The following is a 72,089-nucleotide window of genomic DNA, read 5'->3' as shown; positions in this document are numbered from 1 at the left end:
TGGAGCCTCCTACAAGCTTTATCATGCTTATTTGGAAGAGACTTGTGAACAAGAGTTGTAGGCCATCTCAATACCTTTCCAACGAGCTATAGAACACATCATTTGAGTGAGCATTGAAGGAGATATGACAGTTTGAAGTTGTTGTTCTGGTTTTGGCCGAGAGCAAGCTTTCAAGGGGAGAAATTGAAATGCTTCTTGTTTTGCCCTTTGACTAATTGTGTGGTGAATTACTTGGTTGCTTCTCTTTTATTTTAATTAACCATATTTAGAATTTACCATGGTTAAAAACACTTGGCTAATATTCCACCAATTCAAAGTATCTACAAGGTCATGCTTAGGTCATCTTGATTATGTCATCCTTTTACACTTGTTTTCTTCTTATTGGTATGATGACATCATCACCCACTAACCTCTTTGATTAACCCCTAATTACTTGGCTAATGACCGCTGATCTGTTATACGGTTCGCTTAACTTTCGTTCTCATTTATCGTTTGAGGGATCATACCCGGGATCTTATTACCTGGGTTCCTTAACCTTTCTCAATATATTATATTCCTTTTATGATCCTCTCTTATAATCCTTGAATTTAAATCATTTTAATCATGTTACCTTATACTCAATTCTTTCGGTATCTGGTGGATTTTCGGGAAAAATCAAAGTGTTCGGATTTGGATTCTGACGATCTTTACATACACTTATTTACTTTATGGAATACTAATACGATCTTAGAATTTCCATAACAGTACTCCTATATAGCGTGGTCTGATAATTTTCCTTAATCAGCATCATCAGCAAATGTTACTATTTATCCGTGTTTCAAAAATTCCAAAAATTGGGGTTATTACAGCCAATCTGAATGGAAAGCTGGATGAAGAGGTATATGTAGAGCAACCTCCTGGTTTTGAAGATCCAGATCATTTGGATTTTTTCTACTTTCTTTTCAAGGCTATCTATGGACTCAAACAGTCTCCGAGAAAATGGTATGACACTCTCTCTGAATTTCTTATTGAAAATAGCTTTATTAGAGGTGTCATAGACAAAACTCTCTTTTCTAAAAAGCATAAGAATGATACAATATTAGTCCAAGTCTATGTGGATGATATAATATTTGGGTCTACTAATGATAATCTCTGTAAGAGATTTGCTAAGTTAATGCACAGCAAATTTGAAATGAGCATGATGGGAGAGTTGAAGTTCTTTCTTGGATTACAAGTAAATCAAAGGTTAGATGGAACTTTTATTTGTCAATCCAAGTATCTCAAGGAACTCCTCAAAAAGTACAATCTAGAGGATTCTGCATCAGCAAGGACTCCGTCAACTACAGCTGTCAAGCTTGGACCATGTGAAAACTCCATTAAGGTAGATGTCACAAGCTACAGAGGTATGATTGGCTCGTTACTCTATCTTACTGCAAGTAGACCAGATATTATGTATGCTACATGCTTATGTGCAAGGTTCCAAGCAGATCCTAGAGATATTCATCTCGTTGCTGTTAAACGAATCTTAAGATATCTTAAGGGAACACCAAATCTAGGTATTTGGTACCCTAAAGAATCTGGTTTTAACCTTGTTGGATATACAGATTCAGATTACGCAGGAAGTGTTGTTGATAGGAAAAGCACCTCAGGGAGTTGTCAATTCCTAGGTAGCAGACTAGTCTCATGGTACAGCAAGAAACAGCAAACAGTTTCAAATTCAACGGCCGAGGCTGAATATATTGCTGCTGGAAGCTGTTATGCTCAGATCTTGTGGATTAGGAATCAGCTACGGGACTATGGCTCTGTATTGAACAAAATACCTATTCTATGTGACAATACAAGTGCAATAGCCATCACCAACAACCCTGTGCAGCATACAAGGACCAAGCACATTGACATCAGGTATCATTTTATTAGAGAGCACGTCATGAATGGTACTGTTGAACTATTTTTTGTTCCAACAGAAGAACAAATAGCAGATATTTTCACTAAACCTCTTGATGAATCCACATTTACCAAATTAGTTGGTAAATTGGGTATGTTGAATAGCTTTAGTGATTAAACTTGTGAATATCTGAAATCTGTTCTTGAGTGAATTTACAAATAAATTTTTCATAAATGAAAAATTCATTTGCAAATTTATTTTATCATTTTCCAAAATTTCTTGCTTATTTCTATGAAATTTTTATTATCTTATCTTATTTATTTACTCAACTTGTTACTTTTAATGTCTCAGAATATTTTATTTTCTCTAAAAATATATTTCTATGAATTTTATTTGCTAAAATTCAAAAGAAATCTATTTTTGGACTGAAAATATAATTATCTCTGAAATATTTTAATTGTGTAAATATTTTCTGCCATATCTATATTAGTATTTATTGTAGTTTTCTGTAATTTTGTTTATATATATATATATATATGTTCTGTTTTTGTTAAAAACTGTTTGTATTTGTTTTTGTTAAAAACAGTTTTTTTATTTTAATTATTAAATATATATATATATATATATTTGTTTGTTTGTGTTAAGTTTATACTTGAATGACAATCGGTAAGACAATTGAAATTGTCTTGCTGAAAGTCATTTGAATATATTTATATAAATATGTAATTTAGTTTATACTAGAATGACAATCGGCAAGACAATTGAAATTGTCTTGCTGAAAGTCATTCCAGTACAAATACGTGTTTATTTTTAAATACAGTTTAATTTTATAACTGGCAAGACAATCGGTATGACTATTGATTGTCATGCCAGTAATAAAATTAATATCAGATATTTTATGATTTATTTTGTACTGGTATGACAATCGGTATGACTATCAGATTGTCATACCAGTTATATATTATTACTATTTTTTGTTTTGTCTTCTCAAAATGCCTGGTATGACAATCGGGAAGACAATCGGTATGACTTTCCTCGATTGGCATACCAGTTGTCTTCTTAAACGTTTTTTTTGTTTAGTAAATCATTCAATTCAGTTTTTCTTCAAAATTTCAACAGTCTTCAATTTTTCTCTCTTCTCTCTCTCTCTCTCTCTCTCTCTCTCTCTCTCTCTCTCTCTATTCGATCAAACTCACAGCCTCCATTGTCTTCACTGCTCGAGTTTTTACTCAGCATACAAAAATCATCACTCCTATGATATATACATACAGAATTGCTGTCGATTTTTTGTTAAAAAAAATCAGTTTGTGTTTGTTTGATTTTGGGTATTTTTATTTTAATTTTGTTTGGTGTCTTGTGTGTTTTTCAAATCTGCTTTTGTGAGTTAAGAACTTTAACGAGATACATTTCTTTCTAAATTTTTCGAATATAATTGATTTAATTCGAATTATTAAATTAATTTAATTAATTCAAATTTTCTTAATATTACTCTTAAAATTCTGAAAGTGTGTGTCTTATTATTATTTTTAAAATGGCTCTCAATTTCCAAATTATTTCGCATAATCTTGTTGGTTATTTTAATCCAGATAAATGTGATGTAGAAACATTTAAGCCGTGGATTAGATTTTTAAATGACCATTCGATTGTTAGCTCTGCTATTAAATCAAATGTGATTTTAAATGTTGATCTGCTCAGACTGATTTGCACAACCTCTACTGTGGCCGATGATTTTAAATCTTTTTCATTCACCGTGGCAAACACACAGTATGTGGTTGATGAAACAGTCGTCAATCGAGCGTTAAATTTTCCTATGGACAATTTCTGTAATTTGCCCTCTGAAAATGATATTTCAAACTTTTTCCATGCTATTCACTATCAGGGGTAATTAATTTAACCAAGTTATCAAAATCCAATTTGGTTTCTGAATGGGACATTTTCTTCGATACACTTTCTAAAGTGTTTTCCAACTGCACTAAATCCAACTTTCACAACATCACTTCCACTCTGCAGTATATTGGTCTTGCGGTTGTTTTCAATCAAAGGATCAATTTTGGCAAACTACTTTTACCCATTCTTTTGAGACGTCTCACTACTGCTTTACGTGATCATTCTACAAATTGTAGGGTCTCGTGTTACCATGCTCATTTTCTCATGCTCATAGCAGAACATATTCTCTCACCTGAGCATAAAGCCCTTTTTGCTAACTCCTCAGTAACCGAACCCCCTCCTGTAAGCAAAAAGATTTACACCCGCCAAGACACAACTTTCAAATTCATGCAAGTTCCAGTACTTATATCTGCTTTCATGGCCACTTATATTCCCTTACCTATCTTCAATCTTCCCGGTCATGAACAGCAAGCTCAACCTCCAGTGGTTCAAACCACCCAGGCTCAAGCATCAGATGTTCTTCCTCTACAGGTAATAGTTCCTCAAACTCAACCTATTCCTACTTCTGTTGAAAGACCCCCAGTGGTTGATAGGACTGACCATGAAGTTATAGAACCACAGCTTCAATCCCAGGTCATGGAGCCAAACACAGAGTCTCAACCTATCTCAACCTCTCCCCCACTGTCTAAAATGTTGCCTAGAAGGTTAGTAGGAAGTAGTTTGTTAGTGGATGTGAATGAACCCTCAGCTCTGCCTCCACCCAAGAAAAGGAGAACATTTACTGAGGTATCTGAAAGCCCATCCTTGTCCTCCCAACAGGACATGGACTTTGAAATGGCCACTGAACAGTTACTAGAAACATTCTCTCAACAGGATGAATCTATTGAAATTCGCCATAGGGCTATGGCATCCTGTACTGAGTCAAGCACAATTCCATTACTCACAATGGAAGCATACAGACCAGTAGATGATACTCAGGACACGGAGCGAGGAGTGCACATAGAGTCGGTTACAGTGTCTGCCATAGTTACGGCAGAAGAGCAGTCACATGCTTCTGAGGGAAAATCTGACTCTCAGCCACCTTTAATAGAGTCATTTTCTCCCCTCCCAGATCCAACACCTCTGGCTCCCTCACGGGATTCTCCACTCGCAGATTTATCTGGAGAAAGTGGAGGGCAACTCGGTCAATCTATCCCTGAAGCAATTCAGACATCTATTTCACATGAAATGATAGGTTTGACTGAGGATCGGGACTCGCGAATTCCCATTGTACCACCACTGACCTCTCTTCAAGAGGCTAGGGTGATTTTAAATGCAGGTACAGAAGATCAGCCTCAGGAAGACTCCTCACGAGCAATTATATTGAGAGATACACATGCACGTGAGTTGAGTGAATTAAACAGGAGAGATATTCAGGTGAGCGCACACACAGACATAAACACTGAAAATCTGTTAGCTCAAATTGCTGATCTCAAGGAACAACTTGCAAAAAGTCAGGCTGAATCTCAATCATTCAAAACAAAAGTGGTTGAACGGTCTTCTTCTTCCACCTCTGTCAATAATCAGCTGGCTCTCATCAGGACTAAAATATAAGATTTGAAGACATCTGTTGTACCAAAGCTTAACTCAATCCAGGCATCTCCAACGTTATCAGCTGTCGACATTTCAAACTTCTGCTCTCTACATACAAGAATGACTTCTCTTGAAGACTTGGTTGAAATGAATCATTCACTAGATTCTTCCAGATTTCTGAAGATAGAGACGGCATGGAACATCTGAATGAAGGGATGAAGCACCTGTACTACATGATCAAAAATTCTCACTGCCCTAATGAAGAACAAAGGACTTTCTTTGAAGGGCCGTCTGGTGGAGGCTCAGGCTCTGGAGGTGATGGAGGTCATGGAGGATCTAAGGGAAAGTCTGTAGAGGATTCCTCAACTAAGGGGGAGAAGAAAGGGAGAAGTGAAAAGGAAAAAGAAAAAGAGTCGTCTGCTGGAGGCACAGGGAAGCCTGATGATATCTACTATAGTGGAGAACAGGATGACTTTGATATTTGTGACGTTCCCACTGAACCAGTCTTGGAAGATAAAGATGGATTCTTTGAAGCTGAGGAGGAAAGTGATTTTGGAGAATGGGAAGAGGAAGCTCCAGTGAATCCTCTGTTTGAGAAAGAGTTACAGCAGCAGCAGTCAGAGATGAAAAGAAAAGAAGCTGAATTCAAAAAGGTATCCCAGATCATTGACATGAGGAAAGACATTCAAAGAACAGAAACTCTTCAAAAGCAACGTCTTCATGACATTAAAGCTCAAGAAAGGAGAAGAGATGTCAGACTGAAGATTGGTGAAAAATGGGATGAAGCTAGGAGAGTACTTGATATGCCTCAGCTGAGCACAAACAATGATAGGCAGTTTCTACATCTTCTGGACAAGCTGGAGATCTCTAATCCAAATAATGACATGTACATGAATGCTATAAAGACTGAAGTCTCAAGGATCACAGATGCCTTTGATAGATCCCTAAATGAGATGAGCATATTTGTATATTATCGGAGCGAAGGATCTTTCAAGGTGTCACTTCATCTGTTTGAGAATCGTTCTTTGTCAGAGACTTGGGTTCTTCTCAACAAAGTCAAAAGAAGCTCAGAATTGAATGAAGTTCTTCGAGAAAGGCTCAAAGAGTTTGCCAGCAGGGCTAGTCCTCAAGTGGTCAACAATCCTCATCAGGTAAGATTCTTTAAGTCTGACTGTCTTCAAATCTGCCAGCTCGATTCACAATCTCTTAAAGACTACTCAGCTAAGCATCTGGTCTGGATGGAACATCACTTAAGAACTGTTGGATATTCATCCATGTTGAAAACTCAAGCAACTGATCTGATTCAAGCTTATTGTGAAAAGAATATTAAAAGGTACAATCAACTCAAGAATAAGCTAAAGACAGTTGGAGTTCAACCAGTTAGACCAGACAGCTTCACTTCAGAAAAGGATTGTGTCTTTGACAAGGAATTGCTTCAAGATTTGGAAGAAGGTGAAGTCGGAAGAGAAGACAACTGAATTAAATTAGCTCAAAACTCAATGTAATATGATTAGAGCTTTATGAATCAAGATAGGCTAATGTAGTTATATGTTCAGGCTAGAGGAACATCTATCTTGTATTCACTTGTAAATTTCTTTTGAAATCTGGAAAATGTTAAATATAATCCAGAACTTTTCTACTATTTACTTTGCATTACTGTTTATATCTTTTTCTTATTTATTAGTTGAGTTATCCTCTAGGTATTTGTTGTTATTGTCTAACAAACAAATAGGGGGAGATTGAAAGGCATATGTCATAGCCTACTTGTTTATCCGAGGATTTAACTCAACTCAAATAAGGATGTAACAAGTAAATAGTGGTTCTATCGTCAGAGAGATCTCTCAGAGTAACATATGTCAAAGGATTAAGTAACATTGTTCTTCTACAGACTTGATGACTTAATTCACTGGAAGAAGCTCAAGAAATTGATCAAGCCTCGGTGATATAAATCAAGATTGTGGATTTAATCAAGTGACAGAGATCTCGTCAGGGTATCAATTAATTACAAGGATCTAGTCTGAAGATAATCAAGAGTATCAAGGTCAAGGCATGAAGAAACGTCACGGAAGTTAGTCACTCATGAACCAGACAGTACATCGAGTGTCAACATTGAAGTGGTGGAATTGATTCGTAATTGACAGTGATTTTCAGAAGGTTTTCAGAAGAATGGTTGCTGCTCAAGATTGGTATTAATTCTCTATTAATTAATTAATCCATATAATTTAATTAAGAAAATAAATTAAATCTGCAAAGATTAATTTATTGATTAATTAAATTAATTGATTAATTCAGAATTATTATTTGATTAAAATCTGTTTTAATTCAGCAAGACAATCTTTTATACTAATATGACAATCGGTATGACAATCAATAGTCATACCGAAAGTCTTGCTAGTTCTAAGGATAGTTCTACCGAAAGTCTTGCTGAGGTAATTGGATTGTCATGCCAGCTCTTTTCTCTCAGGTTGATTGATAAAAAGAAACAGAAGCAGATCATTTCAAAAGCAGAGTATTGAATATATTTCAGCAGAACCCAGAACAAAAGAAAACCTGTAGAGAACTTATTGCAAATTCACAGATCATTTATTTCTAGTATTTATTGTTCAATCCAATCCACTAGAAATACCTTTCTTGTTCTTGTGTAACTATCTAGCGGATCGAAATCCCTATAACTTAATCTCAAATCCCTTTTAGCATTTCATCTTTTTATTGCAAAAATAGAAAAAGTTCATGTCGAATTTATTCTAGATTTGTGATAATTGATTTGAGATTAATCCCTTGTAAACGATACCGTTGTTGTAACACCTTTCAAGTTTAATAATAATTTTATTTAACTTTAATTTTGTTTCACTTTTTTATTCCGTATTTTATTCGATTAAACGGTATTGTTTGTATTCAACCCCCCTTCTACAAACATATTGAGACCTAACAAATAGGTATAGAGATTTAGAGAAAAAAATTACTGGTGGCCAGATATGAAGAAAGAAATGGTGGGATAGATTAGCAAATGTTACACGTATCAAGGAGTTAAGGCGGGACATCAAAGACTATATGGATATATTTCTCCAAGAAACGTCATGGTAGTGCCACCCGAGAACCAAAGGTGAGGAAAGAGTTACTTATATTATTATTATTGATAGGTTATTCAAACCTGATCATTCTCATTTAGGAATAAACGGTTTATCCCATAAGTGGGTTAGTTGCTGCTTAAAGAAATGGTGGTACGTCATCAGATCCTGAAACTAATTGTAGATAATCAATATTGTGTGATTTGAAATTTGACAGAAGTATTCAGGATACGATAAATTATGTCGAACCAAAATAGTATATACCACTCCTAGATGAACGGGCATTAAGTAAGGCGGAACTAAAAAGATAAGAATTTGGTTGAACAACAATAACTCAAGAGATTCAAGTTACTCCAAAGGGATGTTAAAGAAGACTCTCTGATAGTATGGTATAAAGAAAGAATAAACGTTATATGTGATTAGAAGTCAAGGAAAGCAATGCGATCAGTCTCGTATGAGAACTCCTTAGAACCAAAATAAATGATAATATAGGTTGAAAGTATACCGATGATGCCTCCAGGTTAGCGAACTTTCTTTAAAATGGTAAGAGATCTTCACTCGATAAACCTCCTCGATTGTGCTTCAAGGAAAATAAAATATGGTGATAAGTCTATGCGTTAGTCATATTCAGTCGAGATTTTCTCGTTAATTCTTAACTCTGGAGTAATCTCGAGAATGTTAGAAATCGAATACGCCATAGTTTCAGTATATCATTCGCAGATGGGCGAGAAGATTAAAAGAACGATTAAAGTGCCTCGAATGCGACTCGAAGTGATTATGAACTAAGTTAATTGAATAGAGAAACATGTGGGGATGGGGTTCAATAACCAGTAGCTATTGTCAATGTTCGTGAGCACGAATTACTAGAATTGCAAAGATAGATAATTAGTAAGAATTATGCTGGTCCTTTTGAGACAGTAAAATAGTCAGGATAAGTACAAGTAAGTTGGCTTCACTGCCACACGTTTAGCAGATTCATAGGGTATTTATATGTGTATACTCAGGAAGAGTAATTTAGCTCCATTATATATATAATGGAGACTTGAGTGGAGTTATATGAGGAACGGATAGAATATGATGTCAGTGAGAGGTTGTTAAGTAATGGTTGATGCTGCAAGTAAAAGTTTATGAAAAGTTGTAAGGTTGAGGAATCAACCCGAGAAAATGAGAGTAAGATACTTGAAGGTATCACTATCTGATCCTTAGAGTGATTCTGAGGACAGAATCCATTTAAGGGAGGAAGGATGTAACATCCGAGATATCGCGTGTAATTATTTTTATCAATAAATAATTTGTATATGATTATTATGCGATTTTTGGTGAATTATGTAGATGATTGGTGTGGCTATATGAATGCTTATATGTGATACAGTATAAGTATGTTAATTTTATTATGACCAGTATAAAATATAGATAACTACGGTATTTTTCTGGTAAATTTTGGGCTGTTATATGATTTTATATTGATTTATGAATTTAATAATTATTTTCTGAATAATTACAAAATTATTTTATAAAGCTAGGAACCATCCGAATTCAACCGATTTTACATTTTTACAACCCAAAACTCTTCTGAAAACTCCTTCCTAACCTAATTTGGTAATTCCAGACATTTTCCGTGTTTTGACTTTTTCAATCCGGATTACGGTTTGACCCGTACGCGGCCCGACGCAAGATTTTCAATACGATAATCATTTCGGTGAATCAACAAAACCCCTATTCTCAAAAGACGGAATATTATTATGTTATTCTCATATATAGTGTTTTATAAGAAGCCCATTTTGGATAATTATTCAATACAGGTATCAAATCGGATCGTTTTTGCAGTTACTTAGCGGCTAAGTAACTAATTTAAAGATCCAAAACGAACCAATATTCCAAAAATATATATAGCCCTTTTATTATTTCATTTTATTCTTATAATCACAATCAGTCAGTAAAACCCCGTTAAATACAGAGAAAATGTCAAATTAATATTGCGTTCTTGAGAATCAAACGCACGAACGAAGGCGTTATCGAACTCCGATTCAGGCGTGTAATATATCAAAACGAAGCTCTCGAAATCTTCTTTCTGAATCAACCATTTGTTTTTGCTGAGAAATCAAGGTATTTTTCTGATTTAATTATTTTATTTCGAATTAATTAAAAATTAAATTATGAAATTTTGTTCTTGATGTTGTTTGTGTGGTTTGATGGTATAATCATGTAAATAATTTTCTCCTCATCAATTTGGTATATTATATGTCAAAAATAGAGGTCAATAACATGGTGAAAATGGGGTTTGATTATGTTAAAATTCGAATTAGGTTTTTTTTAGTTATTTGAATGTTCTTAATTCGATTTGGGGATTTTGTTTTGGTTGATTCTGGGTTCAAATAAGCAGTACCAGTGAGTATATCGTTTTAAAATGATTCATTTCATGTATGTAACTTCGGTGTTGGCTTCCTGCATTGACTCATCGGAAAACCTAGAGTTCACCAGCTTTAATGGCGATTCTCGCCGGATTTCGTGTTGGAATCATTTTATGTTGTGTTTGATGATGCTAATGGCTTCCTGGAAGAGTTTAGAATTCAAACCACATAAGAATCAGGCCAAACGATTAGGTTTTGATCGTTGTCGGAGCCTTGCCGGAAAATTCTCCGGCCGCCGGAAAATTCTCCGGCCGCCGGAAAATTCTCCGGCCGCCTGAATCTGCATTTCATCCGGCCGGGTTCTGGGTTTTCTTTCCGACCCGTTTACCAAATTAGCCGACCCGGTTTTGATCTATAAAAACCAAGTGTGGTTTCCTAAAACCTGTTCCTGATTTTTGTTTTAAAAATAAATCAAAAAAAAATCTAATTCTTTTATTCTAAAAATTTCTTTTAATTATTAATTTAATTCTAAAATGTTTATTTAATTATTTATAATTCAGAAAATTCTTTTAATTATTTATTTACTTAAAAATAAATCGAAATTATTTTATTAATTAATTTTAATTAGTTTTTAAATATTTTAATTAATTGATTAATTAATAATTAATTGATTAATTAATTTAATTAATTTTAATTAATTTAATAATTAGATTTAATTATTTAAAATTGATTTAAAAATTTCAAAAAAAAATTTTGAGCTTTAAATATTATTTAAAATTATTTTCAAGTCTCGATAATTATTATAAAATTATTTTAAAGTCAGATTCGGGTGTTCGAACCCTATTATTTAATTATAAATTGATTCAGAGTCCCATTTTAATTTTGAAAAATGTTCAAAAATTCATATTAAATACCTGAAAAATCATTTTGACCTCGAATCTTCTTTGAAAAATTATTTTGATCAAATATCTTGCGTGCTATATGCTACGTGCTAACTGATTGATGTGTTATATGACTATGTGGTTATGGTTTGACTATTTTAGTCATAACTTTTAATCCGTAAATCGGATTTGGGTGAAACGAAGGGTAGATAAAAGCTTGTGACGTCTATGTGACGATTAGAATAATATGAGTATGAATAATTGATAGATACTTGTGATTCCTAGAAGAGTCAGCGAGGTATAGAAAAGGAAACCAGTGATCCATAAATAGAATCAAAGCGTAGAAAGAGAAGGAAAGTGATTGATAAATAGAAGCAAGGCATAGAAAGAGAAGAAAAGTGGTTGATGAGTGAAACTGTGAGATGAGTACCAGTAAAGTGGAAATCATCGGTGACAAGGCAAGTACCTCTAAACCTTTTTCAAGATATATTGCAAATATTTTCGAACTGTTTCATAATATGTCACTATTATTCAAAATAACTCATGTTTTATACTACAAGCACTTTAAACTATTTAAACTTGAACCCTGATTCTTATTGATCTTGAGCCATAAGCCTTATTCTTCATAAACCATTGATTGTTGAATTTCTAGATACGAGCCAGACACATACGATACTACTCCACAAATGCATATCTACCACATACTGATTTCTGATATTGAATTGCTTGACATACCAACCCTTATTCCTTGTTTAACAGAAGACTAATTCTTGGAACCCTTGAACCCTTGGTCTTCTACTTTCTGATTCTTTCCTTGATTGAAAGCCAATCTTTTTGAATTCCCTGTTATGCCTTCATGGTGTTATGAATCATCCTATACTTCAAGATAAAGGTTGTTTTTGATTCAGCTTATTGATTTACATTGGTTTTCATATTGAATTGTTCTAGAATTGGATGGTTTTATACGTGTGGACCAGATTCGTGGTCAGACCAGATTCGTGGCCATAATAGGCCAATGTGTGTCTTGGATCCAGTATATAGAGCAAAGTTGCGAGCCTTGCTCGAGGTTAGTGCATGACTGATCAGCAGCCTAACCTTGGTTCTTAAAATGAAAAGTGAATATCAAATTCTAAATATTGCTTATTCAAAAACTTGATTCTTCTGAATCACTTCAATTGATTATTGATTAACCTCAATTGTTGCTATTATGACTTGCTGAGTTAGTTAGCTCACTCTTGAAAAACTTTTTATGTTTTCAACAGTTAAAAAGGAAAATTTGTTGATAACAAGGATTCTCAGTCCAACGTGCGAGCTAGGGTTCCAGGTTAAGTTGGATCGAGCTAGCAGGAGCTTATATTGTAGATGAGTTATGTGAGATTGTAAGAATGATATCATTATCAATTGTAAGTTGAACTAGTTGGGGTTTGCTACGATATAATAAAAGCTAAGGTTGTGGCTTGTTTTCATACTCTAATCTGTTGTGATCCGTGGTTGGGTAAAGAAGGGTTAATGCACATAATACTTTATATACAGGTTTATATATTGTGGTGTGTGTTGTGAGCCCCAAACTTCTGACCCAGGTTTAGAGGGCGTCACAGATCTCCTGTCCCTTCAAAAGGAAATAGAGGTATTACTCTCCCTCTCTAATAGCTCTAGCAAAAAGCAGAGTAGTTCCTAGCACTACTTGTATTTGAAGCTGTAAGTTTAACTTTATTGATGTCGCGTAATCTTTCTTCTTGTTGAGAAGACAAAAATAAAGGCTGTCAACAATCTGGCTTACAGTTATCTTTTCAAGCATGGACAGATTTAATGTAGGAGACATTGAATTCAAAGAAGTAAGGAGATTCTGCTTTCCGCGCAAAGGATTTCACAAATGCAATAGACTGTTACACGCAGGTGCCTCCATTTTTTACCGTTTACATAATCTAATTTATAGGATTATGCTTCTATTATGTTGTACTGTCAACATAAGGAATTTGATAGACATGACAATCATGGAAAATAACATATTTTGCTTCTGAGTATTAATGTCGAAGCAAAGACTCTACCAGTTGTCTTTGCTAAAATCCTGGGGTATCCATCACTCCAACACTTTAAAAGTGAAATCTTTTTTGTAAGCTACTGCATGGTTTAATCAGTAAGCTAAGTTAAATTTTGTCAATGTAGTTCATTGATGGAGGGACAATGGTATCGCCTATAGTTTTTGCTAGGTGTTGTTTATCTTATTTAATGACTGACAAGCTACAACAAGCTCTTGGAGATGCTATGCAAGCCCAAGTAGTGTCTCCAGAGTGGTCAACTACATTTTATCTGTAGGCAGCTACTATCTTCAAGCTCGGCATAGACACTGATGCTCAAGAAGCACTTAAAAATACCACAAATTTGGAATCCAAAAGAAACAAGAAGTGAAAGTGTATAGATTTTCTTAATATCTATATCAGGTTTTTAATAATCGAATATGGAGATGCATATGGATGGGTGGATTGGATTTTGTTTGTAGATATATACATGTTGGTTGTTTATTGGACGTCGGAATGGTTGGATGTTGGTTGTCGGAGAATGTGGTTGGATTTTGGTTGTAGACACGGAAGTTGATTTAGTATAATTATGGTTGTTTGTTGGATGTTGATTTAGTATTTTTTTTGCTTTTGTCTGGGTTTATGCACAAATTTACATGCTTATTATTTTAAAAAAAGAACTCAAACATCGGTTCTTGTTATAAAATTGATGTGAAGCAACTGAAAACACATCACCTGCTTAAACTAAAAATGATATCTAAACTAACAAAATAAATTAAATTATAGGAATGAAAACGATGTCTAAAATGTTAAAACACATCGCTTTGTACAAGTATATAAAAGTAATTAAAAGAAAACTGACGTCTTCCAGAATAATGTACATCGGTTTAACTTACGCAACCGATGTTAAAGTAGAAGTTTCACATCGCTTCCTCAAGTAAAACTGATTTTATAAGTTATGTTTAACGTCGGTTGGGTAAATAAACCGATGTAAAATACAAAATAAGACATCAGTTTTTTTAAGAATCTGATGTCTATCAGTTAAAAGTTCTACCCTGTTATATGAATATAGTGCTTTTTAACCTCCTAAATACCATTTTCACAATCTAGTTTTAACATGTTATAAAAAAGGGACTAATTATACATCAGTTTGCTAAAAAAACCGATGTCTATGTATATCTTTAACATCGGCTAAAAATCGATATTAAAGACCCCTACCTTTCTCTACACATGCGAAGAGATCGGTTTGAAAAAAAAAATCGGTTTAAACTGATGTCTAAGGGCATATTTCTAGTAGTGTCAACAGCCATTAGTGCATAGTTTCCAACTTCTTCATCCTCATCATCATTATTATCAGTATCATCCCAACTCTTTCCTTCTGCAATATAGGCTTTTCTAGACTATTTCATCAAGAGAGCTTCATGTTTTGCTTCCAGTTCCAAGTAAGCTTTATCCTTCTTCACCTTTTTGGGCTTCCTGCATTCAGTAGAAAAGTGACCCAACTCATCACAGTTGAAGCACCTTATCTTTGATTTGTCCACAGATCATGTTTTGTAGCCACCTTTGCTAGCTGAATTATATTGAGCTTTTGTTTTCCAATTGTTGATGTTGGAAGATTGTCCCTTGCTTTTGAAAAATGTTGGATTTTTAACTCTTATGTTGGAAAATTTTCTAGCCAAGTAAGCCATGGATTGGTCCATTTTATCTAGCTCATCCAAGGTGTAGTATTCATCTTCCTCCAGCTCCAACACAACTTGTTTCTGAGGTCCTTTGTTCTTTTATTCCATAGCTTGAATAACTGAAATTTGATTATCTTTCTCATCTTCACTTTCATCTCTGTCATGTACAATCAAAGCACTGGAATCATCAACAACATGTCCATGGTGTGCTTTCAATGACTTTCTCTGCAGCATCTCAAGTCTATAAGTTTTCAAGATTCCATATAGAACTTCCAAAGTCATTCTGCTTAGATCTCTTCCTTCTCTAATAGCTGATATTTTCTGTTCTAGATGGTCAGGAAGAGCTAATAGGAACTTTAGGTTAACCTCCTCAGCCTTATAATATTTATCATGTAGCTGCAAGTCATTTATCAACTTATTGAACCTCTGAAAAACTTCAGTAATTCCTTCTTTTGGTTTAGCCATAAAACCATGTTAGTCCCTTAACAATATAACAAGAATTACAGAAGGGGGTTGAATGGATTTATTAAAACTTTTTCTTGAATAAAAATTGTTCTAACTCAGTTATATATATCAGTGTGAATTGATTAGCAGAATGCGGAATAATCACTTGAAATGAATCAAAACACAAGTAATTAAAAACAAGAGTCTTTAAAAACTTTCTGGTGGATTTGAATGATTCCACCAGAGATATATAATATATATCGAGAGAACTCTGTGTGCAAAAAGCTCACAGCTGCTTATAAATGAACAATTAAGAATACTGAGAAATACTGAGAATTCAGCTTACAAATGTTTCTCTCTTGGTTGCTTAGTTTTTTAGTTAGTTGTTCTATTTATTGCTTCTTGGTTTATATATCACCAAGATTACAAAGCAATAAGACAAGATAATAAAACAAAAACTATCGAGTCTACTACGACGCTACTTTATTACTCTATTCTAGCATCTTTGAATATCTTCATAATAGCATGGAAATGGCAATGCTTCTTTGTTCTCGAAAACCAGTTGAATAGGCTACAACATTCCATTTGCATACACTCGACGCATGTGACTGTGTTGTCACTGTCAACAGATATTTGAATTCTTTATACGTCGGGTTCATGATCATCCGTCGAGTTAATGATCATCCGTCGGGTTGTTGATCATCCGTCAAATTCATTGTTGTTTATCCATTGGGTAGTAATAAGGCACTAGACTTCATTTTATTTATGCAGAATTACAAGACATCGTCTATATACAATTAATCAACCTATTCTGCATATCTAGTTAAAGTCAACATGACTTAAGTACTACTACAGATTCTAAACAATATGTATGCAGAAATGTGCTACAGACTTATTGTTACATAAGCTACTCACTCGATGGATAATAAATCATCATCTGTCGGGACTATATTGAGTCATCCGTCAGGACTATAATCCTTATCCGTTGAGTGCTACATTTTCACTAAGTAAAATCTACCAAGGCTTTTTGTTAATGAAATCATCAAGTTCACAACATATACACAATAATCTCCCCCAATTTATGTCTACTGGAATTGTAGCCATAAATTAAGAGATACTTGATGATAACAAAACACCTTAAAAATACAACTTTGAAAGTAGATAGATAAAACTGTAAAGTGCTTCAATTAACAAAATGTACAAATTTTTGCTCACAGTCATTTTCAAGATGCTCCTCTAGCCTGAGCAGATTTATCTAGTTCCTTGAAGGTCTACATCTCTTTCCAAGCTTTCTATTATTTTCTTCAATCTGATTTTCGAGCTGCCTGTGGAATTCCAGTTCATCAGATTCTGAGAGATTTAACTTTTCTTGCATTTCCAAGAGAGTCTCATTGCTAGAGATGCTCAGTAGGTCTTCTAATCTGAAAAATCTTCTTACTCCTTTATCATCCATGAACTCCATCATCCAGTAGGGCCTTAGATGCACTATTCTCCCTGTGTAAGGGATAATTAGAGTCTTTGGGAGTGCATCTTTAGCTCTAACACTCCTTAGTTCTTCAATCTTCTTTAGAACCAATCTTCTTGCAGTAACATTGAACCCAAAGTTCTTCTTAAAAGATGAATAAACCTTAATCAGTACAGCTTGGCTTTCTTGAAGGATCCTGTGAAGTGGCCATTGAATCTTCTTTCCTCCCTTGTACTTGAAAACTAGCCTTTCAGGTAGGTTTCTGTATGCATCAATCCCTCTTACTTCTTCTAGTTCATCTACATAGAGATTTAGATCAGAGAATTCCTTGATGTCACACAAGTACATGTAATCTCCCTTATTGACTTTAGATTGAGCTTTGACTAAAGATGTGGATTTAAGAGGTGACAACTTCACTTTCTTGACTGCTCTTGACTTTGTTCTCTTTGGCTTGTTAAGGATTTGCAAATTGAAGTCAGGAATTGGTATGTTCTCCCATTCTATTGGTTCATCCTTAGGCACAATAGGTTCACCATGAATGTTCCTGTAAGGATCCACCACCTTGATATCTTCAAATACCACAGAGGGTTTTGATGCTTGAGTTGTTGTTTGAGTGGATTTCTTGGGAAACTGATTATCCAATTCCTTATCAACAATATCCAGTTTCCTTTTGGTTCTTTTAGCCAATTCCTTGATTCTTGGAGATTTCTTCTTTTCTTGTTGAACTTGCTTCTATGGGTCTTGAGATTCAGTGATTCCGGATGGCTGAGAAGGAATCTGTTGTGTTGGTTTCACACCTTATAGCTTGGCCAAGATAGCAGTTTGCTCTTTCTTTTGCTTAGCCTTGTTGTCATCTAGAATAGCTTTCTTCTTTTCTTGCTTCAATCTTGCCTTTTCTTCTCTCTTTGCTTGAGCAAATTGAGGATGTCCAGCCACCACACAGATTTCTTTCCCATTCCTGAAAACTTTAACAGTTCTTCTTTTTAAAGCTGAATCATCTGGATCCTTGTAGAAGGCAATTGACCTTGACAGAAGTTTCTTCTCATCAGGCTTAGGTGTCTCATACACAGTATCCAAAGGGTTCTTCAATGATGATTTTGGATAGTTCACCCTTGGTTTCAGAATTATTTCAGCCTTTGGAGATTTGATGCAGGATGACTGTCCCCTTTCCAGATAGTTCATGCTCATCTCATTCACAAAAATCTGCTTTATTTGAGAGTGATTGATGGCTGACTTTTCTGGCTCCTTTACTAGCCCAAATTTCCTTTGTATATCCTCATCAATCTTCTCCCAGTTGATTGGTTTCAACTGCTTCATTTTAGCTGCTCTAATGTTGGTTGCTGCTGTATTTATCAGATCTATACTGTCTGTAACTGGTGGCTTTGAGATAGTAATTGAAGGCACAATTACTTTACTGATTTGAATTTGAAGCCTCTCCCCCTCACTTGGTCCTTTCTCCCACTTTTTTTATCATTAAGTTGAGTAGAGGAGGAGGTTTGAGCAGCCACCAGTTTTTGAAGTAAATCTGTCTGTTGGGCTTGATGAAGATAAATGGTTGTTAAAGATGCTTCCATGGCTGACATTCTTGTATCCAAGGCATCTATCTTGGTTGCAAGATCAGAATTTTTCCTTAATTGCCTCTTGATGTCAAGCATTCTAGCTTCTGGAAGCTTAGAATCCATCTTGTCTGAAATGGCCTTCTTCATCTCCTCAATATCACCATGGTGTTTACATCCCTAGCATGTTGGAAGCCTTGAATTTGTTGAAATTGCAGAGAGGCTAGATGTGCCCGAAGGAGCTTCTTGGTGCTGGCATTTGTAGTGGTTTGAAAAGCAGTATTTGTCTGATTGATTAGTTGGATCAGGGTTATCTTGAAGTAGTGCTCATCACAGTGCTTTGAAAATGCCCATGATGGCATACCTAATCTTGAACTGGAACCTACTTCTCCCCCTATGTCCATTGCTTCATCTTCACTATCCCCACTTTCATCATCAAAAAAATCAGCTGAACCACCAGTCTCATAATCCACATCACCAGCTGTAGAGGGAAAAGCTGTGATGGCATCCTTAGCTCTTAGCATAGACTGTGTGGTATGCACCAGATTGAGCTTCCTTTCTGCATCGTCATTGCCCTGTTCAGCTAGAAGTTGATAAGCTGGAACAGGGTGAGTAAATGCCTCAGCATCAAGAGAGGTGGAATCTATAACAGCTTGAGGTTGCTGAGATAGTCCCACCCTGTCTGCATCCTAGACATTCATTGACTCACTAGCAATGACATCCATCCTTATAGATCCAGTACCTTCATTTCTCTCGTTTTCTCTCTTTTGTTACATCAGGGTCTCACCCTGGCTCCCCACCCTCACACCCTCACCTTCACCATCTAAGGTGGGACTTCTCTCACTCTCTTTTGCCAGTCCTGAAGAAATGGAGTGCATAGTTTCACTCATTTCCTCTACTTTTTCCTGGGAGCAACCCAAACTCTCACTCAAAACACTCTTCTCTCTCAATCCTAATAGTGACTGTACAACCACTAACTCTTCTGCACTTGAAATAAATGAAGTTTGAGGTGGTGCAGAGACACTCGACGGATAAGGAATATCCATCGGGTTAGTGATTTTTCTAATCGATGGATAACTGCTGTTAAGCTTATCCGTCGGGATACAGTCACTACTCGACGGATGAGCAATATCCATCGAGAGAGTAGAAATGAATGAACTTGGAATAGAAACTATTGTGGACTCTGTGTTGATTGATGATATTTTGGGCACAGATGATTCAACAGTTCTTGAAAGAATTGGCAAGTGAGCCAACAAATCATCTAAAAGATGATGCTCACTTGCAAAGATTTTGGCTTCCCCAACAAAGTTAAAGAAGGGGAATCAGGAATTGATGTGTTTATCATATCCACATCCAGAGAGTTTGTGGGTGAGTTTGGTGTTTGAGGTGCTTCTATTACTAGAGATTTTGGCTGTGACTTCACATTTTATTGGAGCCACATCAAACTAAATTTGTGAAGGTGTAGTGATTGTGTCTTTAGCACCAGTTTGCACAGTGTGTGTACCCTGTGCATCTCCAAGAGTTTTAGATTTCTTCTTTCTGGCATAAGTTTGGGGTGAGCTTGTGTCCCTAACCCTCTTGACCTGTGCTCTTGGTTGAGAGCTTTGTTCAATAGCTACATCCTTTTGGGAGGATGCAGCTTGAAATGAGCTTTTATCCTTTTTAAGCACTGTAGTTTGTTGGGAAACTGCAGTGTGGCTAGGTTGGGAACCACTCAACTCTCCATCCTTATCCTTAGGGTTTCTTTTATGTTCACCCCTTCCCTCACCTGCCTTACCCACCTGCACACTCCCCTCTTTTGTTTTGGTGGATTTTGCAACTGGCATCTTTTGAGAGATACCAGAGGGGGTTTTCTTTGATTTGGATTTAGAAATTTTTGTTGGTTTGGTAGCTTGGGTAGGCAACTGTTGGGTCATTGACACAGTTGCCATAACTACACTGGAACTCAAAGAAACTTATGAGGTTGGAATAGCAGGGATAGATGAACTTACCTCACTTACCTGAGGTGCTTCCATTGCAGGGAAATAGAATAGTGGCACCTCCTTGTGATGATTGGCCCTGTTCAAATCTGCAATGACCCTTCTCTCTTGAACCCAACAATATAATTTATTGTTAGGGTTCTCAAGCACAATTCCCTCAGAGAGGTGGTTAGCTAACATCATAAAGAATCTAGCATAATACACATTCTTACCTCTCTTATTTAACTCTCCTAGTTTGAATCCCAACTCAAATAAAACAAGGTCACTAAAATTATAGAACCTATCTGTAACTAGCATGTAGAGCATGTTAAGCATGGAGATACTGACTGAATCAAAATTACTGATTTTACCTGAAAAGACCTTTGTCACTACATCACATATAAAAATCCATTCTTTCCTAAGGCCCAATCTCCTAATGTCACTTAACTTAGAAGTAGAAAGAGCATAGTTCATGGAATTAAGCATATTGATTATATCAGTGTCAGTGTGTGGTGAGGTCACAGTGTTATCAGGAATCTTGAAACATGCTTTTATAACATCACTAATGATACATAATTCCTTACCTTTAATGGTGAGTGTGATTGTCTTATCTGTTGAGTTGTATGTAGCAATGGTCCACATCTCTTCAACAACTTCACAAAAGATTGTGGGTGATTCCAGCATGGTATAGCTAAGCTTACAATTCTTCACAAAGTCCATCATCTTGTGATAGTCACCAGATTGCTGAATCCCCTTGTTTATTAGTACAGTGAAATTGTCCTTCTCATAAATAAACCCAGTTTGAGACATAATATTGACAACGGGCGCCATTCTTAGAGAATAAGAGCTTGAAGAAAGAGAGTAAGTGCTTTGAAAGAGAAAGAAATTGGAGCAGTTGATTTGAGAATGATAAAAGAAAAGCAATGGAAATGAAATAAGCTTTTATACTATCTCAAAAATAACTGTTAAAAATAATAAAGTAAAATAAAGTAACCAATGAAAATTGCCTAAAATAGCCGTTTAAAAATAAACTGTAAAAATTCCACACATTATCCGTCGTGTTATGCTTACAAACTGTAATTATACTCGATGGATAATGTTCAGGGAATTAACGGCTAAGATTAAGACAATTTGACGGATGAGGATAAACTGTTATCCGTCGAGTCATAAAATATTCTAGAAAAATAATTGATTTTTATTAGCAAATTGTATACCGACGGATGATCAAACTTGATGGATAAAGATCATTTGTCGAGATGTAAATTTTGACTTAGCCAAAATTTCATCCAACACTGAAAAATCAATTAAATTTCTGGCTGCATTACAACTTGCAAATTATCTCATAAAGATTTAAGAATAATTGAGCATACCTAATTCACTTACCAACCTTGAAAATGTGGATTCATCCAGTGGTTTGGTAAAAATATCTGCAAGCTGCTTCTCACTTGGAACAAAATGTAGTTCCACAGTACCATTCATTGCATGTTCCCTTATGAAGTGGTACTTGATGTCTATGTGCTTTGTCCTTGAATGTTGTATTAGATTTTCAGTGATGGCAATTGCACTTGTGTTATCACAGAAAATAGGAATCCTTTCAACTTGCAGGCCATAATCTAGCAATTGATTTTTCATCCATAAAATATGTGCACAGCAATTGCCAGCAGCAATGTATTCAGCTTCAGCTGTAGAAGTAGAAACTGAATTTTGCTTTTTACTGAACCAGGATACAAGCTTATTTCCTAGAAATTGACAGGTTCCTGTTGTACCTTTTCTATCAATTCTACAACCTGCATAATCTGTATCTGAATAACCAGTTAGATCAAAACCAGAATCTCTAGGGTACCAAATGCCAAGTTTTGGTGTTCCCTTGAGATGTCTGAAAATTCTCTTAATAGCTACTAAGTGAGATTCTCTAGGATCAGCCTGAAATCTAGCACATAAACATGTAGCAAAAATTATATCTGGCCTACTAGCTGTTAAGTACAAAAGTGAGCCAACCATGCCCCTATAACTTGAAACATCCACAGACTTTTCAGTAGTGTTTAATTCAAGTTTAGTTGCAGTGGCCATGGGAGTTTTTGCAGATGTGCAATCCATTAGATCAAACTTCTTTAAAAGATAAAAAACATATTTAGTTTCACTAATGAATATTCCATTACTAACTAGCTTAACTTGCAAACCAAGAAAGTAAGTTAGTTCTCCCATCATACTCATTTCATACTTACTTTGCATCAATTTGGCAAACTTTTTACAAAGTTTCTCATCTGTAGAGCCAAAAATAATGTCATCTACATAAATTTGAACAAGTATACTAGAGCCATTTACATTTCTAAAGAATAAAGTTTTATCTACAGTACCTCTTGTGAGATGATTTTCAAAAAGGAACTTTGATAAGGTGTCATACCATGCTCTAGGTGCTTGCTTCAATCCATAAAGTGCTTTCAAAATATAATAGACATGTTCTGGAAAATTTGGATCTTCAAAACCAGGAGGTTGACTGACATAGACTTCCTCCTCCAAATCTCCATTCAGAAAGGCACTTTTGACATCCATTTGATAGACCTTAAAAATGGCATGGGCTGCATAGGCTAATAAGATTCTGATGGCTTCAATTCTTGCAACAGGAGCAAATGTTTCATCAAAATCTATTCCTTCTTGTTGACAATAGCCCTTAGCAACCAATATGACTTTGTTCATGACTACTATGCCATTCTCATCCATCTTATTTCTGAATACCCATTTAGTGTCTATTTGAATCTTTCCTTTAGGCTTGGGCACCAGCTTCCATACATTATTCCTTTCAAATTGGTTTAGCTCCTCCTGCATAGCTAAAATCCAATCAGGATCCAACAAAGCTTCTTCTACCTTCTTTGGTTCTTCCTTGGAAAGAAAGCTGTTGTATAGACATTCTTCTTGAGTTGCTCTCCTGGTTTGAACTCTAGAAGAAACATCACCAATTATGAGCTCAAATGGGTGATCTTTTGTCCATTTCCTTTGTTGAGGTAGATTAGCTCTAGATGAAGAGGCCTCATTGTTGTCTTGATGTGTGATTGAGTTTTGATTGTTGAAAACTCCTCCTGAGTTTGTGGATCTTTGATTTGAGAAAGGGGAACTTTCTACAGGTGATCTATTCTAATTTCCAGCTGTTCTTGATAACCCGACGTATGATGAATTTAGAGTACCGACGGATGAAGCTGGTTGTCTCCCGACGGATAAAGCAGATTGCCTCCCGACAGATGAAGCATTATGCAACTCGACAGATGTTGAGTTTTGTGCTTCATTGGTAGTGAATTTTTCTACATTATCCTTTGATACTGTTTCTTGATCACTTTCATCATCACTGTCATCACTAACCATCTCCACATTGTCGAATTTGAGGCTCTCATGGTAGTCTCCATCTTGTAGTCCTTCAATATTTTTATCATCAAACACAACATGTATTGATTCCACAACAATGTTGGTTCTTAGATTGTAGACTATATATGCTTTACCAACAGCATATCCAACAAAAATTCATTCATCTGCTTTAGCATCAAACTTCCCATTTTGATCAGTTTGATTTCTCAGAATATAGCATTTGCAGCCAAAGACATGAAGAAAATTTAGAGTTGGAATCTTGTTCTTGAACAAGTGATAGGGAGTCATGCATCTTGCTTGATTAACTAGGGAAATATTCTGAGTGTAGCATGCAGTATTTACAGCTTCAGCCCAGAAATATGTTGGCAGTTTAGATTCTTCAAGCATTGTCCTGGCAGCTTCAATAAGTGATATGTTCTTCCTTTCCACTACTCCATTCTGTTGTGGAGTTCTTGCTGCTGAAAACTCATGCAGAATCCCATTTTCCTCACATAATTCTCTCATCACAGAATTCTTGAACTCAGTTCCATTGTCACTCCTGATTCTTCTAACCTTAAAATCAGGATGATTATTGACTTGCCTTATGTGATTGATGATGATTTCACTAGCCTCATCTTTAGACTTTAGGAAATATGTGTTGGAAAATATGGGTATAAGTCCCATATTGGTAAGTCATATTTTTGAGCATTATGACTAAAAGATGTGTGAGATATGATGATATTCTCTTAATAATGGAAATTATTATTTTCCATTAGAATTTGGCTCAAATATTATGGCATAAATTAATTTGATTTTGTTTCAGATTAATTGATATGGTGTATGTCTTGATATATTCAATCTGATTCTGTTTCAGATTATTTATGGAATAGAGTAGCTTGCAAGTATTACACCGATTCCATAATTAATGATATTTAATTATGGAAAAGAGTAGCGCACAAGTCTATCTACACCTATATAAACACCTCTAAGGCGTTAGGGTTAGACACACCAAAAACATATTCGTCTCTAAACACAAATCTCTCTCTCTCGGTGATAGTTTCGTGCCCGTTCAAGCTCGCTAAAGGTGCTCGTTATCCGTAACGCCGCCGCTACCTCGTTTTATCCTGGGAGGCTATCGACTCGCACATACGGTGAGAGGCGAAATAGCTTTAAGGAGACAGTTTCAACTGGACTCGAGGATCTCTCTTCTGTTTATATCTTTTCTTCCTCCGTTTGATTTCGTTTACTCACGCACACACTTGTTTGATTATTTGTATTAATCGCAGATTGTTTTCACAATCTTAAAGCTATTTATTTTATATACATCTGTGACTGATACATCTGTATCTGCTTGTTTTGTTGAGTAACAGATCGATGGAGAACCAAACTGTGAACGATTCGATGAACATGACGGCTGATCCCAACGCACAGATCACTGGATCTGATGGGGTTCACCAGCAGCCGATTAACCCTAACGCACGGATCGTACGATCTGATGGGGGTCAAACGCCTGTTGGACATGTGCCTTCGGGACATGTGCCTTCGGGACATGTGCCTGTGGGACACACTGTCATTGGACAGTTTAGTGTTCCTCTTGGACAGATATCGGCAGGATTCACTCCTCCGATCATACCTGCGGTGCCTACTGGTGTGCATACACCTGTAGTACAGACGCACGTACCATCTGTTCCACCCGTGGTGCCTGCTGCACCTGTTATGCCAACTGTGCCTGCTGCACATGCTGAAAAACCTGAGAAGTTCAACGGAACGAACTTCAAACGTTGGCAACAAAAGATGCACTTTTATCTGACCACGTTGCATATGGATCGCTTCCTTAAGGAAGAACCACCGTTGCTCACTGCTGAGAGTAACATGCAGACTGTGTATGCTGCTGATGCTTGGAAGCACTCTGACTACATCTGTCGGAACTATGTGTTAAATTGTTTGTCTGACTCGTTGTATAACGTATACAGCGCAAAGCCAACAGCTAAGGTCTTATGGGAGTCACTTGACCATAAGTATAAAATCGAGGACGCTGGGGCAAAGAAGTGGATTGTTGGCCGCTTTCTTGATTATAAGATGGCAGACTCTAAGACTGTGGTCAGTCAGGTGCAGGAACTGCAGGTGATCATTCATGACATTCATGCTGAGGGAATGGTCATAAGTGAGTCTTTCCAAGTTGCTGCTGTTATTGAAAAGCTTCCACCTGGATGGAAAGATTTCAAGAACTACCTTAAGCACAAGCGAAAGGAGATGTCTATGGAGGATCTTATTGTTAGACTTCGTATTGAAGAAGACAACAGAGGGTCCGAGAAGAAAGTTAACGTTGCCACTGAGAAGGCAAACATGGTGGAGCATGCTCAAAGCTCCAAGCCCAAGAAGGCTAATTCTGGTAAAGGGGCAAAGCTGGCACCCAAGGGAGGGATTTCGAAGTCGAAATTTCAAGGGAAGTGCTACAACTGTGATAAAGTTGGTCATAGGTCTTCTGACTGCAAGAAGCCCAAGAAGCCCAACAAGAAGAAAGAAGCAAACATGGTAGAGAATATCTCCAAGGAGATGGGTGACATAGACCTCTGTGCTACGGTCTCTGAAGTGAACCTGGTCGGTTTTAATCCACGTGAATGGTGGATTGATACTGGTGCTACTAGGCATGTTTGCTCAGACAAGGCGGTTTTCTCTAGCCTCAAAGCTTCCGATGCTGGTGAGAAACTCTACATGGGGAATTCAGCAACTTCTACCATTGAGGGTGAAGGCATGGTGATCCTGAAGATGACCTCTGGGAAGAATCTGACTTTGAAGAATGTACTTTATGTGCCTGATATTCGCAAGAACCTTGTGTCTGGTTCTCTGTTGAATAAGCATGGCTTTCGCATTGTAATAGAGTCAGATAAAGTTATTTTGTCTAAGAGTGGTATGTTTGTAGGCAAGGGTTATTTAACTGATGGGCTTTTTAAGCTCAATGTAATGTCCGTTAAGGACGATAATGAAATGAAGAATTCTTCTGCTTACTTGCTTGAGTCTCCTAATTTATGGCATGCTAGATTAGGACATGTAAATTATGACACTTTACGACGTTTAAGTGCAAAAGAATACATACCTAAACTTACTATCGATCCAAAACATAAGTGTGAGACTTGTGTTGAGGCAAAATTAACGAGATCATCATTTAAACGTGTGGAAAGGAACACCAAAGTGCTAGACCTAATACATAGCGACATATGTGATTTAAAATTCGCTCCAACAAGAGGAGGAAACAAGTATTTTATTACATTCATTGATGATTGTACAAAATACTGCTATGTATATTTGTTGAAAAGCAAAGACGAAGCTATAGATAAATTTAAAATCTATAAGGAAGTAGTTGAGACACAACAAACTGAGAAAATCAAAACGATACGAAGTGATCGTGGAGGTGAATATGTTGAACCGTTTGGGGAATTCTGTTCACAACATGGTATAATCCATGAGGTCACTGCACCATACTCCCCTCAGTCAAATGGTGTGGCTGAAAGGAAGAATCGCACTCTAAAAGAGATGATGAATGCGATGTTGTTAAGCTCTGGGCTCCCACAATCGATGTGGGGAGAAGCCATCTTAAGCGCAAATAATATTTTAAATATTACGATGCGCAAGAATAAGGATGTAAGTCCTTATGAAATGTGGAAGAAAAAGAAACCAAGTTACCAACACCTGAAAGTGTGGGGGTGCCTTGCAAAGGTACTGATCCCTACACCGAAGAAGGTGAAGATAGGTCCTAAGACTGTGAATTGTGTCTTCATCGGATATCCTCCACACAGCACTGCATATCGGTTTCTTGTTCATGAATCCAAGATTCCTGATATTCAAAAGAATACCATTATGGAATCAAGAAATGCCTCATTTTTTGAGACGATGTTTCCCTGTAATCCAGGAAACCAACAACCTACGACGTCTAAACGATCTCATGAGTCTGTAGATGACGATAATGAGAGTGACGAAAGTGAAGACGAAAATGTGGGGGTAGTGAGAAGGAGCAAAAGACAACGAACGGAGAAATCCTATGGGTCTGATTTTATGACCTATTTGCTCGAAGAAGGTGACCCAAAAACTTATAAGGAGGCGGTTACCTCACCTGATGGACCTATGTGGAAAGAGGCCATCAAGAATGAAGTTGATTCAATTATGCAAAATCATACTTGGGAATTAGTGGACTTGCCAACTGGTTGCAAACCATTAGGTAGCAAGTGGGTTTTCAAGAAGAAGTTGAAAACTGATGGCACTATTGATAAGTATAAGGCCAGACTTGTAATTAAAGGATACAAGCAACAAAAAGGCCTTGATTACTTTGATACATATTCTCCTGTAACGAGAATAACGTCCATAAGGATGATGTTTGCTATTGCTGCAATGCGTAATCTAACTGTACATCAAATGGATGTGAAAACAGCTTTCCTAAATGGAGACATAGATGAAGAAATCTATATGGAACAACCTGAAGGGTTTGTTGTCCCAGGACAAGAAAGGAAAGTGTGTAGATTGGTGAAATCATTGTATGGTTTGAAACAAGCGCCTATGAAATGGCATGAAAAATTTGATGAGGTCGTGCTGGCCAATGGTTTCAAAATCAATGAATGTGATAGCTGTGCCTATTACAAGGATAACGAGAACAGCTATGTCAAGGAGAATGACAATGGCTATGTCATGATGACACTATATGTAGATGATCTACTTATTGCTGGAAGCAATGATAAAGTTATCAAATCTACAAAGGACATGTTGAAATCAAGGTTCGACATGAAAGATATGGGACTAGCAAATGTAATTCTGGGAATTCAAATTTCTAGAACATCAGAGGGTCTCGCATTAAGTCAACCACATTATGTTGACAAGATCCTTGAGAAGTTTCTTAAGGATGACTTTGAGAAAGCTAGGACACCTGTAGATATGACTTTGCACCTATCCAAGAACAAAGGTGTAGCTGTTTCCCAATTGGAATACTCGAGGATAATTGGTAGTCTGATGTACCTCATGAGTTGTACAAGACCAGACATTGCATACTCAATTAGCAAGTTGAGTAGGTTTACGAGTAATCCGGGAGCTGATCACTGGAAAGCGATTATAAGGGTACTAAGGTACTTGAGGGGAACTCGAGACTATGGACTGCACTATGGCAGATACCCAGCAGTATTAGAAGGATATACTGACGCAAATTGGATATCTAGCAAGAAAGCACTTAAGTCTACGAGTGGCTATGTGTTTACATTAGCTGGAGCGGCAATATCATGGAAATCCTCAAAACAAACGGTGATAACTCATTCCACGATGGAAGCTGAGTTTGTGGCACTAGATAAATGCGCCGAAGAGGCTGAATATCTACGTCAGTTTCTGGAGGATATTCCAAGATGGCCAAAGCCTGTAACTGCAATAGGGATTCACTGTGATAGTCAATCCGCTATTGGCAGAGCACAGAGCACGATGTATAATGGAAAGTCTCGTCATATACGACGACGACACAGTTCCATTAGACAATTGATCTCAACCGGAATTATCACTATTGACTATATACCGTCAAAGGATAATATCGCGGATCCACTAACCAAAGGGTTATCAAGAGAAGTGGTTGAGAAATCATCGAGAGGGATGGGCCTTAAGCCTATTGCTTAACGGCATCATGGTGGACACCCAACCATTGCTGACTGGAGATCCCAAGAACTTGGTTCAATGGGACAACTAAATCATGATGACCAAATCACTGTGGGGGTAACCCCTGGCCTGTTCCTATGATGAGGAAACAGTGAAACCCGTAAGGTACGAGGTTAAGCTTTGAGCCTTTAATGATCTTTGATGAATACGTGGAGCTCAGGAGTGAACGCATGGAATTCAGTTGAGTAAACGCGGGTTACTCTATAAGATAAAGATCACCTATGTGGGAGAGAAGTGGGGCCGCTTCAAAGGAGAATTGCGAGGCACAATTCTTTAGAAACTTCTGCAAAACCAGGACGATGTTCCATGGCCAAAATGGACATACTCATGAGAGCTGAACGAGTCAGAAACGATATAGTGATAAGTATATCATCGTTTACATAAACGGTCGAACAGTTCAAGGACAAGCACGTCTACTGTCTACCAGTAAAGTCGGTATGCTTACTCGAGCGAAGGTTCAAGGAGCATTCTCTACCTATCGTATGCTATATCTGATCGAAGAAACTATCACCAAGTCAAACTCCGTGTCTGTCTGTCTGTCTGTCTGGTGTGTGCTACTAAGATTACCAATCTCACCCATGTGGGGGATTGTTGGAAAATATGGGTATAAGTCCCATATTGGTAAGTCATATTTTTGAGCATTATGACTAAAAGATGTGTGAGATATGATGATATTCTCTTAATAATGGAAATTATTATTTTCCATTAGAATTTGGCTCAAATATTATGGCATAAATTAATTTGATTTTGTTTCAGATTAATTGATATGGTGTATGTCTTGATATATTCAATCTGATTCTGTTTCAGATTATTTATGGAATAGAGTAGCTTGCAAGTATTACACCGATTCCATAATTAATGATATTTAATTATGGAAAAGAGTAGCGCACAAGTCTATCTACACCTATATAAACACCTCTAAGGCGTTAGGGTTAGACACACCAAAAACATATTCGTCTCTAAACACAAATCTCTCTCTCTCGGTGATAGTTTCGTGCCCGTTCAAGCTCGCTGAAGGTGCTCGTTATCCGTAACGCCGCCGCTACCTCGTTTTATCCTGGGAGGCTATCGACTCGCACATACGGTGAGAGGCGAAATAGCTTTAAGGAGACAGTTTCAACTGGACTCGAGGATCTCTCTTCTGTTTATATCTTTTCTTCCTCCGTTTGATTTCGTTTACTCACGCACACACTTGTTTGATTATTTGTATTAATCACAGATTGTTTTCACAATATGTCCAAGAGAACTTTGAGAAATCATCTACAATTACTAGGCAAAATCTTTTCCTTGAGATGGACAACACATTGACTGGTCCAAACAAATCCATGTGTAGCAGTTGCAAAGGTTCTTCAATTGTTGAATCAAGTTTCTTTCTGAATGATGCTTTGATTTGCTTTCCCTTTTGGCAGGCATCACACAATCCATCCTTAGAAAACTCCACTAGAGGAATGCCTCTAACCAGTTCTTTCTTTACTAGCTCATTCATGGTCTTGAAGTTTAGATGGGATAGCTTTTTGTGCCATAGCCAACTTTCATCCTGACTTGCTTTATTGAGAAGACAAGTAACAGATTCTGCATTAGATGAGTTGAAATCAGCTAGGTACACATTTCCTTTCCTCACACCAGTGAGAACCACTTTGTTGCTCCTTTTGTTAGTCACAACACTGGCTTCTGAGTTGAAGGTTACTGAATTGCCTTTATCACAAAGCTGGCTGATACTCAACAAGTTGTGTTAGAGACCATCCACTAAGGCAACCTCCTCAATGATGACATTGTACTTTGAAATCAAGCCATATCTCATAGTATAACCCTTGTTGTCATCTCCAAAAGTAATACTCGGGCTAGCTCTCTCCTTGAACTCTGTGAGTAGGGTAGAATCACCAGTCATGTGTCTTGAACAACCACTATCCAAGTACCAAAGATTCTTTCTGTTTCCCTGCACACATCAAAATCAAATCAAGTTGATTTTGGTACCCAAGTTTCCTTGGGTCCTGCCTTGTTAGCTTTCTTTTTCTGTTTCTTAGGCTTTATCTCATTTGACTTGGGGATATCAAATTCATCCTTAGTCATTTTAATTAGACCTTTAAAACCATTCATTGTAACAAAATTATCATGCATATTTAATTAACAGGGAATGGCATGCTACAAGTGAATATGTAATTCCAGTAAGGCATGCTAAATGGCATTTGTGGCATACTAAATGCAGCATAATAAGGATTATGTGCAAATGGCATATTAGCAAACTGTGCATTCATATTCTGTGTAGGCATAGCATTCATAGGCATGGGAGGCATGGCATTCATGTTGGGAGAGTGAGGTGGCACAGACATGGAAGTAGACATGGCAGATTTGCAATTAAAAGACAAATGATTTACACTGCCACACTTGACACAGATTTTTATTGGAGCATATTTATCAGGTGTGTAGTTATTGTGTTTGCTAATTCCTACTTTACCATTTCTATTATTTTTCTTTTTAGCCTCTGTTTTAACCTCAATCTTTTCAAGTCTATCACTTAATTGTTTGACAGTCATGTGACCAACATTAGCCTTTTTCCCTTTCTTAACTTGACTCGATTCTCCTGGAATAAAGTTCTTGGAAACGGATCCATACTTTTCATTAAACTTAACAAGTTTGGCTTTACTGATAGGCTTGCTTACAGTCGACGGATGAGGATTTGCGTTAGTCGACGGATAACCCTTTTTGTTATCCGACGGATGACCCTCATCATCCGTCGAGTCTACATCTGTTAGCACTCCATCCACCAAATTTGGTTCTAGTTTCTCCTTGTTCTTTTTCCAGGATGCATCACAGAAGGACTCGATTCACTGAACTTTGGTGATTTGAGGATGGACATCTCTAGATATTTTCCATGCTTTAATCACCTCCTGTTCACGCTCGAGCTGCTTCTTCAAAATTTCTTCTTTCTTCAAGGACTCAGTTAATTCCTCCTTGGCAATCTTACACTCAATTCTTAATTTTTCAAAATCAATGAACTGAGACTCTAGCACATTATTTCTCTCACTCAAAAACAAATTGTTTTCTTTGATTTTAGCATTTTCTTTAGTAAGAGACTTAAGTGTAACACGCAAATGATATAACTCTGTGGACATGTCATTTATAGCATCATTACACTCAATTTTAGATAAATGTGCAAGGTTTGTAGTAATTACCTGATTACTTGAAGAACTTGTTTCTGTTTCATCAGACTTGGCCATTAGGGCTAGATTGACATAGCTGACATCTTCATCTTCATCCAGACCATCTGCTGCCCAGTCGTTTTTTTGTGTAATGAAAGCCCTTTCCTTTTGTTTGAGCAGCTAAAAGTATTTTTGCTTATAATCCACAGGCTCAAACTTTTTCTTGCTGGAATCTGACTTACTACACTCACTGGCAAAGTGCCCTGCCAAGCCACATTTCAAACATTTGAATTTTGATTTATCCACCATGTTTCTATTTGGCTTGGCTGCTCCAAAGTTCTTTTTGAACTTGAGCTTGGCAAATCTTTTGGAAAGAAATGCTAAATGTTCATCAATGTCTTCCATGTCATCTTGGCTCAAAGAATCTTCATTTTCTACTGTAAGCCCCTTGCCCTTGTTTTCACAGACCCTTGAAGTAGATTCAACAACTTCCATTTTCATCTCCTTCTCCTTTTCTAACTCAGCAACTAGTGCAATGGACCCTCCTTTCTTCTTTCCTCTCTCCATCCTCTCATCTTGCTCTATTTCAAACTCATATATTTTCAGGATGCCATACAGTCTCTCCAAAGTAAACTCCTTATAATCTTGTGAGTTTCTCAATGAGACTGTCATTGGTTGCCATTCCTTTGGAAGAGATCTAAGGAATTTCAGATTGGAGTCTTTTGTCTGATAAACCCTTCCATGCAACTTTAGAGTATTTAGTAGTTTTTGAAACCTACTAAAGATGTCAGTGAGAGACTCACTTTCTTCATTATGAAAATACTCATATTGCTGAATCAGTAGCTGCATCTTGTTTTCTCTGACTTGTTCAGTGCCATCACAGATAATCTGTATTGTGTCCCAAACTTCCTTTGCAGTTTTGCAATTGATAATGTTGTCAAACATATCACCATCAACTCCATTTAACAGAATATTCATGGCCTTTTTATCCTTCCTGACTTGTTCAATGTCAAGATCAGACCATTCATGCCTTGGCTTGGGGACAGATGGCTCATTTCCAGTTGCAGCTCTCATTGGTACATGAGGGCCTCTTTCTATGCAATCCACATAGGCCTCATCTTGAGAAAGCAAATGAAGATGCATCTTTACCTTCCAATGATGGTAATTATCTTTATCGAGAAAAGGAATCTTGCCTCCAACATCCTTCTTGTTCATTTTGCTGTATTGTTTTGATCTTTAAACTCTTTGTTCTTCAAGAGCTTGCTCCAATACCAATTGTTAGTCCCTTAACAATATAACAAGAATTACAGAAGGGGGGTTGAATGGAATTCTTGAAACTTTTTCTTGAATAAAAGTTGTTCTAACTCAAATATATATATCAGTGTAAATTGATTAGCAAAATGCGGAATAATCACTTGAAATGAATCAAAACACAAGTAATTAAAAAAAAGAGTCTTTAAAAATTTTCTGGTGGATTTGAATGATTCCACCAGAGATATATAATATATATCGAGAGAACTCTGTGTGCAAAAAGCTCACAGCTGCTTACAAATGAACAACTAAGAATATAAAGAAATACTGAGAATTCAGCTTACAAATGTTTCTCTCTTGGTTGCTTAGTTTTTAGTTAATTGTTCTACTTTCTGCTTCTTGGTTTCTATATCACCAAGATTACAAAGCAATAAGACAAGATAATAAAACAAAAACTATCGAGTCTATTACGACGCTACTTCATTACTCTATTCCAGCATCTTTGAATATCTTCATAATAGCATGGAAATGGCAATGCTTCTTTGTTCTCGAAAACCCAGTTGAATAGGCTACCACATTCCATTTGTATACACTCGACGCATGTGACCGTGTTGTCACTGTCAACAGATATTTGAATTCTTTATCCATCGGGTTCATGATCATCCGTCGAGTTAATGATCATCTGTCAGGTTGTTGATCATCCGTCGAATTCATTGTTGTTTATCCATCGGGTAGCAATCAGGAACTAGACTTCATTTTATTTATGCAGAATTACAAGACATCATCTATGTACAATTAATCAACCTATTCTGCATATCTAGTTAAAGTCAACATGACTTAAGTACTACTACAGATTCTAAACAATGTGTATGCAGAAATGTGCTACAAACTTATTATTACATAAGCTACTCACTCGATGGATAATAAATCATCATCCGTCGGGACTATATTGAGTCATCCGTCAGGACTATAATCCTTATCCGTCGAGTGCTACATTTTCACTAAGTAAAATCTACCAAGGTGTTTTGTTAATGAAATCATCAAGTTCACAACATATACACAACAAACCCTCACTCTGAGATACCAAAATCCTTCTTTGGTTTGACCTAAATTCCTCTGTTCCTTCACATAGAATTTATATCTTCTCCCATATCTGTTTGGCTGTGTCACAGTTGATAATGTTATTGTACATTACATTGTCAAGTGACTCTATTATAAATTAGCTGCAATCCACTATCTAGAGAGACTTTATTCCTTTTCAGGTTCAGTGTACTGTGAGGGATCCTTAGGAGCATAATGAGTTGGAATGACCATGTCTCCATCTATAGATTCCTCAACTCTTTCTGTGGGGATGAAAGGGCCATTCTTGAGAATCTGAACATATAATGGGTTGACCATCCTTATAAATAACATCATTTTATTTTTTCCATAATGTGTAGTTAGATCTGTCAAAAGTAGGAATCTTGGTACTGCTAAGCTTTTGTGTATTCATTCTTCCAAGATCTTTAATCTGTTTTCTTTCAGATTTTTCTCTGATACCACTTGTTAGGTAATGAATACAATACAAAAGGGGGGGGTGAATGTGTTTTTAGATATTTAAACTTTTTGAACTTTCATGGACATGGTGAACAAATCAATCTAATTTGTAGAGATAAAGTGTTTTAACAGAAATAATAAAACATGCACAAAAACACACTATCTTCAAAATTCACTTAATTTTATATTAAAATCAGGTATATCTTGCTACAAATTTATGGGTTTTTTGTTGATAAAGAATTCAACTTCTACTTTGAGAGAGTTACAAGAAATTCTAGATCTTTTTTTGTTACAAAAAAACAAAGGACCAGTGTTTACTTTATAGATTAGTAAACACAGGTTTTACACAACATGCAATAGCATGTACTAAATTCTATTTTAAGTTATCTAAAGCTTTCCATTTCTGGCTTAGTGTATCTTTGCATATCGCATGTTTGTGCCTTTCCTTTATCAGTTAATCTTAACCTTTGATCTTGTACTCTTCAAGCTACTTTTGTAGACTTTTCAAATCAGTGATTGATTTGTTTGTTGATTGATAATCTTGGAACTTTAACTGGTCTGCATTCTGTACTTGAGGTTTATATCGGGATCTCTAGTTTGAGCTATAGAGAATTGATATCTCGATAAGTATAATTGCTTATCAAGATCTCTTAGTTCTCAACAAGTATTTTGACTCATCGAGGTCTCTTAGTTCTCGAATGTTAACATGACTTGTCGAGATCTCTGAGTTCTTGAATTTGAACTTGACTTATCGAGATCTCTGAGTTCTCGAATGAGCTTGGCTTTTCGAGGTCTCTATGTCTTTTTGCATGTAGAATTAACTTGTCGATATCTCTAATCCTCATATCTTCAATTTGGCTTTTCGACATCTCTGAGTTCTTTAATGTAGAAATGACTTGTCGATATCTCCAATCTTCATATCTTCATTTTGTCTTGTCGAAATCTCTGAGACTTCTCTATAAGCTATTTCGAATTTCTCGATAAGTCATTCTGGAGTTCTCGAATGACTTCTCTATATGACTTGATCTGTAACTTGTAGATATCTTAACTTAATATGTTTTCCCAAAACAGATTTATTCAACTCCAAACTTCTTCACACTTTCTCTGAGGCATGATCTTTATGATCTTTTTCCAAAATTTATTCTTAGGCTTGAGACTGTTTACAGAAAAATACTCAAGTCTAATCTATTTATCTTTTTACAGACTCAAGTAATACAATACAAAATACAAACTTAAATTATCATACAACTAATTTTTAGGGCTGTCAAATTGACTTAATCTTGTTATAGTTGTTATAGTACATGTATGTATAGTAAAACAACCCATCACCTTGAAGCAATATGATCAAAAAATATAATAAAAAAAATAACCATGAGTCGAAGAATTGACCGAAAGGTATAACCGTGATATTTGAAAATCTTGATGCAGATTAGAAAAACGAGATATCAAACATCATATGTTAAGAAATATACTACTAGATAATAAATAAATTATGCTAATAAGCAGAAATAATTTAGGGAGTTTTTGGTGGGATAGGTAACTTAACTAAAGTCTAAACAAAAGGTTCTTTTGGTTAAAATATATGATAAAATGATTTTGTAATTTAAATATAAACCGGCGCATTCCAATAGTCATTAAATATTTAAAATTTTGTATACATCAACGTATGCATCAATAAATAAATATTTAGAAAATATTTTAAATAAAAAATAGTGAGATAAAAAATGGATAGAAATTCGTAAGATAATATATTGTGAAAAAATGACAAAAATACCTCTTTTTTTAAATTTTGGGACAAAAATACCATTTTTTGAAATGTCTGGCAAAAAATACCTACCTAATACGCATTTTAAAATTGGATATTACAAATACGCATTTTAGAAATGGGTAACTTGTGTAAAAAAAATTAAAAAAAATTAAAAAAAATAATAATTTTGGATACGCATTGGTGAGACGCGTATCATGGTTTGCATCAGGAATGCGTATCATGATTTTACTTTTTTTCTTTTAATTTATTTTTTATTTTTTTTAAATAATACTCATTTGTCAAATGCGTAATAACCTTACCCATTTTTGAAATACGTATTGAAAATATATTTTTGAGCATATATTTCAAAAACGGGTATTTCTATTACATTTTCTAATAAAAAAAAAGATATTTTTACCATCACCCATATATCGCAGATGAAAGGACTTCCTGTCCTTTTGACTTGAAACCTACGACCTAGCATCAGTTGGATGCCCATTAAACAACCAGCGTCCCATCAGCTCATCCTCGATTCCTTGTTCTAAATTTAGCCACCATCACTTTTCTTGATTATAAATATAAGTGCTCGAGGCCGGATATGCCCACATTGTAGAACCTTTTCTTATATCGAAAGTTGGGGAATCAATACTCGAAAATCCAAGATTTGGAGAAATTGTCCAAACATTTAATCTTAACCTGCTATGGCTGATTTTCCATAAGCCACTTTCCGATTACTAGAAATAACTCCTTCCACTTTTGTATGTTGTGCGAGTGTATGGTGATTGCTCAATGTTTTCTCTCTTATTATCTTATTTTATTTACCTCTTAATTTGTTGGTTGTGTTAAATTATCTATTGCTACTTGCTAATTGCCTAATGCGTGACACTTTGGGGTTTAATGACTTGAATTAAATTGGTTGGAAATGAGAATTTATTTAATTTTGTTTTTATCATAATTGAAATTCTGAATTTGAGGGATAAACTCCTTATTTTCATATATTTTGATTTACAATCCTTAGGGGATATTAATTTCACTAACTTATCTCATTCTCAATTTAATTTCACTTTTATTGGAAGTTGTATATGTGTATATGTATGGTACCAGCTATGGGTCTTAAATTCTAGGTCGATGGAAGAAAAATTCAGAGGTCGATCTATTTCCGTCTATGCCAGAGAAAATAGTGTTAGGAGAAGTTGGGAAGGATAATCAGCAATTTTTTTATCCTTAGAGGAGTCACAGTTGCTCAGGACCACAAGTTCTAATAACCAAACTGAATCCCAAATCAAACTCTTCCTATTTCTAATCTCAGATTTTACATTCAATCAATCAATCGTTCCCCAGTAAATACCGTGTAGTACAGAGGGTATACCGTGCGTACAGAGGGTGTACCGCGCGCAGCCTTGCCCTCATTCCAAAGAATGAAGAGACTTTTTCCGCAAAAAGACCTCCGACTTGTGTGTGCACAGATATCTATATTATAGGCACAAATTAAAATATAATGGTACATAAAAGTACGTAAAAATAAGCGGGACAATACCTTGACCCTTGGTTTTTTCACATGGGACTTGGCTATTCCGTAAGAACATTTTCCTTCTTAATTCTTAATTTCTCCCGACGAAAAACTCAAACTTAGTTGTCACATCGAAGATTTAGCCGCAACCTTTCTTCTAATTACAATTAAGACCAGACACAATAATTAAGGATTTGCTCAACCCCTCGTATGATACGCTCGCTACTCGCTCTTCACTCCTCTCTTCGGTTGTGAATCGTCCGGCGCTACTAAATCAAATCCATGATTTCCTTGGTGATCTTGTTATCTTACTAATATATCCAATTTAAATAAATTTAATTAATCTATTTATTGGTTCCGCTCTGAAACCCTAACCCTCCCCTATGAATTATAAAACATGTGTCGACAATCAAATCAATTCAAATTTAATTTAATGTAATGGAAGTAAAACGGTGAGGCTTATCCAATTTCAAGCCTTATCAAGATTGTGTTGATGCATGCGAAAGCAAGGGTAGAGAGAGAGATTGTTGTAAAAAGCTTATACCTGCTTTCAATATCTCATCTTCACTATTTTGCCATACTCCACCCCTTGATCAGCATCCTCATCTTGTCCTCGTCAAACTTTATCTGATAATTCGCCGCTGATCTTATTAATTTCAGATTTTACGATTGGAGTAAAATAATAGCAAATTTACTTTACTGTTTTTATCCACAAATTTATGTCTGTGCATTACCATAACCGTGTGTGACTTTGTCAAATTGAAAAGAAAAGTACATCTCATTGGTCTTTCATACATTTAGAAGACACAACAACAACTTTAATAAGAGTTGGTCCAAGAAGTAAGATACTGGATATAGGAAAAACATGTGCATAGAAGTTTCAGAGCATGTTAAACCATTGACTGGAATATTTTTGCAACACACTTTCTACTTTTCACTTCTTTGGTGGGTTTGGCATATCACATATTCATTCTAGTAGTCCATAAATTTTGCTTTTGTTAAATTGAATTCTGTCATATTTACTGTAAATTTTTGGCAATGGACTCCAAAATTGGCCTTCAATTCATCTTTTACATCTGTTTGTTTTGTGTATTGCTCAACAAAAGCCCATTGAAAATTACTGTAATTATGATTATGAAGGCACTTATGCTCCGAACAGCGTTTTCCAAAAGAATATTCAAACAATTCCTAGCATTTTGAATCGTTCGGATGCAACTTTCTACAACTTCTCAATTGGTAGTAATCCAGACCTTACTAATGTCATTGCTCTTTGTAGAGGTGATGTTGGTGTCACTAGATGTAGAAGTTGTCTTGGAGTGGCTTATAATCAGCTAACAACAAAATGTGCTAATGAAAAAGAGTCGATTATGTGGAGAGATGAATGTATGTTAAGATACTCTGATCGAGGTATATTCAATAAGATTAATACCTTTTTTTCCAATGCATTTGCGTTTGATAAGAATTTGGCCGCTGATGCAAATGAGTTTAATAAGAAAGTGAGGAGTTTGTTGGACAGACTGCAAGAAAAAGCGGCTGCAGGTACTTCTCTTCTAAAATTAAATACTGGAAATATCAGTATCACTGATAATACGACCGTTCATGGATTGGCGCAGTGTACTCCTGATTTGACTGCTATGCAGTGCAAAGATTGTTTGGATGAGGCTTTTGCTTACCTTCCGACTTGTTGTGATGGAAAACGTGGAGGAAGAGTAGTTATGCCTAGTTGTAATTTTAGATATGGGACTGGTTTACCTTTATTATGAGGACTGGAGCTGAAATGCCACCACTGACTGATGGATCATCTTTGCCTTCGACTCCTGATGCAAATGATTTTAATAAGAAAGTGAGGAGTTTGTTGGACAGACTGCAAGAAAAAGCGGCTGCAGGTACTTCTCTTCTAAAATTAGATACTGGAAATATCAGTATCACTGATAATACGACGGTTCATGGATTGGCGCAGTGTACTACTGATTTGACTGCTATGCAGTGCAAAGATTGTTTGGATGAGGCTTTTGCTTACCTTCCGACTTGTTGTGATGGAAAACGTGGAGGAAGAGTAGTTATGCCTAGTTGTAATTTTAGATATGAGACTGGTTTACCTTTATTATTAGGACTGGAGCTGAAATGCCACCACTGACTGATGGATCATCTTTGCCTTCGACTCCTGAGCCTTCTTTACTGCCAGGTTGAATTTTAACTTTTTTAACGTTTTATAAAGTGTAATAAGTATTTTTGATGTTTACCAGATCTAAGTGCTTGTGTGATTCTTATAACTTAGCTTGTATCACAAATGTTTCGTTTAACAACTATACGATGTACTTGATAAGCATATCTGTTAATGTGCAGGCGAAGGCAGCAATGATAAGAAAACCACAGTTACAATCATCATTGTGGTCGTTCTAGCTATTGGTTTAGCAATACTAGATTGTATTGGAATTTCAATCTATTATAACAGAAAAAGGAAGCAGAGGAAGCTTAAGGGTGATTATGATTATAAGCTCAATCTGCTTTACTTTTACAGCACTTCTACTTCACTGTTGATGTCGTCTGACTTTTTACTAATAATTTTAATTTATATCTGATACAAAGCTTTGGATGAGATGAGCACTGAAGAATCTTTGCAGTATGATTTTGATACTGTCAAATCTGCTACAGAGGATTTCTCTCATAATAACAAACTCGGACAAGGTGGATTTGGAGTTGTCTATAAGGTAAACAAAGAAAGGACTGTATTTTAATCCTTTGTATTGGCTTGTTAAGTATAAATATCAACAAATTTGACAATATTTGGACATGGACCCTGCTCGAAATATATCAGGGTACGTTACCCAATGGTAGAGAAATAGCTGTGAAGAAGGCTGTCAACAAATTCAGGACAAGGTGAGTTAGAGTTTAAAAACGAAGTCATGTTATTGGCAAAACTTCAACACAGAAGTCTACTTAGACTCCTTGGTTATTCTATCAAAGCCACATAGAGGCTATTAATATATGAGTTTATACCTAATGGAAGCCTTGATAATATCATATTTGGTAACTCTCTTATCTCTTTGTAAACTCTTTAAAAGACATTTTCCCCTTCTTTAGAACTCAACATCTCAATTTAGAGATGTATCTAGTTTTAATAACTATATTTGTCCTTGAAATAACTATTTGTAGTGTATTATTGTCTCAAATAACTCTTTTAAGTTATCACTTCTCTCACATATGCAGATAGAGAAAATTGTAGCAATCTTAATGCGGAAACTAGGTTCAAAATTGTTATAGGTTTTGCCCGTGGACTTCAATACCTTCATGAGGATTCTCGTATTCGGATCATCCTTCAACCTAGCAACATTCCGCTGGATGTAGATATGTACCCAAATATAGCAGACTTTGGTATGGCAAGGTTGTTTGAAACTGAAGAAACTCGAGCTAATACAAATAGAATTGTGGGCACCTAGTAAGTGTTAATCTATATGATAGCAAGGTTTTATCTACGCAATCATGCTTCTTCTAATCAATTAACACATTGTTCTCTGCATCCAAAAATCTTTTTTTCTGTTACAACTTACAAGTCAATATACTATGAAATATACTATGTATTATGCAATTTCTGTAACGAACAAGGAATGATTTTATTGAACTAATTTACGGTGGATACATGGCAACGGAGTATCCACTTCTTGGCCAATTCTCAGTTAAATCAGATGTCTTTAGCTTCGGGGTGGTGGTTTTAGAAATTGTTACCGGTCAAAAGAACAATTTTCGAAATGGAGAAAACAGAGAGTATTTTCCAGGCTATGTAAGCTTTCGTACTAGACATGTATTCATAAACAATGAGAATTTAATTATTGTTTCAATATAGACTCGGGTGATTTGTAATTCAATAAAGAATCTTGTATGAATAATCTCGATTTCTACTTGCCATAAGGGCATCAATAACATTATTAATAATAATCTCAATTTTTTCAGGTATGGAAAAAATGGCGAGATGGAAGTGCGTTTGACGTGATAGATGATCCCTCAGTAAAGAATGGAGGAGAATCAACTAATGGCGTGATAAGATGCATCCACATTGCACTGCTTTGTGTTCAAGAAAATGTAGTAGATAGACCAACCATGAACTCTGTACTTCTCATGTTGAGTAGTGCTTCTATGGCCTTGCAAGTACCATCCAAACCTGCATTTAACAACACTGGTTCATATTTCTCCATTTTTGGTAGATCAAGCTTCATCCGAAACCCAGTCTACTGGGAGCAAAGAGGAAGCTTTGACAGGATCTAGAAATGAGGCTTCAGTTGCGGATTTAACTGGCCGATAATTTTCTGATTGTGGAACTACATTGTAATAATGTGATATGTAATTTTTCGATTCAAACTCTATAAATTCCCTGTGTAGGAAAAAAGTCAGATCAGCACAATACTTTGATAAGATAAACTCATGAGTTGGTCTCTCGGTGCCCCCATCGCCTGCTAGACGTTAACTACAGCTAAATTTGTTGAGTTTTCAATAAAAACAAAGTGATTTTAGATAAATGTAAAGAGAAGTGGCAAAGAATGACACAGTGAAATAAATTGCTGATCGAGAATTAAATAAATGGAATTTTGATATCTCATTAACTTGATTAAGATTAGCATTTATATTTAAAAGCCAACTTAGGAACCATAACATTGATGAAATAAAATAACTAATATGCTAATTTTAATATGGGGGCACCTTCAAATAGAGGCCCAATCTAAAAATTCCCTTACTTTGTAGGCCTAAATTTGTTCTCATTGATGAATTATATACATCAAGCTAGCTCGGTATAGATTGAACAATGATACACTTGTGAAATAATACTATAAACTTCCTAAAATTCCAGGTGTCAAAATTGTATTAGATGAAATGGAGACCCAATCCGACATCAACTTGCCATTGGCTAAAACCATATCCAAATTATCCAACAAAGCAATACCTAGATAAGATGCAGACTTAGTTACTCTACATCACATAAATAAACTAATAATACAACCAAGAATTTGTGTTAAAATCAACCCATCGTTATATTCCACATATACCATATCTATTTCTTGCTACAAAATCTTTACCAACTGAAAAATAAACCAGTAAAGAGATGGCATCAATGGCTGGTCTACTTGGTTCCTCTCAAGCTGTCTTGGAAGGTAGGCTTCAGCTCAGTGGCTCAAGAAACTTAAGTGTGGCTAGCAACAACAGGGTGAATGTTGCTCGATCAGGGTTCAGTGTTAGAGCACAGCAGGTGTCATTCGAGACCGAGACTAGCCGTCGCGCTGTCCTTGGTCTTGTGGCTGTTGGTTTAGGTGTTGGTTCTTTTGCCAAGGATGGGCTTGCCGCTGCAACTTCAATCAAGGTTGGACCACCTCCAGCTCCGTCAGGCGGTCTGCGTAAGTCCCTGTTTGCACTCGAAATTCGATATAGTAGTACATTTTAGTTTATGGCTTTAACTTGCAAGTCAAATTGGTTTGAAGCAAAATGGTTTTTTATAATTTAAAATACAGACAAAACAGTTGTAGAATTCTTATAAGATTGAAATATCATAACTTGCAAGTTTGATTTTAGCAGCATGATCAACAAAATCAAATTTCAATTGAATTGGACCGTGTACCATTTTTTTATTTTGCAAGTCATGTAAAATTTACATTGAAATCAGATAAACTTCAATACTGTGTCTTGCTCCGTGACAGAGAAAATAAACTCGATACTCCGTCTCCGTCCTTTTTACTCTATAAAATATAATCACCAAATGAACAGAGATTCGATTTCTGTTGTGCTGGACAACGTTACAAGTTGAAGGTGTAGTGCTATCACGTCATAGTATTTCACAATAAGTAAATATTGTGCTAATATTTCTGAGAGACGTGGATGATAACTTTTCCCATATTTTTACACAAATCTGTGAAATTGCAGCTGGAACTGACAACTCAGATGAGGCCAGAGACCTTGATATCCCGCTAAAAAAGCGTTTTTATCTGCAACCATTGCCACCAACCGAGGCAGCAGCGAGGGCAAAGGATTCAGCCAAGGATATTTTAAATGTGAAGGAACTTATCGACAAGAAGGCATGGCCATATGTTCAAAATGATCTTCGTTCTAAGGCTTCTTATCTGCGCTATGATCTAAACACTATCATTTCTGCTAAGCCAAAAGAGGAGAAGCTACCACTCAAAGCACTCACCGACAAGCTCTACACAGTTATTAACGAAGTGAGTTAACACCTTAAACTCTGCACTGTAGTATTTTCAGTTGGAGCAAATTACTAACATCATAATAATCCATAGGCAAAACATGTAGTTTTCTGGATATACTAAATTTTAATGTGTCTTTCCACTTTTTGTTCTTCGTGTAGTTGGACTATGCAGCAAAAACTAAGAGCACTCCTAAAGCAGAGAAAGCCTATGCTGAAACTGTTACCGCACTGAATGATGTTCTTGCAAAGCTTGGTTAGAAAACCTTCATGTATCATCATAAAAGATTTTTATGTTAAATGATCAATGCATTCTTTGTTGAGGTTTCATTAACATGTGCTGTTTAAGGAAAATGTGATATAAAATGACTCCACATCTCTATGCCGGCCAGTACTCATTCTGTTACTTCCAAGTCAGTTTAAACTGTTCATTGTTATCTTTCTCCTATAAAATTGGTCATACGGTAGTCGAACCAAGCATGACCAACAAATCAACCATATTACAGCCTCATCTTACACATTCAAAATTATGCAGACAGGGAGGGGGGCTGAACTAACTTCGAAGTTGCAATACAATTTTAAACTGAAGTTGAAATACAATGACCAACTAGCAACCTTTAGTTTACAGATTATAACACATTTGGACAAAAAAAATTACTCGAAGAATCTATATCATTTTGCTGAAATTAGGGTGAAAAGTTACACGCACAACTATTCTTACTTTGAAGTGTATTAAGTCATTATAGCATTTTTGGCAAAAAAAAAGTCATTATAGCATCATCTTACATAATTTTACAAAATATATTATTTTACATATCAAATTATGCAAATATCATTATTTTAATGATATTCGTGCTAATCTCACGCATTTTGCAAGAAAAATACTATAAATATATTGTTCTACTAAACATAAGAAAAACCATATTTATAATCTATGTTTGTGTTCCACTACATATATTATATGTTTTGCGATATACTACTTATAAAATATATGAAATTTATAAAATTTCTATTAATTTAGTGATTTTTGTAAAATATGTTTCACAAAATAATATATATCGTAATATTTTATTGGTAGAACAAATATGGACACCAAAACTCCAATAAAATGATGGATTACATAGAACTTAACTTTTATCTTCAATATATAATGTCAAAAGTCATACCGAAAGATAAAAAACAATTTTATTCTAAAATACCTGAAAATCGATATTTATTCAGAGAAAATCAATTTTAAATCAAACAAAATTATTTCTCGGACCGAATATTCACTATTTTATAAGTAATATTATATTGAAATATATGTCAAGTCAAAACTTTTGTCTAACTTGTCGTTAAAAAAAATCTCCGAATATCTTTTAAACTTAAAACTTAGAATTTCTTTTTCGTATCTTGCCTTCTACCATGTAGATTAATTTCAAAAATTTTGGTTAATTTTTTTCGGGACCCCTACAATCGATACATTATTGATTTATCGATTGTTTAAAAGTCATACAAGATCAATTGATTTCAAGATGAAATTTTGATCATGTTATTCTCTGACCGTTTCTAGAACATAATTTCATTTTTCTTAAATGATTTTTTCAATTTTCATTGAATAACACATTTTAAGTCTGCACTGTTATGTTTTTATTCATTTCAAAAATGATAAAAACGTCTAAGCCCTTCTTGGTCAACAAATTTGAATTCCCCATGGCTGTTATACACCGAAACCCAACCCTTGTACTTGCATTTGATTTTTGAATCGTTGTGCTCAGTTTTTAAGCTGAAAAATATAACTTTTTGGTATAAAAACAAGCCTAAACTCCATCATTTCTTAAACTCTTAGTGGGCCAACTAAATGCTAATAAAACATCTCTAGAAACACTCTCTGGACTCCTTCTTTAGCTCAAAACTAGTTCGTGAGTTTAAGCCAACTTTACTTCATCTTTTGTCCATTATTTTGGTTTGATTTCATCACCATTTCTTCACCTAAACAAACGCATTCGGCCACATTGCTTGAGCACCCTTTTTGGGGGTTTTTGGCAGCCTCTTAGTGTCCATTTAAGCCACCAAAATTTAGTAGCTAAATCCCCAAAACTGAGCTTTTGTTTAGTGATTTTTCCGGAGACTATCTGTCTATTTTTTGGCTTCAATCATAACTCGTATATCTTGTAGTCCACATTTGAGGGCATTTGGCCTTTGTAAGGTCAAGCGTGATAATTTAGGCTATATTTGGCATTGCTGTCATTGTTGTTAGTGACAGCCACAACACTTTTTTGCTGAAAAGCAGCTAAAAATCAGTTTGGTAAAATTTAAAAGTTGCTTTTTTGAAAAGTATTTTTGGCATAAAAGCTGCTGGTAGAGAAAGTAAGGTCCTCATGCTTTTTAAAAAAGCTGCTTTTTAACTTTTTTTAAATAAGATGCTGATTTGACCAAAAAACCTCATCAAAAATATTATTTTTTATAATAATTTACATTAAAATATATACGTTTCTAAAATATTACCAAACAGTCATCTGATTTTTTCAGTAGCACTTTTTTGTCAAAACTTTTTCTAAGAGCACAATAAATTTAAAAGTAATCCCAAACAAAGCGTTAGTTAATTTACTTATAACTTGTATATTTTTGCTTATATTTGCTTAATCTACTTTTTTATATGATTTGTTAAAAGTTTCATTTGCTTTGGTATAGAAACACATATGGCCTTGAATTTATTCGTGTAGTCAAGCCTATAAAATCACCCGATAAATCGTAAAATCAATCAAATAGTTCTAATTTCCAAAATCTGTAACCATGTGTGTAGTGTGTTTCAGAATCATTGTAGAAACTTTATTAAACACAAAAGACTTGAATTCTCACTTTTGAGGGCCTTACACTTAAGGTTCAAGCTTGAATTATTAAGGAAACAAAACGATCGATGATTCTTAACTTAAAGAGTTTAAATCTGTGTTGACCTCAAAGTGGTTTTTAACTTGATTTTAAAGAATCAAAGTTTAATTTAATCTTCGACCTACTTTGTTAGTTTGTCACTTGTTCTTAAGGATCTATTTTTAACATAAAATTGAGACCCTATATGTCTATAAAATTTGACAACATAACGGTTTAATGTGCAAGTTATCTATCGTGATTACATAGGGCAAGTAAGATGATTAAAATTACCTATGAATCATGCATATCAAATACATGAACCTATGCTAGCATGACAAGTTTTAAGCCCCTATATTCACTTTCGCTTCAATAGAGATTAACACACAATCTTATAAGTTCACGACGCTCATAAGATGAATAAGCACAACCAATGTGGCGCCCACCAAACCCGGGTCAGAAGTTTGGGGTCCACACACACACACCTCATTTATAACCTGCTTCTAATAATAATAAAGAAAATAATAATATGCAATGACCCTACTTACCAACTACCACGGATCGCAACAGGTTAAAGTATGCACACAAGCCAAACACATCTAATATATTACATACCGATCAAATCCCAACTAGTCAAACTCAACTGAGTACTAAACATATTACAAACTTTTACAAACTTAAATTATTCCAAGAGAAGCCTACTAGCTCAGCTTCAACAACCTTAATCCCTAGCTCTCGCACTGGACTGGGGATCCTTGCTACCAACTGGTTCCTTTTTAACTGGAAAGAATTTAAACAACATTGCACAAATGAGCTAACTAGCTCAGCAAGTCACAATGACAAAACTGAGAATAATGATCATCAAGTGAATATGGTTATGATATCAAGTGAACAATGGATTATGATTTAGAATTGGATATTATACTTTTATTTTAAAAACCAAGGTTAAGCTGCTGATCAGTCACGCACTAACCCCGAGCAAAGCACACAACATTGCTCTAACTACTGGATCCAAGGCACACATTGGCCTAAATTGACCATTATATGGTCTGACCACGAATCTGGTCCACAATTTTATAAAAACAATCCAATTCTAACATAATAACAAAATGAACAATAATAAACAATAACCAGAATCATTAACAACAATGAGTACTTAACAATGAAAGGATTTCAATACTTGTATGGATCAACAAGGTAATTTCAAAACTTGAATGCTGGGTAATGAAAGAATTGGATAACAAAGGAATCAATGTTTCAGGGTTTCAAGGATTTGGTCTTTCAAAGCATAAGATATCATGGATTGAGTATATAATTAATTCAGTTCAGCGTTTGGTATTTAGTTTGTATGTATTTGTGGAGTAGTATCGTAGATTTGTGGTTCGTGTTTGGGTATACAATAATCAATGGCTTAGAAAGAATATGATGCATGGCTCAAGAACAATGATTGGAATCAGGGTTTAGGTTTCTGTGCTTCAAAGCACTTGCAATATCACAGGATTATCAAGTACTACAATATCTCGAGAAAGTTCAGAACACTTGCCGGGTACTAGCTTACTATTCTGCACTCGCTTCCAATCACAATCGTCTTACTCCTCAACTACCTGTTTCCCTTTCACACGTCTTGCCTCTTCTGCTCACATATCATAAGCATCTATCAATCATCAACTCATAGGATTCTATTCAACACATACTTCTATCTACCCTTCGTTTTATCGGATTGAAAGTTACGCAATAATCAAGTAAATAATGAATATATAGATCAATAGTCAATCAACAAGTCATATATAACACATAATATATCACGTAATCAATGATATGTCATTTATAAAGAAGTCTCGGGTCATAGATAGGCTTTCGGGTATTTAAAATGATTTTTAAAACATTTTTCGGAATTAAAACGGGTCGTTGGATCAATTTCGGGTTAATAAATAGGGTTCGGTTGGCCAATTCTGGCTTCAAAACAATTTTATAATAATTATTGAGCTTTGGAAATGATTTAGAATAATATTTTAAAGCTCAAAACTATTTTTCGGAATTTTTAAATCATTTTTAAATAGTTAAATCTAATTAAATAATTGATTAAAATCAATTAATAATTAATTAAATCAATTAATCAATTAATTTTCGAATTAATTGACCAATTAATTAATTAAAAATTAACTGAAATTAATTAACTAATTAATTCAGATTTAATTTTGAATTAAAAATAATTTTTGGAATTAAAATAATAATTTTCAGAATTTTCAGAAATTAAAAATGAATTTTTATAATAAAAATTAATAGGAAATATGATTTTTAAACATTTTATAAACAGGAATCCTATTTTTGAAAACCTTGCAAACTACAGAGACTAAACTTCACCATCTTCAAAAATACAGGGACTAAACTGCAATTTTGCAGTTTCAGTCGCCGGAAAATCGGGGGTGGCCGGAGAACTCACCTCCGGCATCCTCCCACCACCATCACCTCCAGAATTAAACTACACAACACCAGGAACCTATATCTGCAATCAAAATTCATTAATAACCCCAGACTTGGCCGGAATTTGATCAAGAAACCCGCCGGTTTCCGGCGGGTTCGACGTAAACTTCAAAACACAACTCCCTTCTCTACAGACCTCGTTGATTCATGAAACTTGTATGACTAGATTGCAAATTTCACAGAGAATACAATACACTATACCACAACATCAATCTATTTCAGAATAAGAAACCCCCAAATTTCAATTAAGAACATTCATACGGGTTATAAACCCTAATTTTAAAATTCGAAAATCAAACTCAAATTTGAATATGTTATTGAACTCCAAATCAGACGTATAATATATCAAAATCATCAGGAAAACAAGCTCTACAACATGCAATCATCAAATCATACAAACAATCATCCGAACAAAAATTCATATTTTTAATAAATTTAATTCGAAAATAAATAAATTTCCAGAAAATATACCTTTGATTCTGCAGTGAAACAAAGCTCAGAATCTGATTGAACACTTCAAATCCTTCGTTTTGGTTACTCAAGCTTTGAAAACAGAGATCGGTAACGCCTTCGTTTTGCTGTTTGATTCTTAGAACAGTTTATGTAATTAGGGTTTTTCTCTTAAGATTATAGAATTAACTATCTGCAAATGATTTTGATACGAAATAAAATACGGAAAAAGGCTACTTATATTTACGGAATATTAGTATCCCGTTGGATCATTCCGGATATAAAACGGTACGTTTATTTGTAAAAACTGATCCAAACGGTATCGGTTTTCAGGATAATTATCCAAATCAGTACAATTTGTACTGCGGTCTTGGTCTCAGCGCCTGGTTACACGTATTACGAAGTGATAATTGTGATAGTTTAATAAAAAGCTCCCGTTTATCGAAAATACGGGTTTATTGATTTACCGAAACAAATATTGTATCGAAAATGTTGCGCCGGGACCCGCGCAGGACAAACCGTACGCCGGATCGAAAAAGTCGAAACATGGAAAATGCTCGGAATATTACAATTAGGTTAGGAAGGAGTTCTCGGAAGAGTTTCGGGTTCCAAAAACGTAACAACGGTTGACGTCGGTTGGTTCCCGTTTTTATAAAATAGATTTTAAATACTCGGAAAAAGATTTTATAAATTTCATATGATTCTTATAAATTCATAAATCAACATAAAAATAATTAGGAAGATATGACAATTATCTATATTTTATTTTGGACATATAAAAATTAAAATACTCAATTAAAAATATTTTTAAATATCCAAATACAAATAACACTTAACAATTAATTCACAGAATAGATAATGAACACACATAATAATTATTTAATTAGAAAAAATAATTACACGGTATATCCCAGATATTACATCCTTCCCCCCTTAAAAGGATTCTGTCCTCAGAATCTCCTAAGAAAATAAATGAGGGTACTTTTCTCTCATATCATTTTCTAATTCTCAGGTTGACTCTTCAACCTTTGGGTTTCTCCATAATACTCTTACTAACTTTACCACTTTATTTCTCAATACTTTCTCTCTCTCCTCTAGAATCTCTATCGGACTCTCTACATATGACAAATCTGCCTGAAGCTCTATTGGCTCATATTCTATTACATGCCTGGAGTCTGGATTGTATTTCTTAATCATTGATACGTGAAAGACATTGTGAATGTGCTCCATGTGCGGTGGTAACGCCAACTCATAAACTACTTTGCCAACGCACTTTAAAATCTCAAAAGGTCCGACATATCTTGGGTTTAGCTTCCCTTTCTTCCCAAACCTCGTTAGTCCTTTCCATGGTGATACTTTCAATAATACCAAGCTCCCTTCTTCAAATTCCATGTCCTTCCTTGACTGGTCTGCATACTTCCTCTGACGATCTTGTGCGGCTATTAATCTCTTCTGGATATTTTCAACAACTTCCTTTGTCTGCTGCACCAATTCAGGTCTGAGTATTTTGCGTTCTCCTACTTCGTCCCAATATACTGGAGATCTACATTTGCGTCCATAAAGGGCTTCATAGGGTGGCATCCCAATGCTGGCGTGATAACTGTTATTATAAGCAAACTCTACCAGGGGTAAATGCTCGTCCCAACTTCCTTTGAAATCAGTAGCACAAACACGTAACATGTCCTCGATTGTCTGGATCGTTCTTTCACTTTGGCCATCCGTCTGCGGGTGATAGGCTGTACTCATATTCAATCTTGTTCCCAAACATTCTTGAAAACTCTTCCAAAATCTTGAATTAAACCTTGGATCTCGATCAGATACAATAGACACAGGAACTCCGTGACGAACTACGATTTCCTTTAGGTACATATGGACCAACTTGTCGAGCGAAAACCTTTCATTTATAGGCAGAAAATGAGCTGACTTGGTAAGTCTATCCACTATAACCCAAATGGCATCATGATTAGCCCTTGTCCTTGGTAATCCAACTATAAAATCCATGGTGATGTGTTCCCACTTCCATTCTGGAATCTCCAATGGCTGTAGCAATCCGTTTGGTCTCTGATGCTCTGCTTTAACCCTCTGACAGGTATAACATTTGCTAACCCATTCCGTAATTTCCCTCTTCATGTCTGGCCACCAATAATTCTTCTTTAAATCTCTATACATTTTGGTACTTCCTGGATGGATGGAATATCTTGAACTATGTGCCTCCTGTAGAATTTCATTCTTTAACTCTGTCACCGGTGGAATCCAAATTCTAGATGAAAACCTCAGAATACCTTGGTCATCTTTTTGCGTGCATAACTCTTCCCCTACCAAACGATTTATATCTTGATCCATTACATCTTCCTGACATTTCTTTATTTTCTCTAATAACTCCGGTTGGAAAGTCATACTGTACACTTTTACTTCCTCAGGCTTGCAAACTCTAATCTCAAATTCCAATTTCTGAAATTCCTTATATATCTCTTCAGGTACGGATAACACATTTAACCTTTCCTTCTGACTTAACGCGTCTGCTACAATATTCGCTTTACCGGGATGATAATTAATCGAGCAATCATAATCCTTGATCAATTCTAACCATCTCCTTTGCCTCATATTAAGTTCCTTCTGAGTGAATATATACTTCAAACTTTTATGATCCGTATAAATCTCACACTTCTCTCCATAAAGGTAATGTCTCCAAATCTTCAAAGCAAACACTATGGCTGCTAGTTCCAAATTATGAGTAGGATACTTTTGTTCGTGTGGTTTCAATTGCCTTGACGCAGATGCAATCACCTTGTCGTGTTGCATAAGAACACATCCTAATCCTTTGTGAGAAACATCATTATAAATTACGAAATTCCCTTGATCATCTGGAAGTGACAAAATAGGTGCCGTGATTAATCGTCGCTTCAATTCCTGAAAACTTTCCTCGCATTTGTCGTTCCATATAAACTTCTCATTCTTTCGTGTAAGCTTTGTTAATGGTGTAGCAATCCTCGAGAAATTTTGAACAAATCGACGATAATATCCCGCCAATCCTAAGAAACTTCTTACCTCGGTGGGTATTTTCAGTCTCTCCCAATTCGTAATTGCCTCGATCTTTGCCGGGTCCACTTTGATCCCTTCATTACTAACTATGTGCCCTAAGAACTGAACCTCCTGTAACCAAAACTCACACTTCGAGAATTTAGCATACAACTTCTTTTTCCTTAAAATCTCCAAAGCTGTCCTTAAATATTTCGCATGATCCTCTTCCATCTTTGAATAGATCAAAATATCGTCTATAAATACAATAGCGAACTTGTCCAAATATTCCTTGAAAATTCTGTTCATCAGGTCCATAAATGCTGCGGGGGCGTTGGTCAATCTAAAAGACATTACTAGAAATTCATAATGTCCATACCTTGTTCGGAAAGCTGTCTTTGGTATATCTTCTTGCTTGATCTTCAGTTGATGATATCCCGATCTTAAATCGATTTTGGAGAAATACTTGGCTCCCTTCAATTGGTCAAACAAATCATCAATTCTAGGTAACAGATACTTATTCTTGATTGTAAGCTTGTTGAGCTCCCTGTAGTCGATATACAGTCTCATGCTTCCATCTTTCTTCTTGAAAAATAATACCGGTGCACCCCACGGGGACACACTGGGTCTGATTACTCCTTTTTCTAACAGCTCTTGCAATTGCTTCGCTAACTCTTTCATCTCAATGAGCGCCATTCTATACGGGGCCTTGGATACTGGTTCTGTTCCAGGTGCTAAGTCGATCGCAAATTCAATTTCTCTATCTGGAGGAAGTCCTGGCAATTCGTCGGGAAACACGTCTGGAAATTCATTCACTACTGGAATATCTTCAAGTTTTGCTGGCTCCTGACTCTTGTCAATCACGTAGGCTATAAAATGCTTGCATCCTTGCCGTAATAACTTCTTGGCTTGACTTATGGTTAAGAACTTCTTTACTTGTTTCTGGCCCTTGAACGTTACTATCCTTTCGTCAGGCGTCTTCACCATTACCTTCTTATTTCGACAATCTATCTGGGCATTGTGCTTAGATAACCAATCCATCCCTAATACAACGTCAAATTCTCCTAACTTAAATGGTATCAAATCTACACAAAACTTACTACCAGAAATCTCAACCTCATAATTCCCACAAACTTGATTCACAGTTACACGTTCTTTATTTGCTAATTCCACAGTCATTATTTCATTTAAATACTTAACTGGGCAATTTAACTTACTAACAAAATCTTGTGAAACAAACGATCGAGTTGCTCCCAAATCGATTAACACTTTGGCACATAAAGATTTCACATTGAGCGTACCTGCCACGACGTCTGTATCCTGGATCACATCCTTTACAGACATGTCAAATACTCTGGCCCTTGGAGTCTCATTTACTATTGGGGTAGATCCCATAATCCTCAATGCATTACTGACTGGGGCTGATGTCTTGCAATCCCTGGCCATATGCCCTGGCTTTCCACATTTCAAGCACGTAAATCCAATGGCTGGAACCTTCACTGCTGGATTTCGAATAGGCTGGTCCTTATTTGCTGGCTCTCTTGCTGGCTGATTTCGGCACTCCCTCGAATAGTGCCCTTTCTGGTTGCATTTAAAACATACCACATTCAACTTATTACAAACTCCCCCATGCTTCTTTCCACAAACTTGACAATCTGGAAAAGTTAATTTCAACTGATTCGGCTGATTCACATTAGCTGGACGGTTGCCCTGGCCTCCGTCTCCTGCATTTTGTCTCTTGAAATTAAAATTTCTCCCTGGATGAAACTTGCCCTTCTTAAAATTTGGAAACTTACCTGGTTGTGACTGACCCTCACTTCCCTCCACCTTCCTTTTCTTGCTCTCTTTCTCCTTCTGTGACATCTCACTTTCTGTCTCCGCAATCATAGCCTTCTATACAACTCCTGCATAGGTCTCCAATTCAAAGATAGCTACCTTCCCTCTGATCCATGGCTTCAAGCCTTGCTGGAATCTCTTAGCTTTCTTCCTATCAGTATCAACATACGACGTCACATACCTTGATAATTCCTCAAATTTACTCTCATAATCTGCCACCGATATAGTTCCTTGCTTTAACTCTAAAAACTTCAGCTCCATCTGATCTTGAACAAACTGAGGAAAATATTTTTCTAAAAACAATTCCTTAAACCTTTCCCAAGTAATAACATATGTACCTTCCAATGTCTTCACCATCTCCCACCAGTAGGTGGCCTCATTCTTCAAATAGTAACTTGCAAACTCAACCTTATGCTCCTCTTTCACTTTTACCAAGGCAAATGCCTTCTCTATTTCCTTTAACCACACATTTGCTTCAATTGGCTCTAAGGAACCCTTGAATTCTGGTGGGTTTACTGCCTGAAAAGTTTTGAAAGTTACCTGGGGATTGGTCTGTCTTTATTGTTGTTGTGTCAGGTGAACTGTTTGTTGGGCCAAGATTTGGAGAATCTGGGCTATTGCTGGGTCTATGGGTCCTGGGTTCACATTCGGGTTTGTACCATCTTGGTTATTGTTGTTGTTGGTTTCTTCATTCTGGGTGTTGGTGCGGGTATTTCTTCTGAGAGGCATTTTCTGTAAAGAATCAAACAATTTATTCAGCTTTTGAATCAAATCTTTGCATAAAGGAAAAGTTTTGTAAAACGGGAATATCTCTTTTTGAAAATAGTTGTAACTAAGTAAATTGTATGCTTCTTTACAGAATATAAACAGTTATGGAAAACAGGGTACATGGTATCAAAAGTCATAACTGGTGCAATAAATAAGGTAAAGTAAAACAGGTGCGATAAAGTAATTGACAGTGCTGGAAAAGAAAAGGTACTGATATATATAGATCAAAAGTTTTAGGTGGTACAAGCGTAAAGATGCTTCGAAAGTAAAAGCAAAAGGGTACAACAACCTACTCACTAGTCAACATAGCTAGTCTATAAATAAAACTCAAAGTTATACTGATACATACTACACACTACTGTACATACTACATGACCATAACAACACGGCTCAGCATCTCCATCTCTGAATCTCTGACTCAACTCCAAGGAAACTCTGGTCCTGTCAGCCTCTCAAAGTCCTCCATCACCTCAGTAGCCCAGCCTATCAGTGCATCAGGGCCTCTGTTAGGTAGCGTAGCTCCATGTAGCCTAGCCTCGAGAACCCTCCGTGTCACATGAATCTCCTCTCAAAGCTCCCTCAGACCACGATCAACATCTGTAGTCTTGATGATATGTTGTAGCTCTCTGATCTGGGCCAACAAGGAATCACGCTCCAATAGAAGAGCCTCATACCGGTAATAAGGAACTGGGGGTAATGTAGTCTGGAATGGGGCACTCACAACTGAATGCCCAGTGGAATCTGAATCAGCTGGTGGGGGTCCTCTGACAGGTGGCCTCATGCCTGGAGGTGGAATAGCCTGCAGTGGTACGGGCTGCAACACCGGTGGAGGTAGAGTAGCCAATGCTGGTGGAATAACAGGACGTGGATCCGATGCTGGTGCTCCAACTGAAGGCTCTGAGTGATCAGCTGATACGGGAATAAAAGAGTCGGCCATCGCTGCTATCTGAAATTATATTGCAATATAAGAATCTCGAACCACGACGTGAATTATACTACTACTGGTTATACCGTAACACTCAACCTCTCGACGTTCTATCATTCTATTCCTTACTTCTAATCCTAACCCTCTACCCATTCCCGTCAACCTAGGCTTATGTCAGTGACTTATAACCTGTAGCTCTGATACCAAACCTGTGGCGCCCTCCAAACCCGGGTCAGAAGTTTAGGGTCCACACACACACCTCATTTATAACCTGCTTCTAAAAATAATAAAGAAAATAATAATATGCAATGACCCTACTTACCAACTACCACGGATCGCAACAGGTTATAGTATGCACACAAGCCAAACACATCTAATATATTACATACCGATCAAATCCCAACTAGTCAAACTCAACTGAGTACTAAACATATTACAAACTTTTACAAACTTAAATTATTCCAAGAGAAGCCTACTAGCTCAGCTTCAACAACCTTAATCCCTAGCTCTTACGCTGGACTGGGGATCCTTGCTACCAACTGGTTCCTTTTTAACTGGAAAGAATTTAAACAACATTGCACAAATGAGCTAACTAGCTCAGCAAGTCACAATGACAAAACTGAGAATAATGATCATCAAGTGAATATGGTTATGATATCAAGTGAACAATGGATTATGATTTAGAATTGGATATTATACTTTTATTTTAAAAACCAAGGTTAGGCTGCTGATCAGTCACGCACTAACCCCGAGCAAAGCACACAACATTGCTCTAACTACTGGATCCAAGGCACGTATTGGTCTAACTTGACCATTATATGGTCTGACCACGAATCTGGTCCACAATTTTATAAAAACAATCCAATTCTAACATAATCACAAAATGAACAATAATAAACAATAACCAGAATCATTAACAACAGTGAGTACTTAACAATGAAAGGATTTCAATACTTGTATGGATCAACAAGGTAATTTCAAAGCTTGGATGTTGGGTAATGAAAGAATTGGATAACAAAGGAATCAATGTTTCAGGGTTTCAAGGATTTGGTCTTTCAAAGCATAACATATCATGGATTAAGTATATAAGTAATTCAGTTCAGCGTTTGGTATTTAGTTTGTATGTATTTGTGGAGTAGTATCGTAGATTTGTGGTTCGTGTTTGGGTATACAATAATCAATGGCTTAGAAAGAATATGGTTCATGGCTCAAGAACAATGATTGGAATCAGGGTTTAGGTTTCTGTGCTTTAAAGCACTTGCAATATCACAGGATTATCAAGTACTACAATATCTCGAGAAAGTTCAGAACACTTGCCTGGTACTAGCTTACTATTCTGCACTCGCTTCCAATCACAATCGTCTTACTCCTCAACTACCTGTTTCCCTTTCCTACGTCTTGCCTCTTCTGCTCACATATCATAAGCATCTATCAATCATCAACTCACAGGATTCTATTCAACACATACTTCTATCTACCCTTCGTTTTACCCAAATCCGATTAATCGGATTGAAAGTTACGCAATATTCAAGTAAACATTGAATATATAGATATATAGTCAATCAACAAGTCATATATAACACATAATATATCACGTAATCAATGATATGTCATTTATAAAGAAGTCTCGGGTCATAGATAGGCTTTCGGGTATTTAAAATGATTTTTAAAACATTTTTCAGAATTAAAACGGGTCGTTGGATCAATTTCGGGTTAATAAATAGGGTTCGGTTGGCCAATTCTGGCTTCGAAACAATTTTATAATAATTATTGAGCTTTGGAAATGATTTAGAATAATATTTTAAAGCTCAAAACTATTTTTCGGAATTTTTAAATCATTTTTAAATAATTAAATCTAATTAAATAATTGATTAAAATCAATTAATAATTAATTAAATCAACTAATCAATTAATTTTTGAATTAATTAACCAATTAATTAATTAAAAATTAACTGAAATTAATTAAGTAATTAATTCGGATTTATTTTTGAATTAAATATAATTTTCGGAATTAAAATAATAATTTTCAGAATTTTCAGAAATTAAAAATGAATTTTTATAATAAAAATAAATAGAAAATATGATTTTTAAACATTTTATTAACAGGAATCCTATTTTTGAAAACATTGCAAACTACAGGGACTAAACTTCACCATCTTCAAAAATACAGGGACTAAACTGCAATTTTGCAGTTTCAGTTGCCGGAAAATCGGGGGTGGCCGGAGAACTCACCTCCGACATCCTCCCACCACCATCACCTCCAGAATTAAACTACACAACACCAGGAACCTATATCTGCAATCAAAATTCATTAATAACCCCAGACTTGGCCGAAATTTGATCAAGAAACTCGCCGGTTTCCGGCGGGTTCGACGTAAACTTCAAAACACAACTCCCTTCTCTACAGACCTCGTTGATTCATGAAACTTGTACGACTAGATTACAAATTTCACAGAGAATACAATACACTATACCACAACATCAATCTATTTCAGAATAAGAAACCCCCAAATTTCAATTAAGAACATTCATACGGGTTATAAACCCTAATTTTAAAATTCGAAAATCAAACTCAAATTTGAACATGTTATTGAACTCCAAATCAGACGTATAATATATCAAAATCATCAGAATACAAGCTCTACAACATGCAATCAACAAATCATACAAACAATCATCCGAACAAAAATTCATATTTTTAATAAATTTAATTCGAAAATAAATAAATTTCCAGAAAATAAACCTTTGATTCTGCAGTGAAACAAAGCTCAGAATCTAATAGAACACCTCAAATCCTTCGTTTTGGTAACTCAAGCTTTGAAAACAGAGATCGGTAACGCCTTCATTTTGCTGTTTGATTCTTAGAACAGTTTATGTAATTAGGGTTTTTCTCTGAAAATTATAGAATTAACTATCTGCAAATAATTTTGATACGAAATAAAATACGGAAAAAGGCTATTTATATTTGCGGAATATTAGTATCCCGTTGGATCATTCCGGATATAAAACGGTACGTTTATTTGTAAAAACTGATCCAAACGGTATCGGTTTTCGGGATAATTATCCAAATCAGTACAATTTGTACTGCGGTCTTGGTCTCAGCGCCTGGTTACACGTATTACGAAGTGATAATTGTGATAGTTTAATAAAAAGCTCCCGTTTATCGAAAATACGGGTTTTATTGATTTACCGAAACGAATATTGTATCGAAAATGTTGCGCCGGGACCCACACAGGACAAACCGTACGCCAGATCGAAAAAGTCGAAACATGGAAAATGCTCGGAATATTACAATTAGGTTAGGAAGGAGTTCTCGGAAGGAGTTCTCGGAAGAGTTTCGGGTTCCAAAAACATAACAACGGTTGATGTCGGTTGGTTCCCGTTTTTATAAAATAGATTTTAAATACTCGGAAAAAGATTTTATAAATTTCATATGATTCTTATAAATTCATAAATCAACATAAAAATAATTAGTAAGATATGACAATTATCTATATTTTATTTTGGACATATAATAATTAAAATACTCAATTAATTATATTTTTGAATATCCAAATACAAATAACACTTAACAATTAATTCACAGAATAGATATTGAACACACATAATAATTATTTAATTAGCAAAAATAATTACACGGTATATCCCAGATATTACAACCAATACTAAGGTATCAAAATATATTAACTATTAAAATCCATAAGTAAATCCGCTAGAACCCTACGATAACAATTAGCCCATAATCGAACTTATCATCACCATGGGTTCCGATGAAAGCATGGTATAATAAACTAGGTCTTTATAAATTAAAAATAAACAAAGTACGTCATCCAAAGTATTAGGTTCAACAAAACAAGAAATGAGCATTCAAGATTACAACTTAAAATAAAGAATCACAAGAATAAACTAGATGCTCTTCGCCTTGGTTGTATTTGTGCTTTTGGTCTTTTCGATGTCTTCTCCTTAAGCTCTCTTCTCAAAAACGTCTTTAAGTTATAATTATATACTAGCCCAATTAATCCAAAAGCCCAGAAAAATAGTCTTCTAATTGAAACAGGAATCTGGAATCCCAACCTGGCGCGACCGCGCGATTCACCAGCGCGGGCGCGCCGACCTTCTGGAAAAAATTCTTCTGCTTATTTTATTCAGCTGGTTCTTGACGGCTTTGCACGAGCAATCTTCACGACGCCTTCCTAACACCATTTTAGCATCAAAGCAATGCTAAATCACCTCGATTTCGTATAAATGCTTGAAATGCAAAACACTACCAAAAATACATCAAAAACACAAATAACTTGAGTACTAATTATTAATCCAAGCCTTTATAAAGCATACTAAGTGCACATAAAGACCACTTAACACACCCCGAAACTTGAACCGATGCTTGTCCTCAAGTATATACAGACTCAAAGAACAAAAAAAATAAAAACTACATGAATGCAATTAATATGAATGCAACGATCCCCTCAGATTAACTAAACCAACCAAAAAGCAACATCTCAACAAGTGCAGTTATTCGCACAAAGATCAATCAAATCCCACAAATCAATTTACAAGCCATAAATGTGCGTGTGTGCATTTGCTTAATAGATATACTATCGTAACTAGATCAATAATCATGACTCACTACTCAAAATGACTGACAACACTTCAATTTTTATATCAGAGTTATTACATGGATTCATGCTTATATTGCTAACACATAAACAACACAAATATGCTTATTTGAATGTGCAATGAGTGAGGTCCACAAAAGACTTATGCAATAATACCCATGTAGCTAGCTTTAGGTTAGTGGATCCCAGACTATGCAAGCCTTAGGTCACTAGGCACAAAGTCCCCTAAGAACTTAATAACTCAAGTATTAAAGAGCCCACTCGTGATCAATTATGCATCAACACATCTTTTTTCTTTCTTTTTTTTCTATTTTTTTTGCTTTCAGCAATTTCTGAACGAGTGCATTTCGCTTCATCTCGCTCAACCCTAGACTACTCATATAAAATGAGTCGGCTACTGGCCATTTGACATCTAGCCATAACCCCTAGCAATGAAATCCAATTTTTTTCTCCAATTTCCAAATATCCATGTTATATTACTCTTAAGAGAATATCCTAAATTCTAAATATAAACAAGTGATTAAACCTCGAAAAACAAATAAGACATGACCATGATCTAGCACGCAAGCAACCTATAAGACTTAGTGAATTTTTATTGTTTCTAGTATGCAAATTAACTCGATAAGACTTAACATTACTCTATACGACATCACTACACTAGCATCAATATCAAAAATCAATCGGAAAAGTAAACTTAAGGGATCATGTTATAATATAAATGCATGAAACTATATGCAACATACTAACATGTAAAATAAAAAAACTACTACATGGCAAATATGCAACTATATGAACTAAACTATCATGAATATGCAAACTATATGAGACTCACATATAACATATATTCCTTAACTACCACCCTTAAACTTAAAATATTCACTGTCATCAGTGAAGGAAATAGTAAGGAATCAGGCATACCTACTCGGAACCAGGATCATTACCCTCAACGGGTGGAGTTTCAGGAGTTCCAGGAGTGTCTAGAGGCGGGTACATAGAGTCCTCACCGAATACTGGCCCCTGGATATCAACTCCTGTGGCTCTGAATGCAGTCCCCAACTCTTGGGTGAGATCATGTGCAAACCTACTATGGATGTCATGTATCGCATCCATCCTCCTCATCAAGCGCCTATACTGCGCTGAACCCAAACCAAAACTATCATGTGCTTCCTCCTGCTGCTGCTGTGACCGTGAAGGACCAACCTCACCCAACTCAGCTCTCCAAGCTGTTCTGCTCGCCTGAGTCGTGCCACCAGCATATCGCTGAGGTGCTGGACGTCCACCTGGAAAGTGGTCATAAAAATAACCAAGCCCCTTCGGATCAGGATTACCACCGTACCACTCCTGCATACTCAACAACGTCAAACTATCAATCGGGGCACTAGGAAGCTGCAGCTGCTCGTGTACGGGCCAATGAACTCCAACCGCCACACACAGCTTCGTCACAATGGATGCATAGGGAATAGAACTCGTAGTACTGCCTCGCAGAAACCTCAAAATAACCTGATAAATCACTATCCCGAGATCCATATAATCTCCCTGAAGAATCCCCCCAATAACTGTGCACGCTCCACAGTAACATAATGCACGTGAGAAGATGGCATGATGTTGGCATAAATAAAACAATTCCATGCACGTGTAAACCTGTTCATGCACGAGGCAGGGAAAGTGGCATACTCGTTTATGCCCTTCTTGAACTTCCATTGAGTACTCGGAACACAGAGTGTAGCAACAATAAGGTCCAACTCAAAATCATCCCCCGTCTTAGAATTCCAATCCTCCTGCTATGGCCTCCTCTCGGGCTGATTGATCACCCTCCTAATAGCCTCAGCACTGTAATCTACAGTCAACCCCTTCACCAAAGTAAAACCATTCTTATCCGCCTTCGCGTTCGCATAAAACTCGCGAACCAACCCATCTCCACAATCATCTCCAACAACTTACCATCCCTCCCCAATGGCAGAAAACCTCGCTCCTTGGCTATGGGCTTCAAAAGCAGTCTCGTATACTCCACCTCGGCCTCCAGAGTTGAAAACCTAGGCCTCACACCCCCAATACTTGAAGAATCGGTGGTGCTGCTGCTAACTTTGGTTCGTTGTCTTTTGGGTGCCATTGGAAGTTAATAAGAGAGAATAAGAGATGTGTATAAGAGAAGTTTAGAGTTTTTGAGAATTGATAAAGTGATGGAGAGATTTGTGTATAAGTGTGTGTATATATATAGGAAAAGAATTAGGTTTAGAATTGGAGTGGGATTTGATTAAGGGAATAATGGGAGTAATGAGGTGTTTGAAATTGATTTGGAGAGGGAAATATGAAAGTGTGAAAGTAAAATCCAGTTGGGAATTGATTTGGTGTTTAAATTCCCGTTTTTCTGACTTCTTTTTTCAGGTACAGGGAGCCAGCACGGCCGCCCCGCCTGGCAGCACGGGTGCGCCATGCTTCTGGAAAACTAGCGCAGCCGCCCAGCTTCTCAGCGCGGGCGCGTCGTGCTACTATAGTTGGCACTGAATTTTTTCTCTTTTTATGATATTTTGTATTTTTCTCCTTGTTTTTTTCTTCCTTTATCTACCAATGTACAACAAACTTGGGTTGCCTCCCAAGAAGTGCTTGTTTTATGTCATTAGATTGACGTAGAACCCCGAGATCATGTGGACAATAAAACGGCACTAACCACCTCACGGTTTTTCGTATCCCCATAGTAATGTTTCAACCTCTATCCATTCACCTTGAACGCTTGGCCCGGATCGTTCTAAAAAATCTCCACTGCTCCATGTGGAAACACAGTTTTGATAACAAACGGCCCTGAACACCTCGACTTCAACTTTCCAGGAAAAAGACGGAGACGAGAGTTAAACAAAAGAACTTGTTGCCCTGGCACAAATGATTTAAGCACTAGACCCCTATTGTGCCACCTCTTGACTTTCTTCTTATACATTTTGTTGTTCTCATATGCTTGAAGTCGAAACTCGTCGAGTTCATTTAATTGAAGCATTCTTTTCTCACCAGCTGCATCCATATCGAGGTTCAACTTCTTCAAAGCCCAATACGCTTTGTGCTCGAGCTCCACAGGAAAATGACATCCTTTTCCATAAACCAACTGAAATGGAGACATGCCTAGCGGAGTCGTGTACGCTGTGCGATACGCCCAAACAGCTTCATCCAGCTTCAAAGACCAATCCTTCCTTGATGGACACACAACTTTCTCTAGAATACGCTTGATCTCTCTGTTAGATATCTCAGCTTGACCATTTGTCTGAGGATGGTAGGTTGTAGCAATGCGATGATTCATATTATATCGCTGCATCATAGAAGTGAACTTGCGATTGCAAAAATGCGATCCCTCGTCACTGATTATGACTCTTGGAGTCCCAAATCTTGTGAATATCTGTTTATGAAGAAAATTAAGCACTACCTTTGCATCATTCGTCGACAAAGCCTTGACTTCAACCCATATGATAAAATTTGAGTATTGTAATTTTTATATGTCCAAAATAAAGTATAGATAATTGTGGTATTTTTTTATTAATTTTTATGTTGTTATATAATTTTATAAATAATTTTTGGATTTAATAAATTATTTTTCTGAGACTTTATAAACTATTTTGTATAATCGGGAACCAACCGACTTCAACCGTTTTTACGTTTTTACAACCCGGAAGTCTCGGGAAAACTCCTTTCTAACCCAATTGCAATATTCCGAGCATTTTCCATGTTTTGACTTTTTCGATACGGAGTACGGATTTCCTGTGCGGGTCTTGACGCAAAATTTTCGATACAATATTCGTTTCGGTAATCGATAAAACCCGTATTTTCGAGAAACGAGATCTTTTGATTAAACTATTATATTATCTTCTTGTACTTCGTGTAACCAAAGCGCTGAGACCAAGTCTGTATTTATAAAATGTATAGTTTTGGATAATTATCCTAAAACCGGTACTGATTTGGATCTATTTTATCAAATAAACATTATATTTTATATCTTATACGATCCAACGGGGTACCAATATTCCGTAAATATAAATAGTATATACAGTACTGTATTTTGTACAAATAATCATTTGGAAATAGTAAAATTATATAATTTCCAGAGAAAAACCCTAAAATTCATCGTGTTCTTTATAATCAAATGAGGATTCGAAGGCGTTATCGAACTCTGATTGGGTGTGCAAGTAGTCGAATCGAAGCTCTTGACGCGTACAATCAAGTTCTATAATCCATACTACTGTAGAAACATCAAGTACTTTTCAGTTTATTGTATTAAATTCGAATTTAATTAGATTTAAATTAGGACTTTTTGATTCTGATGTTGTTTATGTGATTTGATGATTGCCTGTTGTAGAGTATTGAATTATAAGCATTTTGATATATCATATGCTTGATTTGGTTGCGACCCATTTTTGATTTTCTTTCTGCTGAGTTTTAATTCCAAAACATGTTTCTGAATTTCTCTTTTTATAAATAATTCAAAAATATATTATTTAATTTCTAAAATTCATTTTTTTAATTCCAAAAATCATTATTTTAATTCTGAAAATTATTTTTAATTCAAAAATAAATCTAAATTATTTAATTATTAATTTAATTATTAATTTAATTATTAATTTATTTTAATATTAATTGATTAATTAATTTAATTAGTTAGTAATTAATTTTAATTGATTATTAATTAAATTTAATTACTTCTTTTAATTTAAAAATTTTGAAAAATAGTTTCGAGTTTTAAAATATTATTTTTAAATTATGTTCAAGGCTCGATAATTATTATTAAATGATTTTAAAGTCTGATTCGGGTATTCGAACTGTTAGATATGAATACAACACAGAGGGGGGGGGGGTGAATGTGTTTTGGCTTAAGTGTTTACTTTTTGATCGACTTTGGGTTTTAGCAGTTGGTTGTTATCAATGATTTTATAGAATAGATGTTAAACATAAATAATAATGCAAATATGTAAAACAAAGATCTTCAAAACTCACTTAATTTTATATTAAAAATTAAGCAGTGTTTTGCTACAAAATCTCTAAGTTCTTGGTTTGGAACTTAGCTTCTTTCTTGAGAGAGAATACAATTTCTAATCTATTCAGTCCTCTCTTAAAAAAGGACCTCAGTTAACTTTATATGATAGTTAACTTTGGTTTACACAGTGAACAATAAGAAGTGTTAATCACTTTTCTAACCTGTCACTAATCACTTCTATTTAAGGGAAAAGTGAGTTTCCATATCTAGATTAACATATCTTCATCCATTGTGTATTGGTTGATCCTCCTTTGTCAGTTAATCTTCACCATTAATCTTGCACATCTCTCAAGCTGCTTTTTGTAGACTTGTCAATCCAGCTGTGTGAATTGTTTGTTGATTTGCAACCTTGGATATTGAACTGTTCTGCAATTCTGTACTTAGAGAAATTTCTTCACTTCGAGATCTCCAATTAAGCTGTAGAGAACTCGACATCTCGATAGGCATGTTGGCTTGTCGATATCTCTGAAACTTCATTGTTGACTTGACTTATTGACAACTATGAGTTCTCTAGTGAATTTTGGTTTATCGATAACTCAGAGTTCTCTAATGAACTTTGGCTTATCGATAACTCAGAGTTCTCTAATGAATGTATACTTGTCGATATCTCTGAGTTCTCGAATGGGTATCTGACTTATCGATATCTCCAATAGCATTTCCTGAGTTCTCGATAGACAATTCCTGAGTTCTCGATAGGTCTTTCTGAGTTCTCGAATGACTTCTCTATAACACTAATTCTGTGACTTGTAGAGATCTTGACTTAGAATGTTTTTCACCAAACAGGATTATTCAACTCCAAGCTTCTTCATAATTCTTCTGAGGCATGACCGTCTTGATCATATTCCAGATAGAATTCTTAGGTTTGACACTGTTTAGCGAAAAATGCTCCAGTCTGCTCCATTTACATTTTACAAACATTAAGTGTTACAAGTATAAATTACAGATTAAGGTTACAATACAACTAATCTTAGGGTTGTCAATATGACTTAGTCTTGTTATGATACATGCATGTCTTGCACAACAATCTCCCCCAATTTGTGAGAAGATTGCTTATCACAAATTCATGCCTGTTAACAAGACTAACCCCAAGTTAAAGAATGGAAATAAAACAATACAAAAGCTGATACAACACTTGTACATTGAACATTTGACAATTTAAAATAGTTAAGTAAAGTCTGAGCTTTCTGATCTTTCTCAATTATGTTCTTAATCTGTACAAGTATTTCCAATTCTTCTAGGATGGGGGTGTCAGTTAGAGCCTCTATTAGTTTCAGCAAATCTGGCTTAGGATAACTAGCTAACATCCCTATCCTGTATCTTGACAAAGAGCCAGCTTTTACATTTAGAAATCTTCCATCCATTGATATTCTGCTCTTGCCTGCTGCCTTCAACTCTTCTAATCTTCTAATATACTCATCAATGTCATGCTCATACTTTCTCCTCTTTTCAGCTAACAAAGCTCTATGCTCATCTCTCATCTCCTCTCTGTTAACCACAAACACTGCCAATACTGTTCTCCATCCTTTAGTGGCTGAATCTTTACCATTCATCAAGCTTATCACCCTTTTTAGTTCAACAATTGAGAGAGAATCCATTAGTCTATTTCCAAGCTGTTCAAAGGACCCATCACTGTAGTAGATTCTAACTTCTTTGATGTTAACAACCCAAACTCTGACCATTCTTTCAGCTAGCTGTTGGAAGTAGTCTTCATCTGAATTAACAACATTTAGAGGTTGGAAATCATCTTGATCATATCTGTACCAGATGACCTTTTCACCAAATCCATGATCATTGAGAAATTCAGCTATCAGTTGTCTTCTTCTTTGTGTTCTTTATCTTCTGAATCTTCTCTTGACCTTTACTTCTTTTGGACCTGTTCCAACTGTTTTGAAGTGTGTTTTATGGGGTGGCTTGAATGAAGGTACAGTTTTGAGTCTTTTCAGAGAAGTATAGCTGTGAGTGATTTGAGTTTTGATGAGAGAGTTTGCAGTGAGCTTGTAGAAATATTTAGACTTAGAGGTTGAGCAGTTTTTGATGAGGTTGAATGTGAAGGTTTTGCAATTGGTATTTGGATATTTAGGGTTTGGAGGGGTTGTGAGGTATCATTCTTTTGTCTTTGTCTCCTTCCACCCCTCCTTTGAGTCTCAGATCCACTTTTCTTCTCCTTCTCTTTCTCACTATCACTTTTTCCACCAATTGCCTTGATAGATTGACTTGAGTGTTATCCAGAAGGGTTTTGACCATCTTTCTTCTGCTCATCATCACCTAAGTCATCTTTGTTGATTTGAGTTTTAGGTAAATTGGCTTCAGGGTTATCAATGTATCTCCTCGGAATCTTGATCATAGCTTCATCTTCATTAGTCTTCAATTTCTTACTTTTCAGCCCAGACTCAAGCACCATTATCAGTCTTCTGTTAGCCATGACACAGTTTTTAGGTACTTGGAAATGTTTCAGTTGTTTGGTTGTAGAGCAGATATAGTGCACCCCTTTGCTTGGATGCAGATAGGCTTCTGGGAATGCAGCTTCTTGAGCCTTCTTCAACTCTGCTAGTAGCATTTTCTCTTCATTGGTGATTATCCTGACCTTGTTAATCAAAATATCCACCTCAGATGCTCTTCTAGAAATTAGATAATTGATATTGACTTGCATACATCTGTCTACACCAGAATCATTAAGATTGATCACTATCCTTTTCTCCAAAAACTGGTCCTTGACTGGGATCTGCAGCACCCTGATGTAATTGATAGTCTTTTCCAAGGTCTTTTTGTAAGTGAAGAAGTTGTTGTTGAGAGAGTTCCTTAGTCCAGTGAGCAAATTGTCAAACTCTTGTGTCATTCTTGGGCCTTGGGCAGCCATAAGGAGCCTCTCTTGTTCTAGACCTTGTACTTGACTTTTATGTTTTGATTGTGCTAGCCTTGCATTTACCTCCCCCTTAGTCTTGGTGACAGGCATGAGTAGGGGAGTAGGAATCTCAGGTTTTACAGCTTCAGGCAATGCCGGCAGTGGTATGGTGAGTTTTCCCATAATGGCTCCCAAAGCAACTGTATTCTGCATTTGTAAATGCTTATGGGACTCCACTAGGGCCTGAATATCATGATGTTGACTCTCAACCAATGTGGTTAGAGCTCTGACTTGTGAAGATAACTCTGAGTTGGAAGCTTGAAGTGAAGAAATTTGATCTTGAAGTTCTTTTATTTGAGGAGTAGAGGTAGTGGAGACTGTTGTAGCTGAGAAGGACCCAAAGTGTTCATTGACAGCTTTTCTGACACCCTCCATGAGAAGAAATGAAGGCTCATACCTAGCAGTATGCATTTTATTTAGCTTGACCCTGGTATCATTTGAATTTGTGATATGAGCTTGAACTTGGTCAAACAGGGCCTTGAAAGAACTCTTCATATTTGACACTTCCTTCTCCATGGAGGCCAGATTCATCCTTGACATTTGCTCAGTGAAAGACTGGAAGTTATTCTTGATGTCCTTTTGAGAAGGCACAATGTCATCCATCTTTTCCTTGATCAGCTTCCTGATTTTATCTTCATGTCCGGTCAATTTTACTTCAAGGGCCTTTCTAAAGAGATGGAAAGCCTTGAGTTGAGCTTTGTGCACATCCATGATTGCATCATAGACTTTAAGAGGAGTGAGAGATTTAGCATTGCTTCCCATGATAGTTATGTACTCCCTCCTGAATCTAGCCAAAACTTCATCCATTTCTGCCACATGGTCATCAGACAACCAGGCATCTATATTGCCATCCTCTTCAGCCTCATCTACTATCTTTTCCTTCTGTTGTTCAACCTCTTCATTGAAGCATAGAAATATAGCTTGATAGTCCTGGTTCCCCATGTCTGAAGTGAGCAATTGCTGAAAGAGATTGGCCAAGCCTGAGATTTGATCTACCAACATGTCATCAACTGTAGAAGGCTGAACTTCTATATCTTGAAGCCATTGAGCCATGACATGTGGTTGGCTGGATTGAGATGTGGATGGCTATTGAGAAATGTCGAGATTACCACCTGTGACTGAAGTCACAGTTTGACTCACAGATAAATCTGTGGTTTTGACAGTTTGTTGTTCACCACATGTAGTGGGAACCTCCATTAGAATTGGAGAGGATTTGACTGGGTTACTGTCATGTACACCAGCCTCAAACCTTTGTGCACCTTGCAGAGCATTGTCACATAAATGTGATGAACTTGCCTCTCCCATAACAGGGTCATTGACAATTATACTCCTAGCTTCAACTCCCAAGGCAATTTCAGCTAGGGTTTTGAGGGGAGTTGTTCCTTCTAGAGGAACCTCCAATTGAATTGGAGAGGATTTAGATAGATCTCCCTCAAGAGTACTACCCTCAAACCTATTCATCTGTGAAGATGATTGTGCACATGAAGGTGCAAGAGTGACCATGGGGTCTTCAGTAAAAACTGATGAAACCCCCATGTTTTTTATGGTGTCATCAAGGTCTAACCCACCTAGTAGCCTCTCACCATCTAGATGTTGGTTCTGGGTGGTGATCACAGTTTCATGAACCGTGTCACTTGAGTGTTGGTGCACTTGAGAATCAGATTCAAGTGCTCTATATGATGAAGAAATTTGAGAGATTAGAGAAGTTTGCTCAGTTGTGAGTGTTGGCAGCTCCCCCTGAATGGATGAGGGAGCTTCAAATGATGTGCCCTCAATGTGTGTGCCATCCTTATTTCTTCTACCATACACTCTAGGTGCAGGTTGTGCTGACTCAGTACTGGATGCATTGGGGTGAATGCTCTTTTCAATAGATACACCATGTTGAGAGGATGCATCTAGTAACTGTTTACTCCTCATTTGTTCAACTGTGCCCTTTTGGGAGGACATAGAGGTGTTTTGAGTGGTCAACTCAGGTATCTTACTCTTCTTTGGTCTTTTGACCAAGGGAGACTCTGGTTCAGTTTGTACTATTTCACTCTCATTTACAATAGCAAGGGTTGGTTCCTTTCTCTTCTTTTTACCCACTTTAGTGTTTTGAGAGAC

At 36.0% G+C, this 72,089-nt stretch overlaps 2 protein-coding genes and 1 long non-coding RNA gene across 6 annotated transcripts; all 3 read left to right on the top strand.

Moving 5' to 3' along the window:
• The first annotated feature begins 39,983 nt into the window (after nt 1-39,983).
• LOC141679836 (cysteine-rich repeat secretory protein 38-like) lies at nt 39,984-40,708 on the top strand. The gene is made up of 2 exons (XM_074486219.1): nt 39,984-40,023; nt 40,086-40,708. Exons 1-2 carry the CDS (start codon nt 39,984-39,986, stop codon nt 40,706-40,708), a joined length of 663 nt encoding a protein of 220 aa, XP_074342320.1.
• Nucleotides 40,709-41,081: 373 nt separating this feature from the next.
• Nucleotides 41,082-43,376, top strand: LOC141678764 (uncharacterized). Of its 4 annotated transcripts, none has more exons than XR_012557904.1 (5): nt 41,082-41,426; nt 41,535-41,656; nt 41,764-41,825; nt 42,156-42,384; nt 42,897-43,376. It is a non-coding gene; the product is annotated as an uncharacterized LOC141678764 (long non-coding RNA). The 4 variants fall into 4 exon arrangements; XR_012557905.1 differs by adding an exon at nt 42,598-42,726 and having other exon boundaries at nt 41,082-41,656; XR_012557903.1 differs by having other exon boundaries at nt 41,119-41,130; nt 41,292-41,656.
• Nucleotides 43,377-43,947: 571 nt separating this feature from the next.
• On the top strand, nt 43,948-45,459 carry LOC141677512 (oxygen-evolving enhancer protein 3-1, chloroplastic-like). The gene is made up of 3 exons (XM_074483481.1): nt 43,948-44,329; nt 44,853-45,148; nt 45,292-45,459. The coding sequence occupies exons 1-3, from the start codon at nt 44,041-44,043 to the stop codon at nt 45,388-45,390; spliced, it is 684 nt and encodes a 227-aa protein (XP_074339582.1). The 5' UTR covers nt 43,948-44,040; the 3' UTR covers nt 45,391-45,459.
• Nucleotides 45,460-72,089: the final 26,630 nt, after the last annotated feature.

This window comes from Apium graveolens, chromosome 8 (assembly GCF_009905375.1).
Source record: "Apium graveolens cultivar Ventura chromosome 8, ASM990537v1, whole genome shotgun sequence".
Lineage (NCBI taxonomy): Eukaryota > Viridiplantae > Streptophyta > Magnoliopsida > Apiales > Apiaceae > Apium > Apium graveolens.
Note: the sequence above shows the minus strand (reverse complement) of the source record. Positions and strands in the feature narration are given on the sequence as shown.

Bases quoted from the DNA above. Each gene is read 5' to 3' on its own strand.
- LOC141677512 (XM_074483481.1), top strand. From the start codon at position 44,041: ATGGCATCAATGGCTGGTCTACTTGGTTCCTCTCAAGCTGTCTTGGAA. The intron at 44,330-44,852 runs GTAAGTCCCTGT...GTGAAATTGCAG, and splicing joins AGCTCCGTCAGGCGGTCTGC to CTGGAACTGACAACTCAGAT. The intron at 45,149-45,291 runs GTGAGTTAACAC...TTCTTCGTGTAG, and splicing joins TCTACACAGTTATTAACGAA to TTGGACTATGCAGCAAAAAC.
- LOC141679836 (XM_074486219.1), top strand. From the start codon at position 39,984: ATGGACTCCAAAATTGGCCTTCAATTCATCTTTTACATCT. The intron at 40,024-40,085 runs GTTTGTTTTGTG...ATGATTATGAAG, and splicing joins TCAATTCATCTTTTACATCT to GCACTTATGCTCCGAACAGC.